Genomic DNA, 61929 nt, shown 5'->3' with positions numbered 1-61929 from the left:
TGATGTTCACCTAAATTTTGTCCAAATTAAAATTATATCGTTTACATCTTGAAACATCATATTAATTAATTAAAATTTCATCCGTTATCAAATAAATCCTCTAAATTTTTGTTGTTAAAAAGAGAATTTTAACAAAAAAAATCTTTTGTATAAAATAAATTATCCTTTTTTTTTTTGCCAAATTATATAACCTAGAAAATATGAATCAGAAAGAAAAAAAAAACCTAGATAAGTCCGAAATCCATTGCGACGGTACCAAACAAATTGAGCAGTACCTGCAGGATTCCCACGAGATGACTGAATACTGAAGCATAAAGAGAAAAGTATATGTTGCCATTTTCCTTTCCTTTCCCAACTCACAACATAAAATGACAACTGATGACAAGCAAACAGTTGAAATACGTGCTTCACCATTTCTCTTTTATCCATATGTTTTGCTTAATTGAGAGCTTCATGCACGTTGTATCCAAACAAGAAATCTGTAATGTCCAAAATGGTAGTTCTTCTTTAACAAGAAAACTCATCCTTTCCAATTCTTAACCCATGCTTCTTGTGACATGACATTGTAGTTGAGTTCCAAGGAAGCTCCACCTTTGAATTTTAGTATTTGTCCACCTCCAAAAACCTGGGATTCCGATTCCCTATCAGATCACTCTTGTCGTGTTCTTGTTTCTTGTCATTTTATCATTCAATGTTTTATGTGTCTTAAATAGCATCAAATATTTTTATTTTTATTTTTATATCAAGTAATTGAAAACTTTTTGTCTTCTCTAGAGTGAAAATGATAACTTTTCACGTTTAGTTTACTATTTAAAAATTAGCAATTTTAAAGAAGCATGACTTTCTAAAAATATTTTTTTTATATAAATTTTAAAGAAACATGTCACTCACCCAAGGTTGGTGCCATCCAGTCAGAAAGTCTCTACTTGACTCACGTCCAACATTATATATTGGCGTCCGACATCATTTAGATAGAGAGCTCTAACTTGGTCATGTTGGACGCCACTAAACCTTTGATCTATCATCACTAAGTCAAAAACCTCTCGATGTTCTCATGCCCAACACTATTCTAATTAGGGATGAGTCTTTTTCCTTACGTTTGACGCCACCGATCCTACGCTTGACATAATTGAGATAGAGAGCCTTATGTTGGCACGATATCATAATTCTGCATATGTAGAATCAGATTTTGACCCAAAACCTAAAACTCAACAAAAATCCAATGCATGAAACAAGAAATGATGATCCTACTCAACATAAACAACTCAAATCTAGCTCAAAAAACAACATGCAATAATAATCTATAACAATTCATCCCACTCTCCCTCATGAACCTGGAAACCCAAGCTTCCACCATACTTTTAGCTTTGGATTCACCAACCCAAATACAACTCTTCAAAATTTCACACCACATACAACACAAAAATCATCCCTTAACAACAACTCATCCAAATTGTGATTATTCTATCTTCCTTTACCTTGGAACCGAAGAGAATCGGGGAAGGAGAAGAAGAAAACTTTGAACGATCCGCAACACAACTCCAAACGGGTCTACAATTAACTTGATTCAAGGTTCCTAAGAGCAACTCCAATGGGAGTTGCTTGTCCCATGAAGCAACTGAAGCCCCGATTTCTTAGCATTGGAGGACTCTGACGTGGCAACATGAGTTGCTTGAAAAAGAGAGAGAGTTGCTTCCTCAAACAAACATTCCTTACCAGATTTCAAACAAATCTTATTGAACATATTTGGAAACATTTCGGAAATAATAATGATGAAAATTAATTTCATATAATGTTTATGTATTTACTATTGTTTTATTTTATTTTTAATATCTACTTATTGTGTATTTTTTCTCGTAATTTATTTTCTTTCATTGTAGTGCAATTATCCTTTTTAATAAAAATTAATTTTGGTTCATAAATGATTAGAAAAAAAATTTAAAAATTGAATTTCTTAAAGTTTCTTAAGATTGGAATAAATTTGTGTTTGAGTTACTTAATGCTAACATGGCATATTGGGGACCACTTTTTTTATTTTTCAATGCATGAAGTAACTCAAATGAGTTGCTTCTATTGGAGATGTCTTAAGCACCTGAATTCACCAATAAGACAACACAATGAGAATCAAAAAAGGAAGAAGAGAAAATTTATAGAAAAAAGAAACTTATAGACTAGAGTCATTCTCTCTAGAATTCTCTCTAAACTTAGGAAATTAATTTGTGAGACTCTATTCAAAACAGAGACCTTATATACTCTTCCCCTTAGAGTTAAACTGACCTTCTGTCTAGAGAACCTTCAATACCACCGAAACTCCTAAGGGACTCCCAATCCCTAATAAAATCTTTCAACACTAGATGACAACCTTCACAACATATAATTAAATAAAATGTATAACAACACTATACAACTTACCGTATTACATTTTTTAAGATAATAATATGTATATATTTGTAAAAAAAATATATTTTTACTATGAAAATTTAAATTATATATTCTTAGAAGAATGAGATACGTATTATTAAAAAATTAATTAACTCTATATTAGCCTTAATTATTTCCTATGTATCCTTTGAGTACTCCATTTAATCTAAATTCAACAAAGGTCCTTGTATATATTAATAATTTAAATTTAATTAATACCTTGTTTCTATGTGGATATTGATCCTAAAAATATTGAATAACTAGTGCTTCTATCTTTTCTCCTAATATAATATCTTGTGTGACAAAATTATACCTACATTAATATTTAATTATTTAATATTATTCACAATTTTATTTTATTTAATTTTAAAATTTTATTTCTCATATTTTTTATTCTATTTTGACTTTATTGCATATTAATGTTCAAAACAATCGAAAGGTAGAATTACGAATCATCATACTTTTCGTTTTACTTGATTAACCTTTGTTATGTATCAGTACCACTTTCATTGTTATTCAATTGAATTATTTTATTTGTTTTATAGTTTCATTTTTTATCTTTCTCTAACACTTTTTGTTAATTTTTGGATAAAATGAAAGGAGGAGAAATGAGAAATTTTGTTTATTTGAAGGTGTAACACCCCTCAGATTATGACGTCTCAACGGCTCCACTTCACGATATTTCATACAGTTAACTTCACACAACTTCTCATTGGTTAGAATCCTTCACGGATCAAAACTCATTTCACATGGTGACACTTCACACAACTCCTCGTTGGTTAGAATCATTCACCGATCAAAACCCTCCATAGATAGTCCTTTCTGAGATGTTTGGTCGCTCCAAGGATCAACGATTGATTCAACAAACCAATATAAGACTTTTCAGTGTGTTTTGTCTTCACTCACACACTTTTTGGGGAGACTTCTCAAAAGGTCGCACATCCCTAAATTACTCAAAGTCAAGCAGGCTTTATTATGAAGTTCTTATGTGATTAGTTACCAAAAATTAGATACATCTTGTTAGTATAAGTAGTACAAATTAATTTCTTTAAGTCTTCCTCAACTGCATAATTTCATACTCGTACAACTTTTGGATCCTTTTTATTTCAATGCATCTGGACTGTTACAAAAGGGAATGAAAAGAATTGTTACAAATTAAACCAAACAAACCCTTTGGAAAAACAATATTTGGTCTCACAAAGATTACTACTTGTACCATTTGACGTGTTTGTCAAAGTCCTTAAGATACATTCAAATTGTAAAATATAAATTTTTTTTTAATAATTTTAATTAACTTAAACAATAATAATTAACATCAAATAAAATAGATTAAATAACACCAAATTAGAACTTATATACTCCAATGTGTAATTTAATAATGTATTTTTTTATGATAAATTGATAGGTAGATAAATAAATAAATAAATAGATAGATAAACAATGACTTAAACATATCTTAGAAGACTATAAATTTTATCACATGACAACAATAATAGTAATGATGACAACGATGATAGTTATCATCCTTGTCAAAACCATTATCCCACAACCACCACTGCAACCAACACTCCTCATTGTCGCCTAGCAAATGAAACTGAAAGAACCACCTAATATCTAAACCGACTAACTTGAGGGAACCAACAAATCTCCAAAAAGACATGGCATCAATGGTTGATAACAACATATTTCAATAATGCTTAAATTAGAAGCTATTCATCCTATAATACTAGTAAAGTGTAATTATATACTAAATGAGAAGGAATAACTAAAATTAAACTAGTGGTAGAATTGAAGTAATATGAACAAGTTGTTAAACTTGAACCTTGTTACTATTATTGTAATTTTTATTAATAAAAATAAAAATATTAAAAGATAAGGTACATGCATATCTCTCTAATTTACCCACTCTTTCTCTTGATTTGTGTCTTTTATGTTGCATTTTTTATCTAGTACAACTATTATTTTTCTTGTTTGATAGCACTCCTGTCTAATTTAATTTTTATATTTATTATACATACATTTTTTTTAAATAATTTACTCAAATATGTTAGACTTGACTAGTTTATATAATTTTATATATTTTCTTGCATTGTTTTATTATAGATTTTGTATTTTTTATGTCCTTCTTGTTGAGAAAGATACAAAATATAATTACCTAATACAAGATAAATGAATAATTGATAATTATAGGATCAAACTTTTTCTCACACTATGTATAAACACAATGAGACAACAAAAATATCTTCCATTATAAATTAATGGGATTACAAAAGTTGTAATAATAATCTCTCAAAAAATATTAGTGACTAAACTCTCTTTTGGATTTTTCTCTCAAAAGAATTCATCTCTCACCTACAAACAATGAGCTTCTCTCTCACTCAAAACTTTCTACATTTTGATTTCTCTCACATATGTTAATAGAAATGAAAACATACATGACTTTTATAGCCAACATGCATAACAAAATAGATGGCCATAGTTTAAGGAGTATTTTTCTCCTTCTCTTTTTCATTGAGTTCCTTAGAATTCTCTTGTACCTTCTTTCTTTCCATTTGCTATTTTATTTTTACTTATCTCCCCTTCTTTTTTCCCTCTTCTTAAAGAGGAAAAATCATCAATCTCCCCTATTTAATTTAGGAGGAGGGCTCCAACAGTCCATCAACTCTTCTATAAGACTTGTACTTATCCTTAGGTAAGGACTTGGTTACCATATCTAAGCTATTGTCACCAGTATAGATTTTTTCAAGCTGTAATTGCATGGTTTCCAATATATCATGTATCCAATGATATCTCACATCAATGTGTTTTGATCTCAAGTGAAAAGTCGAAGTCTTACTCATGTGGATTGCACTCTAACTAATGCATGAAATACTTATGTTGTTCATGCCCTAACTCATGTAAGAAAAGCTCATCCATAGCATTTCTTTGCAAGCTTCTGTTACTGCAATGAACTCTACCTTTGTGGTAGACAAAGCAACACATTTTTGTAACTTAATTTGACTGCCAAAATACCGTTCCCCCTGAAAATGTAATCAGGAATCCAAAATTAGATTTCCTAGAATCAGTATCTCCCACTATATCTGCATTTGTGTAGCCAATAAGTTCAAATCTTCTACTTTAAGAGCATAAACTCATTCTGAAAGTTCTTTTGAGATATCTTAAAATCCATTTTACAACATTCCAATGTTCTTTTCCTAGTTTAGCCTAGAATTTGCTTACAACACCAATTGCATGTGTTATGTTTGGTTGTGTGCACACCATTTCATACATTAAGTTTCCAACAACTAAGGCATATGGCACCTTGCACGTCTCCTCCTTTTTAATTTCACTCATAGGACTTTGCTTTGAACTTAGCATAAAGTGACTAGCAAGTGGAGTAGTAATTGGTTTTGCTTTCTCCATGTGAAATTAATCCGATACCATCTTGATATATTTTTCTTGTAATAACCAAAACTTTTATTCCTTTTGATCATGTCAAATAGACATACTAAGAATATGCTTCGTGGGTCCCAAGTCTTTTATAATAAAATACTTCTTCATTTCCTTCTTCATCTTGTTGATCTTCTCACTATTTTATCCTACAATTAACATATCATCAACATACAAAAGTATTATGATGAAGTCACCGTCAATAAATCTTTTCACAAATACACAATGATCATAAGTAGTCCTTTGGTTTCCATGTTCAACCATGAAGGAATCAAACTTTCTTATACCATTGACATGGTGCCTACTTCATATAGACTTTTCTTCAATTGACATGCTAAATCCTCTTTGCCTTTGACTTTGAATCCCTCTAGTTATTCCTTGTAAAATTCTTCTTCTAAATCGGCATGAAGAAATGCAATTTTCACATATAGTTGCTCACGTCTAAATTCAAACTTGCATACAAACCAAACGCTACCTGAATAGATGGCATTTTTACCGTTGGTGAAAAAATCTCTTCAAAGTCAATGTCTTTCTTTTGACTAAACCCTTTCACGACTAACCTCACCTTATACTTGGGTCGTGAGATATTATCCTCACTCTTCAACTTGTACATCCATTTGTTTTGAGTTCTATTTTACCTTTTGGCAACTCTACCAACTCATAAGTCTAACTCTTATGCAAGGATTGCATTTTTTCTTGCATGGCTTTCAACCACTCTCCCTTGTGGTCATCTAACATAGCTTCTTCATAAGACTCTGGTTCTCCCCATCAATGAGTAGCACATACTCCATTGTAGGATATTTGGTTTTTGGTTTAGACATCCAGACTGTCCTTCTTAATTAGGGCTCTTGAATAGCTTGTTATTCTTCCTCAAAGTCCTTAGTCATATCATCATTGGTACCACTATTCCTATTACCATCAACTACTTTTTCATTTGGATCATTATCAATTGGTGGTTCATTTTCTAAATCTCCAACATCTTCTATTACATCTCCCCTGTAATGCTCTGGAAGAGGAACTAGATCCAAGTTGATTGCATGTTCTCTAGAATTAACAAGCTTAAGCCCCTTATGAATGTCTTTAATATTCTGGTCTTCAAATAAGACACATCTCTACTTCTAGTAATCTTTTTATCAACAAAATCCCATAGTCGATACTCGAATTCTTCATTTTCATATCCCATGAAGATGCATTCCTTAGACTTGAAGTCGAGTTTTGATCTCTTATCTTTTGCAAATAAACAAATGCTATACAGTCGAACACTTTTAAATAATTATGGGATACATTTTTACTTGCCCAAAACCTATTTGGAACATCATACGAAGTTGAATGGGATAAATTGATCAAATCAATTGTAGTCATCAGAGCCTCACCCCAAAATCTCTTGGGTAATTTGGCATGAGATAACAACATCATCACCCTTTCAACAATAGTTTTGTTCATCCTCTTAGCCACTTCATCATTCTAAGGTGTCTTCAGAATAGATCGTTTATACTAAATTCCTTACTCATGCAATAATTTCTAAAATCTCCCATAAATTCTATTTCATTGTCAATGCGAACACATTTTAACTTAATTCCAATTTCTCTCTCAACACTAGCATGAAACTATTTGAATACTACAAACACCCGATCTTTTATTTTGAGGGCATATGCCCAAACCTTCCTAGAATAATCATCAATAAAGGTAGTGAAATACCTTGCACCTCCATGAGTATTGGTGGCCATTGGACAACAAAATATTTGGTCTTCTTTGTAGAGCCTTGTAACAGAATAAAGCTCTATGTTGCTTTCTAGCCAAACAATGTGTACATGGTTTAAGTGACATTTTTTATCCTTTCACACCTACTAACATATCTATTTTAGCTAGAATTTGAAGTCCCTTCTCAATCATATGTTCGAGCCGTTTATGTCATAGCTCGATTGAGGAGTCTTCTCCGAGAGCATTAATGCAACCGTTATTGATTTTGGCTTTTATCACATAAATAGTGCATGATTTCTTGCCTTGGGCTATCACCAAGGAACCTTTTGTTAGATTCCGTTTTTTATTTCCAAATACACTAGTATAGCCTTCTTCATCTAGTAGGCCTGTAGATATTAGATTGAGATGCATGTTAGGAACATGTCCCACAACTTTCAATATTTATTTCTAGGAAAACATCTCCTTTACCCACAATCTTGGATCTATTATCATTCCTCATCCTCACATAACCAAAATCACTATTTGTCTGGGAGGAAAAGAAATGCCTCCATGAGGTTACATGAAATGATGCACCAGAATCCATGACCCAACATGCATCTTGTGATGTCAAATTAACATGACCATCATTGCAAACAAAGATTACCTCATTCGCATGAAAAATGGTAGCTATTATGTTACTTGCATCACCATTTTCTTGCTACTCTCTTTTGAGCTTCATGTGTTCTCTCTTCATGTGGCCTTTCTTGTGACAATAGTAACATTCTACGTTTCTTCTTATCCTTGATCGTCCTTTGAACTTATCTGTTAATTAGCCCTTTGACTTGTCTCTAGTGTTGAACTTCTTGTGGATGCTTCTTCCATGATACTCTATGATAAGCGCCTCAGACTTTGTTGGCATTCCTTGTTCCTTTCTTCTTAATTCTTCATTGAACATGTTATCTTTTACTATGTCCAATGTTAGAACACATTATGGTGTTGAGTTACTCAATGAAACAACAAGTGTGTTCTAATTGTCTGGTAAGAAATTCAGTATTAACAATGCTTGCAATTCATCATCAAGCACCATCTTCATATTGGTGAGTTGATTTATCGATCCTTGAAAATCACTCAATTGTTCAGAAACATTTTGGGTCTCTCTATACTTGAGGTTCACCAATTGCTGAATAATAGACTTTGTTATGGGTCATCTTTCTTTCGTACAATGTTTCTAGTTTTGTTCATAACGTGAATGCAATTGTTTCTTGTACCATGTGATGAAAAAGACACTTTGATTTATCAATTGCCGAATGTGTCCAATAATTTTCCTGTTCATCAAATTTCAATCTTCACTAGACTTCTTGATTGGCTTCGTCCCTTTATTTTGCAAAGGCTGGTACAAATCTTTACGGTAGAGGATGTCCTCCATTGTAGAAATCCAAATAGAACACTTTGAAGAGGTTAATTTAATCATTGTTGTTCATGACGTCAAGCATAACTTGTCTATTATGAATAACACAAGTTAAATTGCGTAATAAACCAAAACTCTGATACTACGTGTTGGAAAATATACCAAATATATATAATTACCTTATACAAGACCAATAGATAATTGATAATCACAAGATTATACTTTTTTTCACACTACGTATAATCACAATGAAATAACAAAAATATATTCCATTTTAAATTAATGAGATTACAAAAGTTGTAATAATAATCTCATCAAAAATATTGGTGGCTAAACTCTCTTTTAAATTTTTCTCTCAAAAGAATTTATCTCTCACCTACAAACAATGAGATTCTCTCTCAAAACTTTCTATGTTTTGGTTTCTCTTGCAAATATTAATAGAAATGAAAGCATGAATGGTTTTTATAGTAAACATAGGTAACAAAATAGATGACCATAGTTTAAGGAGAATTTTTCTCTCTCTCTTTTATTGAGTTCCTTAGAAATCTCCCATACCTTTTTTTTATTTACTATTTTATTTTTATTTATCTGTCCTACTTTTTCTCTCCTCCTAAATAGGAAAACCCATCACTTCACTAGTGGTGTTTCTGTTTCCTTATTCGGATGGTTTCTATATTCTTTTTGTAATTTTTTCTAAGTTAGTGCGTAGTATATGTAAATAGGACATTGCTATTCCTTGTCAAGAAATTCGGTACTATAAATATTGTAACAAATTAAATTAAACATTGTTATTTGTAGAAGAATGTATGTCTTTAAATGGATAGATAAATACAAATTCACCACGTAATTTACATATTAATTCCTGGAGTTGTCTTTCACAATATTCAGCATTTCGCATGTACAAAATTTATACTTTAAATTAAAGAGAACTTAATTAATCAAATTGTTTAAACAGTTTGGCTTGTTTACTACATACCCTTACTAGTTGTTTTCATATGCAGTTTCATTTCAAGCATGCTCATTCTATTATGTCCATAAGCATGAACATATTTGAATATTACATATTTTCTTTATCATGTTTGTTAATTAGTTTCTAAGTCTGATATCAGACTTAGAAACTAATTTTATTTGATGAATAGTGCTTTAGTCTTTATAGTCCAATTCACCTGTTGCTTCCTTCTTCTTCTTGTTCCTATGCATAGATGCAAAACATGTAGACACAAGTACCTGATATTAAACACTGTTAATCAGTACCCTCAAAGAGTTAAGGTAAACATATATGTAGATATATATAACACAGCATTGCATAGATTACATAATCTTATATCATAAAGCAACAATTTAAAAGGGCTTCCGAAATTGATTACCAAAGGCTTCAAAATGCTGAGAGGGGGGCTATACCAGCATTTCAATTAGTACTAGACCTGCTAGAGAAAGCAATAAATATCCCAAGCACGAGAAACCTGATGACCTAATAGTGATGTTATTGTACATACATGGCAACACCAATTACCAAGTAATTACTAATAATCAGTCTAGTTAACTTTTCCATAAAATCAAAGTTGGAAAAGTTAACCATTTTATCACTTTGATGTCAGTGGTGGCAAAGCAGTGGCTCCAACAAAGGATGTCCTCTTCACAAATCGACCTTTCATTCTAGGTCTTTTCTCCGCGTTCAACTTCCTCACTTCATACCTTATCTTCTTTGCAAATAAACGTGTTCTTCTCTTCTCTCGGTACCTTGACACTCTTGCTTCTCTTCCCCCATCTCTATGCCCCATCAAGCTTCTCAATTCCCCATAACGGAATTGAACATCCACACCACTTGAACCCTTGCAAAAAGGACAAAAAACTTGCATGTCAACTATAGAAACAGTCATCAAGTTTGAGCCTCAAAATAATGTAAAAGTTCATACCAAATATTTAAAACTCGCTATTTTTATTGCAATAAATTCGACAAAATCTAGAGCAAAACTATGTAACCACACGACTTAGTGTGTTTAGTTTGTAGTTTTCATGACTTTCAAGACACTTTAACAGAAAAGTTTCTTGTAACTTTGGATCAAACTAACGTTTAAGCATTTCAAACATGAAAACAAACACAGTTACAAGTAGCCACAATCTACAATAAAATATTAGCTGCATGCATAGTTTTTAAAAACGGTCGGTAACCACAATTTCAACTGCACATTGAGATTATTTACTTTTGGGTTTCATGATCACAAATAAAATTTTGGCCACACGTTATGTTTTCTGCAATTTTTAACTATCAAGAATCGTGACGAAACTGAGGCTGCAACCATGACCATGAAACACAATTTAAACCATAACTGCATGCTTGTTAAGGCATTTTGTTTTTTTTTTTAAATAATAGCTCTAGCTTTTTCTTTAATATGTTCTCTCATAGAACTGGAAAAAAAAAATATTTTCATAAAATAAGTTGAACCAAACAGGCACATGACACAGATGCACAAGCAAAGAAGGTTGAGAGAAGAAGTTACCAAAACGTCTGGCCAGCAATCATCAGAGTTGAACTTAGGTGGGGTTCCTGTAGTCCAAGGAGAACCTTGACTGGCCCAAGCAGTAATCACTTCTTCATAGTTTAGCCTCAAAAATATGTCCTTCTTATTGTTAATTCCCACTTTACTCACCTCCTCTTCCTGTTCCTGTGCATGTGATTCTGACTCAGCATTAATATTCCAATTAAAGGCCTCACTATCCATGTCAAGAATATGACAAGCTGTGTCATCACCATCAAGTTCTTCTTCATCTTTAACCTTCACCATTGCATCTTTGGCCCCAATTAGTCCATTAACACATGCATCCATTTCATCACCTTCTTCTTCTTTAAGTAGTAGTTCTGATCCTTTCATGTGCTCACATGAATCCTCACCAGCCCCGTTTCCTAGTAAGTTTTCAACATCAGCAGCAAAGTCAGCAAGGTCCATGTCTGAAGGGAGAAACTCCAAGTCAAAGGCTTCTTCAGCATCAAACACGGGCACGCGACACAGAAGTTGCTCCTCGGACTCGTCATTAAGAAGTGGTTCTTCACTTCCAAGCTCTGGGACAAGGGGAAGAGAACTAATAGTGTTGTTGAAAAACACCTCTTCTTGTTCATGTTGTAGTTGTTGTTGCACTGATGAGTGCTTGTGACGTGGAGTTCTTGCCTTGCGTGTGAATCCACTATGCCATGCTACCTTATTGCTGTCGTGGGGGGTCACTGAGTAGTTGACCTTGGAAGATGCAGTTTGAAGCTTAACCCTTTCGTGCCTGCTTGCTAATTGGTTCGCTGAGTGAACCATGGTGTCACAGCCACGACAAAGGAAAGCATCATCAGCTGCACAATACCAACGTGCTCTCACTTTTAGGCAACTCTCGCATGCTCGTGCTGTTCTTGCTCCTAAGGCACTTGCTTCTTTCATTTCGTTGCTCATAGGAGCTGGTTTTTGGTTGCAAATGTGGTTACCAACAAGGGATCATAAAGGGGGTGTTAGTGTTTGTATTTAGAGATCCAAATGATTCAAATTCAATTATTGGTTATGTTGAGACTTGAGAATGTGATGAGAGAGAAGCACATGGGGTCGGTCTTGTATAGTTTGTTCTTACTCACTCGGTTCCTTCCACATATTGTAATGGGAAATTACTATTATATAGTGCCAGGCCATTGCTTGTTCATGATTCCATTCCGACCTATCTTCACGTAATATATAATCAAGATTTTCAATTTATAAGAGAATTAAGTATTTTAAAAAGTATGTCATCGCTGATCTTAAATATGGTTAGACATATTAGAAAGAATTACTCACAAAGATAAAAAATATTCTGACAAATAAGAAGTTAAATAAAGTTTCATTATTTAAAGTATTATAAAATATAGTCTCTGAAACTTAAAGAGCATTACATTCAGTATGTTATTAGTTAAGATTGTTATTATACAGTGTAATAATTTCTCCTTTTGTGATTTAGGTTTGGTCGTGTAAGTTTGGTAATTTGCTATAGGACACTGGGTGAAGGTCATGGGGACCCACGATTTGGTATCATCGGAAACCTCATTGGCTGGAGATTTGATGTTCATCTTATTCTCTGAATTCTCATTGGTTGCCATTCCTTTTATGGGATTTCTAACGGATCCAATAACAGCTTATGTGTGTCTGCTAGTGTCAGTGTTGTTGGTGTGTGTTAGAGTAAGACCTTTTTGTTGTGTAATTCAATAATTCCTTTTCGCGGTCCTCACTACACGTTGCTTTCACTTCTCATGTGGTTGCCTTCAACTTCTCTCACTTCTCCTTATTTTCCACCGATAGATTCAGCCCTATGCTTGAATAATTTGTTGTTATGGTTGACTAATTTCGAAGATTTCAGCTGTAGAGTTTGGTAGTTTTGCTTCAGAGAAATTTGAACCAGAAATGAATTCATGCTTTGTGTTTTCTAATTGAGTGCGTTCAAAATATGGTTAAATTTAGTATGTGGGGATTTCACCTTGTTTACCCTTTTTTATCTTACACTGGTGGCTCAAATTTTTTCAGCATTGAAGTATTCCATTATTGGACAATCAATCACTGATTTTCTAATATGTGGCCTTTGTAAACATTGAGGATATGATTTATTTGATTGATGTATAACTATATATATATATATAACCCCAACCAAGAGAGTGAAATGGATATTTCCTGTCATTGGATTATGTGTATTAATCAATAATTCAATATATATCTTCTTCTTTAGATACTTAGATGGTTAACTAATATTTCCATCCATGAGAGGCAATTTTGATGTGAAACAAATAGATAGTGAAATAGTGAAATCAATTGTAACAAAATAACTCCGAGGTTGACAACATGACATTCTAGGAATCGGTCCAAAACACAGTTTACCATAAAATTTCCTACATTTTTTTGGGCCCATAAACTTTCTATTAATTCATGAAAACCACAAATTGCACTGGTGTTGGCACATACAGATGCAGCCAAAATGTTGATATTTAAATTTTGTGTTGGTTTTGAAATATTTTATGAACAGTGCAGTCTCTTCCAAGAGGCTCCTTTAGCACCCTTCTACAACTTTCCTTTCATTGCATTCTCTATCACGGGTGCCACGTCGACCTTATCCTTTTAGTGCAAATTTACAAACAGTAGTGACGAAAAAAAGGGACACAAACAGGCACAGAGGGAACAAAGTTTGCATGCTACTGCCTCAATCTCAAATCGCAGTTTTTTCTAATGTAATATTAATTATTTTTTTATTATCAAAAATAATATTTTTATATAGAGAATGAAACAATTTTAATAAAGTTATATTAAAAATGATATTTATTATTATATTTAATTCGTGTTTAAAAACTTTAAGCACAAGAAATACTAACTCGATCAGGGGCAGTATTGAGGAATCTTAGTAGTGTTAATGTCAATTTGATGATGATATAATAAAATCTCCGAGTTTGATGGAACAATAGGAGCATGCTTACTTTTGACACCTGTTACGTGCAATGGGATATGAATGTAACAGATCGGTCAGATATTCTTTATAGATTTTACAACAGGATCCCAGATATCCATGCCAAATTTTGTAGCTGATAGGAAAATGTTTGTTTGTTTGTTATTTATTTTAATGAGTTTAGGGTTGAGCATAAACTTTTACATTGTTATCATAATTATGATTTTTTAAAGTAAGTATTACAAAAATTGAGTATTTATTTTAATATATATATATATATATATATATGATTAAATAATAGTTAAAAATATTTATATTATCGATAGATTTTGTAACGACCTAACAGATCCCAACATTTTACGGCTTAATTATTATAACAGCCAAAAATATAAATTTAATTACCTATGGTTAACATTTAAATAGTACCAAGACATACATGTAGTAATATATATATATATATATATATATATATATATGAGGAAGAATTCACTTATTATAGGGTAAAGTTTGCTTAAACTTATTTCATTTAATAACTTAAATTCTATATCAAATTTCGATGATCCAGACGTTGAATTAAATGGTCTTAATGTATAGATCAAGTTTGCAATTTTTAAATTTTTTGAAAACTATTTAATATTTTGTTTTGTTAATTCAAATCAACGTATAAAATATTTTTATGATTATTTGTTAATTTAAATTAATGAAATGGAGTATTAAAAAAATTTCAAATTTTTAAAAAATTTACATATTTGATTTATGCATTAAAAATCTTTAATTCAACAGTTAAATCGTTAAAATTTGATGTGAATTTTTAATTATTGAGTGGAGTAAGTTTAAGCAAACTTACTCCTAGAATAAATAAATCCTTCTTTTATATATGTGAGTAGAAATTTCATCAACAATTGGGATAATAAAGTAAATCTCTCAATGAAACTACAACTATAATCGTACATGTATATAAATACAATAATTTATGATTGAAAGCATAAACATAGGTTGTCAATCAAATAGTTACTACAAAACTAGCTACACAAGGGTACGTAACTCAAGTAATATCACCATCCTCTAGCATGACTCTCAAAACTGACTCATCCTCCCACCTAATCCTGTCTTGCTCTCATAACAAATATAATCATTGTTGTCGAACTACAAAAAAATATGCAAGGATAAGCTTTCAAAAGATAATACAACAAGTATAAAAGTAAAGTATAACTATACTATCAATATCAACATACCAACACTTATAGAATCAACACAACAATCTCCAATTTAACAACTTACAAAATGTCAACTTACAACACAACATACAACTAATTGACATATCAACTTAACTTGTGAATATTATGACTATTCAACACAACAAGTGATCAACACAATAGTTCACAACACAACAACTTAAACAATGTTTCCACATATCAACTTCATAATTTATCAACACAACAACACAATGCGTTGTCATGCATTTTAACTAAGAGATTTCTTACAATACAGGTGAATAATCTAAGTAGTCTGACTCTACTGAACCAACTTAACAATGTGATCTTTTTGGGCTTGTTAAATCAACAACAAATTTGGATACAATCCATGTCACAATATAGTTTCTCAAAATTTTCCACTTAAAATAGGAAAGTCTAGTATTTTGATCAAGGTTAGGATAATTTAAGTGAGTCTACCACGATCTTTAGCATGCATAACTAAGTTTATTATGGAATTAGTTTGCTGAGTACCCTCTAAATATTGTGCCCATTTTAATACTTAGTTAGGGATTTTTGGCCTCAACCTTGTACCTTACTTGATTTGGTCATTTCATCCACGTGTGGCTTGACCTTGCCCGCATACGAATCTACATTTGGTCGCTTATAATCAGTATGACCCTACTTAACCCTTATACTATATCAACTAAGGACCTAGAGGAAACTCAACACTCCACTTCAAAAGTTAACTTCTCAAGAAAGATTTTTAATAATTAGGCTCGTAGAGCACCACAACACTATATCTTCACAATAGGATATTTATATTTTAAAACAACACATCTCTTCTAGTCCTAAATCAATCAACACAACTTAACTCCATGACTTAAACAATATCAACATAGCTACTCCAACACTACACAACATATAACTTTTCTACTTTCAACTCTCATCGACTTACAACTTTAAGAAACTTAAATATCAATATACATCATCCTATATCAATATATAATGAGCTAGAATCATACAACAACATACAATATGTGAGTAACTCATCAATCTACAAATCACCTGTTTAACACTTAGCCAAATAATCGACCATTTTTCATTTAGCAACCCATGCCCGATGTTACTCTCCCTACGCTTGGCGTCATTGTGGAAGAGAGCCTCAAGCTCGTCCACTCTTGGCACCAATAAAGTAGAGACCTCTGTGTCAATCACACCTAGTATGACTAAACTCATGTTCGATCTCATTTAGGCAAAGAACTTTTACTTGACTCATGTCCAACGTCATAACACTTGCGCTTGGTGTTGTCCAAGAAAAAATATACTACCTTGATCATGCCACCAAGTCCAAGAGCTCCAAGAGCATCCATGGCTGACACCTTTCAACTTATGTCTAACGTGACCAACTCAAAAAGTTTTCATCTAACTCACGCTTGATGCTATCAATCTTATGCCTAGCATCATTAAGGTAGAGAGCCTCTAGTATGCATCACACTTAACGTGATGAAGCTATACTTGGAGCAATAGTGAATTCTACACTTGACAAATTCACACTTTTACCTCAATCCACTTAAAACCCAAAAGATTTCCAACATGCAATACACCAAATAACGTCTATACATCACTACCAATCCATTTTTATCGACAAAAACAACATGCAACCATTATGTAGGTCAAATTCACCAATTCTTCTTCAAAACACCAAAAACTCCAAGAATAAGAAACCACTTCTTAAATCAACAACAACATAGTCATAATGATATATCAATCAAACAATAGTTCAACAAACAATTCAACAAAGAACGTCCAAGAGTTTCCCTTACCTGAAAGTCAATTAGAAAAGAGGAAGAAGATTGAGACTCTTTGAGGAACTCTGCACCACTCTCTCGAGGTTTCTAATTCTCAGTCCTCCAAGTCTTGAATCTTTACACAACTCTTATTTTTGAGCTGAGGGGAAGATCTAAGCACTCTCTAGAAGACTAAGAAGAAGAATGGAGAATTATGACTCTAGAACTCATTTCTCTAACTTCTCTCTAAGTTTTCTATGAAAATGAATTTATGAACTCCACTTCTTAAGAAAAATCTTATATACCTATTTTTGATCGGTTAACTTGACCTTAACTCAAGACAACTCTTAAAACAATAAAACTCATTATGATTCCTAAATTCTTAAAATTTTATAACTAACTACAACAATAATTAAATTAATAAAATTGATAATTATGAATAAAATTCAATGTTATAGATTTTAAAGTAATTTTTTTAATTGTAGAATTAGTCTTATAAAATAGAATGAAAAAATAACGGATCATATAACAAAAGGATATAAAACTCGCATGCTCTTAATTCATATTTTATTACTTACAAAATGTTTGCTTAACTTTATTTGTCCTATATATAATGGGATATTTTATAGGTCATAATATCTTTGAGTTATAAAAAAAAACATAAAAACTTTTTAATAATTACTGTTTTATTTACATATAATCAGAAATCCAAAAAAATTGAATAACTGCCCACTTTTATTATTTATTTTATTTTATTTTAAATGGATATTAAGAGGCACTCTCTTTTCTCCAAGTTATTATAAAGAGAAAACAAAGTATTTGAAAACTAAATTAAATTTGAAAAAAAAAAGAAATTTTTTGCTTTTAACAATCGAGTAAACAAATTTAAGTACTTGTTTATTTTTAAAAAATCAAGAGAAAAATTTCAAATAATTTTAAACATCGTGGTTTTAAATGTTGGACCGAAGATCTGTAAAATTACAAGATTTAAGTATTTTGCAACAGCATTACCCCTAATTTGATACGGTGTCATGTCAACAATTTTTACTTGCAATTTCACAAATCAAACTATTATAAGTTAAACACACTTAAAATTAACAGCATAGTAACTGCGACTGCAATTATAATTTAAAATCATTTATAGTTACATTCTAAAAGCAGTTCAATTTTATTTATTTTTTAAACTATTTCATCTTACTAGCTAGTACTTTCATGATATTTTGCTTGTCAATTCATATGAGCACGAAGTATCTAATATCTACCGAGATTTTACAGTTAATTACATAATTGTTTTTAAAAAAAAATTTAGGGATATGTATGTCGAAAAGCCAAAAATTGAAAATTTTATTTTTGTCGAAGCACAATTAATTCACGCATAAGGTCAATAATGAAAATTGTCTGGACTTGTGACACGTGGAGTGGATAATGATCTATCCACATGTGATATGATTGTATATGTGTTAGTGTAGGTAATTCAAAAGTGATTGCTACTATTAGGGAATTAATTGTTGGTTAGTTAATATTGATTATTATTATATATAATTAAGATTTAAGAATATCAAACAACTCATGATATATTTCATTTGTTAAATAAGGAGAAATCTATCATTTCAAATAACTATATCACACAATTTCAGTGGACAAACCAATGGTTGAGATTAGTTATTGTACAACTATTGATGTACATTGAATGATATGGAGGTTTTATATATCAAGTAAAAATAGTTTTATCTAATCTTAGCATGTTCTATTATATAATTTTGCAGTTCAAGAGTCTAATATTTTATGAGTCTGATTTAACTTATTAACTTGTTTAAATATATATCTAATTTACATTAAGATTTTAAATGGACCAATAAATCTATTCTTAAATTAATTAATTAGCTTGCTGATTAATAAATTCATGGTTAAAATTAGTAATAAAATTATGAGCTAATTAGTTTATCAATGAATAGATCATAGATTATATGTGTAGTTTAAATATTTTTATTCTCACAAATATAGGATACATTTAATTTTAATTTTTAAATTTAAAATTAATATATTTAGTCATATGCTTTTTTTAAAAATAAAAAAAAAACTATTTAGTTCTTAGAAATCACTTATAATATCACTCACATAAAATTAAGTCAACTATACAATATAATTTAATATAATATTTTTACCGATAAATAAATTATGTGTGATAATAGCTTAATTTTGTCTAACACATACAATAACATTTAATGAAACAAACTTACACATGTCTCATGCAAATTTCCTAAATCAGCATATATGATACACAATGTAAAAACACGAATTTAATTTCCGATTCCCTCTCAAATGTTTATGCATTGGCTTTCAATATCTCCTTTGGAATGCATGAAACTTCTCCACATTCTAGATTACACGAAATTGTGATTGGAGCAAAAAAGTGTAGTTTCTCTAAGAGCACCTCTAATGGGAGGTGCTTCCTGTGTTGCTTATTGTTAAGCAACGGTGCTTGTTAGAAACCTTTATTGGAGTGATCCTACATGTCACCTGGGTTGTTTAAAAAATTTCCTGTGCTGCTTCTACAAGGCACGGTGCTTAGCACTTAGGAGACAAATTTGATTGGCTAAAATGCATCTACCTTTTTTAACCAGGGAAACACAGATTATAATACTAGTTTTAATTAATTATTAACTTTTTTAATTTGTTATATTTTATCTTATTATGTAATTTCTTTTTATTATTAAAATTTTTGATATTTTTTTATTATTGAAAATTTTTAATTATATAATTTGTTTTAATTATTAATTATTTATATTTATATATTATTCATAATAATTAATTTTATAAAAAAATTATCATAAAATATAATGTGAGGTGTCAAAAAGTGTAGTATGAGTTGTAAAAAAGTTGAGGTGCTTATAAGAAATTTTCATTGGAGCAAAAATTGTAAAAATATAGTATGAGTTGCTTATGAGTGACGTGGCACGTGGAACCCATTTTAAGTGGTTGGGAAAGCAACTCCCATTGTAAATGCTCATTAATTAAACCACTTGACTCAAACCTCTATAAGCTAATTAACCTATTCATTATAAATATTTCAATTACAAATGAAAAATTAAAAAACTCAATATTTGAAGACCATTGGAATTGGGCTTGTGTGATGTCTCGGCTCTCGACTTGGTTAAACTTTTCTGAGCTTATTATAATACATATCCAATTTTTTAACATTTCATTCCTTATTTTGTTAATTTAGTTATTTTTTAACTTCAAATTTTGTAGGGTTGACAAAAATTTCTTCTTTTTTTTTTTTTGACTTCTCGTTACATTTGATTTAGTATAGATATACATAAAATATTAATAATTATTTTTTTTAATAATTAAATTACTTTTTACCCTCTGATACTCATTTTATAAAAGTTGATAATAAAACTTAAGATATAACGTAATAAGATAGGATAATTATTTAATCATATTATAATTAATCAATTATTTGTGGTACCAACCTTATATATAGTCTTATCCAACCTTTTATATCATTATTTTGTTGATAAGTATATATTATTATTTTTTTATCATAAAATGAGAATTAATCTAGGACATAATAAGATAAGATAGACATTTTCTCTTCCCTCTCTCTATATTATATTATAGATACAATTTAATTTAACATAATATTATATTATATTATATATATATAGTTTTTAAAGAAAAATATTTGAATAATAATTATATCTTTTTATAATTAAGAAAAGTAACTAAAAAAAATAGTATAATATGAAGTAAAGATTTGATATAATTAAAGCTTATTATATCTTATTATTTGCATTATCTATTTGATAAAATTTTTAGTTTTCTAAATAAGCACCTACCTTACATTTATATACATAGTAAAGAAAAATAATAATAAGAAAAAGACGACGAGTGCAATTTATACTAATAGGTACGGAATCAAGCAGCGGTTTCCGGAGCAAACATGGTGCGGCGCAAGCGCGGGAGGCATTCGCCGGAAAATTCTCCGTCCAAGCGAAGAACACGTTCTCACTTCGAATGCCGTCGTAGATGGGTTTTATCTTCCCAAGACTCTTCCAATTGCACCGGTCAGAATCATAGCATGTCTAACCTATCTACTTTTCTCTATAATCCTTACTTTGATTTCTACTTCACTTTCAAATTCCGCATTCACTGCCAATTCTGTTCCCTTTGTCTAATATTGTGTGTGAAAGTGAGAAGATGAGAGCGGAGAGAAGGTTCAATTCAAACCGATATATATAATCTTGCATCCCTTTTTGAATGTAGAAAAAGCCATGTACAATTGATTAACTTAGCTAGATATTGATGGATTCCTAGATCAGGTTTTGAATAATTGAGGAATTTAATTGATGTGATGGAGGGTTTAGGTAAAAGGAAGAGGCGTTTGATTTAGTTAATGTGTGTGAGTGTGACAGTTAGTAAACGCGTAAACGGTATCTTATTTGTGTGTTCTGCGTGGTTTCTCTCTATAAATGCTTATTACATAATGATATGGAAAGGTGATGCAAAATAGTTATGTATCAATGACACCCTACTATGTCCCCGTGAAGCAATAACTGATTTCCAGAGTGAATGCTAAGTCTTAGATCTAGATAATTTCACGTGCTGCCACCATCATCATCTATGTGGCATGGCAGGTAACGACCGTGGAAGTCCTCCACCATAAAATTTAAGCACTTGTTATTGTTATCCATCAAAACAGAGAACACCTCAGCTGCATGGGTCAGAGTTACAATAATGTTGTCTACTTTTTCTTCTTTTTTTTTGGCGGGGGGTGGGGGGGGGGGGGGAGGAGTCGAGGAGATAATTACTTTGAATTCTGTTTCACCATGAAATTATGGATTCAAATGTCATCCAAATTCATCAAACACGTGGGCACATGTGCATGTGTATTTTTGTGTTTTCATCTGATTTTTAGTAGAACAGTTAATACAGTTTGTTGTGGTCATTTTCCTTTTATGGAGAAGGTTAGCATTTTTGTGTTACATTTCTCTGGTAAAGATTGTCATCTAATATTCAAAACTGGATAATTTAATTATCAGATGCCATTCTACATATACAAATACATTTTGGTCTGTGCCTTCTCACAAATTTTCAGTTACTTTAGGAGTGGGGTGATACATTTATCAACAAGATGGAATATGCTTGCTTATGGGTATATTTTTTTTCCTTATTAACTAACAGCCCGTGATGGATATAGCTAATACCTTACTCTACATTTGGGTGTCAATGTTAACTGTGTCATTTAGTCTTTAGTCTTTAGATTAAATTGTGCTTATCTCATTTACTATTCTGAGCCTTTCCTTCCCTTGCAGATAAGGTTGTGGTTGTTTCATACAATATACTTGGTGTTGAAAATGCATCAAAGCATCTGGATTTGTATTCTAATATTCCACATAGTTTCTTGGAGTGGAACAGGCGGAAAAGGCTCATACTTGAAGAGATTAATAACTATAATGCCAGCATACTCTGTTTCCAGGTAGTTTAATAACAGTCCTTCCTGGTGTTATGCATTGAGTAGCAACACTATTTGGTACAAACTTGCAACCATTTTTGTCTTTAGGATTTATGCATCTCTTTTAAGCTTTGAAAGGTGGAAAAGAAGAGCTAAAGATACAGATATAACTAACACATAGTTTTTTATTTAGCTATAGCTCTTGATTACATGTATTCATATGACAAGGGGGATTGTGACTCTAATATTCTAAGCATGTAACATTATAGGATTTCATGACATACAAGTTATGCTGGTGTTAATTTCAGTTGGCCCAAACAAACTTCTTAATTTACCCAATTTAGTATTTATTCTCTGCTTGAAATTGTAAGCTAACATCATGCATCGTTGAATTGAGTTGTCAATAATTGTTTTCTCATAAATCTTGTGTTTAAAGGAGGTTGATCAGTTTAATGATATGGATGATCTTTTCCAAAACAGTGGATTTAAAGGTGTTTACAAGGTATATTTCGTACATATTTAAACTATAGTTTAAGTTTTAAACTCCAAATATTTAATCAAGTAGCTTATCTGGGTTATTATTTTCATTCGTCATAGGCTCGCACAGGGGAAGCACAAGATGGATGTGCTGTATTTTGGAAAGACAAGTTGTAGGTTTTCCTTACCCATAAATCATTTAAGTAATTGAGTTGTTGTGTCCTATTTTAATCAATTTATTGAATATCTTACATTGTTGACCTTTGCCAATAAGTAAATGAGCTCCCTAAGTATTCCTTGATGCACCAAAATATCAATAGCTCAAAAATGTTTATTGAATATCTTACATTGTTGACCTTTGCCAATAAGTAAATGAGCTGCCTAAGTATTCCTTGAAGCACCAAAATATCAATAGCTCAAAAATGTGCTAATAGAACATAGAAATTAAGAAATTATTGAATTCCGAATTTGCCAATTGAAAGTATATTTTGGAATGTGAATGCAGATTCAATCTTTTGCATCAAGAAGATATAGAGTTCCAAAGATTTGGCATGCGTAATAATGTTGCCCAGCTTTGTGTTTTTGAGGTATTTAGCTTTTGTTTTTTATTTTGCTAAGTTGTTTCCCTCCTATGTTTTATATTTGTTTTGTTCTTTTTTATCGGAAGAATCTATCATCTGTGATGCAATTCTCCCCCCTCCCACCCAAAATTCTGTTTTACCTCGTATGTATACATGTGTTATTGCTGCAATGAAACCAGTTGTTTTAGGTTTTATTTTTATATCTTATTACTCTTTGTTTCATTATCAATTTACAGGCAAACCATGATAAAAAAGAATTTGACTCGTGTAACGTAACAACAATGTAAGCTTTACATGTCTAAAATGGTAATATGAACACAATTATTTGTTGTCTGTGACATATCTTTTGCATACCACTTGGAGTATTTCTATTCCATTATCCTGGAGTGGTTACTATTTAGTATTTACTAATTTACTAATGTATACTAAATTATTGCATACCAACTTGTGAATAGTTTCTATTATTTCCTAATTCCTAACTCCTATCTCTTCTTAAAACCTTTAAAACTGAAAATTTTCAAAATAATATATACACTCATGTATTCATCCACATATGCTCAGACACACACACATGGTGCCTATTTCTTGGCCAATGATTTTTTATATTTTCCACTTGGTAACTAATTTTATCTACATCTATAGGGCGCCATCCTCTGGAAAAAGAAGATTTGTAGTAGGAAATATACATGTGCTGTTCAACCCAAATCGTGGTGACATCAAACTGGGCCAGGTACTTGAATTTTCTTAACTAGATGGGTAGCCTTATACTGATTTTGCATGTACAGGCATTTGTGTTTGTGCATGTGATTCATTATTTTAATATTATTTTTCTCAGCTAGGTTTCGTGCAAATCATTTTATTTCACTCAAACAAAATGCATTTAATTGTCTGTAGTTAATTAAGTTGCCTGATCTATTTTATTGATTCTGGGAACTTGCTTCATGAAATAATGAATAGGTCAGACTTTTACTTGATAAAGCTTACAAGTTGTCGCAAGAATGGGGCAACATCCCTGTTATTATTGCTGGGGATTTAAATAGTGTTCCACAGGTATGATATTGCTTCATACTTAGTAGTTGATCAATTTCAGATTAGTTATCTAATATGCTGTTATTTCATTGCTTCTATTATGTTTCATCTCATGTCAGAGTGCCATATATAAATTTCTGTCTTCGTCAAAGGTGAGTTTGGCATCTCCTTGTAATGGTATTTTCTCAAGCCTTTTAGCTTATTTTTCTGCTGTAGCTGAGAGAAGTTTTATTTTATGCAGTCTCAGACCTTGATTAAGTAATCTATCTGTGTTTGGATTGCATATAATTAGGGAACAGAAAGGAAATGAGGGAAAGGGGAATTCAAGAGGATTAATTTTCCCTTTGTTCCCCAGAAAATTGGTTGGAATGGGAGGAACTCAAAGGTTCCTTTCCCTTATTAATCTTATGAAACAAAGGGAAACTTAGCTTTGTTCCATTCCTTCCCCTCGCTGTCCAGTTTATCCCTACTTGTCCCATTCCGTTCCATTAATGGAAAAAATCCAAACATAGTTAGAGGTGGGACTTCTTCTTTGAGGGGAGGGGGCATTAATGAGTTTTCACTTCAGTGTTTATTTGTATTGCTCCATTTATTGCAGTTAGACATTCAATTACATGATCGCAGAAATATGTCAGGGCAGCTTGAAGTCCAGACAAACAGAATCTTCAGATCACAGATTGGTGATGGCACTAGGTTGTTTTTTAGTCTTTACTGAGTCTTAATTTATGGTTACTATCTGTCATGACTTCCCCTCCCTGCCTCTCCTAAAGAACAATGCAACTACCAATTATGAAACAGATTCAGGATCATTTATTTGTCAATGACTGTAGGCTGTGTTGATATGGAATTATGGATAATGTGCTTTGTTATTGCTCTGAATGATATAATGATAGTATTGCCTTTATTGTTGTTGATTATTTCCTTGGTTATGCTGTAATTATATCCTTTTTATTCGCTGGACCTAATTAGGCCATAGAACATCTTGTTGATTTTGTAACGTTCTTTCCCTAGTTACAAGATTCCTTTTGTACCATATTTGTATTTAAGTTATAGAGCTGAGATCTTTCCTCTTAAGCAAGATTTTCACTCAAAAGTAGTTTGTTGTCTCTGTTGCACGTATTTGCCATTGTTATTTATGTTAAATTTTAGGTATTAGGTATTTGGTAATAATTATTTGCGTATGTTGTGCAGCATTTCAATGTCTGTTTCAAGGCAATTGCTATACAGATGGAGTTTGGAAGAACTAAGACTTGCAACTGGGGCAGAAGGAGTCACTCATCTTCAGCACCAGCTCAAACTCTGCAGTGCTTATAGTGGTGTTCCTGTAGGCCTTTTAATCTGTCAGCTATATTCCCAATTCTAATCCAACTTCAATAAAATTGTTTCAATCAACTATTTCTGCAACTTCATCAGTTCATTGTGATTGTGATATAAAGATTGTCCATGAAACATAGATGTGGGAAACTCCAGAAATTTTTCATTGGATATTCAAACAGTTCACAACAGTTGTGATATTTCCTACTTAATCTTCATAAATCTCATATAGTTGTGGCTGCAGGGAAACCACAGAACAAGAGATAACATTGGAGAGCCCTTGGCAACATCATACCACTCCAAGTTCATGGGAACTGTTGATTATATCTGGTACTTATATGTTTTCACACTAAACGCCAAAATTATTGCATTTACAAATTGTTTTTGTTGTTACTGATGACTTTTGGTAAGCAGGCATTCCGAGGATCTTATTCCAGTTAGAGTTCTTGAAACCTTGCCCATTGATATTCTTAGAAGATCTAGAGGACTCCCTAGTGAGGTAATCTACTTAAAGCTGGTTCTTGGAACCTTGACCGCCGATGTGCTTATGTATTTTGTTCCACTTTGGATTATCAATATCTTTATGATTCTGTCTTGCCTTGTAGAAATGGGGAAGTGACCACCTAGCGGTTGTATGTGAATTGGCTTTTGTAAACAACGACAATGTATCCTGATTGCCTCATTATGCAATTCCAACCCTGTGCTGAATATTCTCATTCTTAAAATCATCTACAAAGAGTATGTATGAGGACTGAGCATTAAGCTGATTAACAAATATGGAGATTGAGGACAGTTTAAGCATTGCTGCCATTGAAAATCTCATTGAATCGTAGCATTGATGTCCATCTCTATCAGTTTTTAAGATTTCTTACTCTGATGATTCCTTACATGGTAAAGTAGCCTGTAAGCTCTAAACCGTGAATTTCACCTGATAAACATCATGCTGCAACAAATCTGCAAACCCTCCTTCCTAGCTTTGATGTTGCTTGGAACTTGGAAGTCCTCTAAGATTCAATTCATCGAGAACTTTCTGCGTAGTGAGCGTGCTAGGTAACCTCTCGTTTCGAGGTTCATAGAGCAGTTGGTGTGTATCTAAAATATTACTGGTATTCCTAGATAGATTGGCTGCCATTGTTACTAATCTTCTGGAGAGTTTTCTTAATATATGCAGCTCCTTCAAATAGGAATTCCAATTCTTCAAACATCATGTGAAATATTTTTCAGTTACACATTGCAGCTCCTAATTATTATACTTAAAAAGTTTAGTCACACCATGCTTGTTTTCTATCTTCTTTGTTAGCACAAGTTTTTGATCACGTCTTAGGCCGTGGTTGTTTATCTGTTGAGTTATTACACGTATTGAAGAAAATGTGAAAGGAAATTTTACTAAAAAGCCAAACTATCATTAGGCTATTTTAACAAAAATCAAACACATAATATAAAAAAGACTGTTATCTGATTCAACCAAAAGACGTATTTTGTTGTCTTATCATCCCCTTACCTGCTAAGGAGAACCGTCCAACAGGAAAACAAAAAGAAAAAAACTATCAAATTATATATTTTAAAAAATCCACGTGCAAATTTGATATACCTTTCTCCACCGTAGAGTTTTTTTTTTTTTTTTTTTTTTTTTTAACTCAATACTAAAAGAGTTTATGACCATTTATGTATCATGGTTAACCAACTTGATACATGAAGATGTGACATTATTTTTATCTTAGTTTGATGTAAAAATATAATAATATAAATGCCATCCAAATACACTCGAAAAATGGTCTAATCTCATAAGCCCATTATCTTAGTGACATTATTTTTATCTTAGTTTGATGTAAAAATATAACAATATAAATGCCATCCAAATAGACTCGAAAAATGGTCTAATCTCATAAGCTCATTATCTTATTGCAACAGATTTTATGAGAATTCACACCATTTCCATGGTGATTCTCAACCACCCTATGTTCAGAGCAGGAATAGATGGGAATATTTTCAAATGATTCATGTTTAATTACTAATTAGTCCTTGCGCACGTGAAAGTGGGAATTAGTCGCTAAAAATTTTCATGAGGGGAACATTTATTCCTTGTGATTATAATGCTTTTTCTTTTACCTTTACTTTGGCATTTTCTTTTTGATTTGATTTTCCAAGCATTAACAGTAGCCAAAACCAAATAAAGTACGGCTCGGAACAATGTCTTTTCAAAGTGAACATAATAAGAAGGAAAAGATTGAAGAGGTGAGAGGACTCACAATTTGTCTGAAGAAAATATGAAACAAATTTAGTGTCATGACAAAATTGAAAACCTTCATGTAGTTACTCTAATCAGCGGCAAAAATCCTAAGAGCTTTTGTGACAATTGAGAATAATGCCTCAACAATTAAATACAAATGCTTCCACTCATTTTGTTTACCTATATACTCTAATAATTGTGGCCACTAGTTTCACTATTTAATAACTACAAAATTTTAGTAGCATTCCCAATTTAGAGTTTCATCGATCCAAGATAACTCATCAAAAGCACTGTCTACAGGGGAAAGGATGTTGCCTTCCTCATGTTTCACATTCCACATAGAACCATCTTTGATGTCATTGTCCAAGAAATTATAAAAGTCATTACCAAGCAGCATTGCCCCTTTCTCCACCTCATCCAAATAGAGATCATGACCAACCAATGATGGCACAACTGGCTCCTCTAGCAAATATTGAATTGAATCATCTTCACTATAATCTGGTTCCACATTATTGCCTCTTCCTTCACCACTTGCTTCCACGTTGACCTTTTCTTTGACTGAACCATCATTAACATCTAGTGGAGCTTTTGTAGTGCTAACATCAAGCACTGATGATGGAGATGGATGAAACAACACTTCTTTGGCACTTTCAGAAGAAGCCAATGCACCCCTTTTGCTCAAAGCCAACAAAGAACTTTCAAACTCATTTTTCTTTCTCTCATAAGCCATAGCAGCCTCTTCTTCAGAGTCAAAAGTACCAAGCCACATTCTGACCCCACGGATAGGATCTCTAATTTCTGCCACATATTTTCCCCATTTCCTGCGTTGAACACCTTTGTACATGCTTGATGATTTCCTGCTCCTCCTACTTGCAAAAGGACCAGAACTTACATTGTTCTTTTCACTATTGACATCTTCTTGAGAAGAATTCTCTACATGTAATTTGCTTGGCATGCATGGAAACAAAATTTCCTTGACAACCCTCTTAGAATTTAACTGATAGCCGTTGCTCAGTAACTTAGTATCTTCTTCACTTGAATAATCTGTAGCATCAGGGTCAGTGTACACAACTCTAATTTTCCTCAGTGTGCTCATGTTTTCTTCTTTGGCTGGAACTTTCTCTTTTCCTCTCTTACATTCCTTCCATTCCTTGTTTCTTAGTTTGCCAGGGAAAAGACCTCAAGTATCCTCATTCTTTTTGGACAATCCTATTTGAATCGAGTAGAACTACTGTAAGTCTCAAAACCCGACATTCCAAACAAAAACCAAAGAAAATCTATAAAAAATAAATAAATAAATAAAAAGCAAGGAAAAGATCAAGATTTTTGAGTATCATGAGAAACCTATAATCACAAAACAATTATCTCCCTTGTTTGTGTCAAGAGCCCCAAAGCATTCAAACAAAATATAAGTCTTGCATTAAGGGGTAAAAATGAGCATTTCTTAAGTAAAAATTGATAAAAATGAAAAACCCGAGTCAAACACTGAATTACACATATCAAGGTGAACCCACATACCATTTTGATCTCAAGCGACCAGAGTTGCATGCAAAAGCCAAAGGCTCAAAGGAGTGCATGAAAGGAAGCACAACACATAGAAGACTGTTTCAGTCTTTCAGAGCTCCACAATAATCAAATTCATGCTGTTTTCTGCATAAAGCCTTTAAAGTGTGGAGGGGAAATGAGGGATGTAGAAACAAGTGTTCTAATAAGTTAATAAATGAGGAGTGCCTAAAAGTCTCATGTAACCAAAAAGTAACGTGTTAACGGCTCTATATTATATTATTATTTGAGACTCATGAATTTTGTTTCTTATGGATACAACTGGGAAACCAAATAAGGCACTCAGTGATGACATTATGGAAAGTAACTGATGTTGAACATGACTGGACGATGATGCTGAAACTTGTTTCTGTTTCTCTGAGTATATTCCCTCCCCATAACACTCTCTGTCATGAATTGTGTCCCTTTATAGGTTCCTCACTCTTTAGCTTTTCAAAATTCACCTGAACTCACATCTTTTCAAATGATTGAAACATTTTTTCTCGTATAAACAAATGATGTAAAACTAGTTATCATTAGAAATAGAATACCAAAAATTTCCTTTTAACAGATAATGATACTAAATATTTATCGAATTTGTGTATAACTAATATTTATTAAGAAATTTGATTAAATAGTGAGATTTTTTTTCTTAATCATACTTTATATATATATATATATATATATAAGATTTAAACCTAAAACTTTGTTTATGGAAATAAGTCTAATCTTATTCCTACCAACAACTTTGACTATAAAATACCAAAATTTATTTAAATATAAATATATGCATTTATCCGTTATTCCTTTCTTACATCAAATGTTAAATAATAAGAAAAAGGAAAACTAATATCACATGACCCTTGGTGGACTCCACTAGCTTACTTATCCCCGTGCAGTCAAAATCTGAGTCTCTTGGGGCAGAGCAATTTTACTCAATTCACGCGGGACAACTCAGCTTCAATTCAATTTCAAGGAAAATTCCTTTTTTGTTCTTTCTTATTTTTGGGTTTCACTCTTTTCTCTGCAAATACAACTGTGCTCTTGACAACCCAGCTTTTAGATTTGGCAACCAAAGGTTTCATTAGCAAAAATGTAACTTAAACAAGTTAATGAAATATGAGTTGTTTTAATTCATTGATTATATGAGTTTAATTTTTATACAAAGTTGGTGTAAGCATTCAATAAGAGTTGACTTTTTCTTATAGAACACAAATATCTTTCACTTAATTTTCAAAGCAGATAAAACTATTATAAATAATATAATTTTTCTTTCAAATATTTAACCCATTTATATATCAAGACTCGAAATGCATACCATTCTAATTAGGACCTTGACTCTTAAATAGAATTCAAAATATTCTTTTGGTTGGCTATAAAATTAATCCCCAATCCAAGTTTATTCTTGTTTAAAGTTTTTCAACTCTCTTCAAAGATGTGCCAAAATTAAACTCATGTCCTGTCTTACATCAATATTATTTTTTGATAGTAACCCAAATGTTGATGTGATTTGACTATAAGATAACATTCATATTAAATGTCCTATGAAGATAGGAAATATTAATAATGCATTTTCGAACACATTATATATTTATGTATAATATAATTTTATAACTATATGTTAATTTGAATTAATATAATAAAATATTAAATAATTTTAAATTAAAAAAACTTATATACTTACTTTATTTATTAAAAAAATTGATTTAACGGTTGAATTATTAAAATTTAATTTAAAAAATAAGTTATTTAATAAAAAAAATTATACTAAAAGTTATCTCATATATTTATATTATAAATAAAAGATTAATTATAATTTCAAAAATTTTACTTTTTTTTGACTTTATGGTTGAAAACAATCCATTTTAGACTTTATATCGACTATTTTTGTTTATTTTTAATATTTGTCTTCTATTTCTATAAAAAAAATTAAGAGGTAAAGTTTACGTAATTTTAATGAGTTAAAAAACAAAGATGGTATCTATTTATTAAAATTGAATAATTTTAATTATAAGAAGTAGAAGGTAAAATTGAGGAAGAAGCTACATGAAAGTCATTGAGGTATTTTGAAAAGAAATGAAGGAAAAATAATTAGATTATGGCATGAAACGAAGCATTTAGATTTGAAGAAGACACTTTCTTCTGTTTGGTTAGGTTTCGCAGAATTCCCTTCAACCTCTTTCTTCGATACAATAATTGCAATTGCGAAATCCAAATTCATTGAATTCTATGATAAGTTGATTCCTTCGCTTCTTCTCATCTCCATTGATCCACAGCAGTTGCGAGATGGGAAAAGCGAGGGACAGAACCGAGGATTTCAAAGACGCCGTGCGCCACACCGCACGCTCTTTCGGCTACGACGAGGTTCCTCTTCTTCCAATTCAAATCCTTGTTTTTCTATCTTTTTAATTATTTCTCAAAATGTCACGTTTCGGATCATCTAATTAGGGTTTCTGTCTTTTGCAGGCTAAATTGGCGTCCATTTTGGCATCCTTCATTATTCATAAACCGCCACAAAGATCCCCATTTTCCAAAGCTGCATTGAAGACGGTAGGTTTAGGTTTAGCTTTCGTGTTGTTGTTCATTTTAGTGAGCACTAAGCAGTGATTATGTTTGTACTGTGTGTTGAGCAGTGCTGATTTTATTTAGTGTTGTGACCTTTTTTTGTCTTTGTTTGTAGCTGGAGAGTATTGGAGAGCTGGATCAGTTTTTGTTGAAGCATAGGAAGGACTACACGGATCTTCATCGCACCACTGAGAAGGAGAGAGATAGCATCGAGCATGAAGTGAGTTGGGACACTAGTTTCGGAATCATTCTGGTGTCATAATTGATAATTGGAAAATACTTGTTGATTTTGCTGTTATATCAGATTGGTTCATGGCGAAAGTTTGGTGTTTCGCGTTTCACTTGATTTTATGCTTGCTGTTGGCTAAAGTTGATGCTTTACAGCTTTCTCACTACGTAGGCAGCCTTGCTGTTTGGTCTGTGAAGTTTTTTGTCTTTATGGATGTTGTCTAGTGAGAGAAATTAGCAAGAAATTGATCAAGGAACAAGTGATTGAGAGAAGAGATTAACAGACTAAGATATGCAGAGGGGGGAGGGAGGGGGGTGGAGGGGGGGGGGGGGAGATGGAAGGACAAGGAGAGAACTCCTTTTTGAGGCTGAAACCAAGGCTTAGTTTTCTCAGATAATCCCCCCTATCACTTCAACAGTCTATCTGCTTGCCAGCTCAGACTAACTAACTTCCCTAACAGCTGTGTAACAGTTTCTCTACTTTGATCCTTCACACATTCAAGTTGCGGAACTTCTCTTTATTATGCTGAGGGCTAACATGTTTTATGCCTTTGCTTTCTCTACTTTGATCCTTCACACATTCAAGTTCCGGAACTTCTCTTTATTATGCTGAGGGCTAACATGTTATTAGATTACGGTCCTTCTTAGGCTGGTATTAATTTTATGTCTTTGCTTTCTCTACTTTAATCCTTCACACATTCAAGTTCCAGAACTTCTCTTTATTATGCTAAGGGCTAACATGTTATTAGATTACGGTCCTTGTTAGGCTGGTATTAATTGTATGCCTTTGCTGCTAGCACTATCATCATTAAATCACATTGGTTCCCTCACTTGATTTTCATCTGGAGCGGTTCCCACAAATCAGTCAAAAGTTGAATTTTCATAGGCTGTTTGGTTTTGTATTGGTTGTTGTTCACGCCAATGTCATTCCAAAGTCACAACTCACAACAATGTATAAATAGAACTTATTTTAAGCCTGGCAAGCAATTTCTTTTACCTACCAATATATCATTGCTATTAGTCCTCTCCTATGTCTTTTCAGCTCAAGGACAATTGTTATCCCTAAATTTATAGCATCCTTGAAAAGTTGTATAGTGTTTTGTTTATGACTTACTATTTTGTAATTAATTTGATGCAGGTTAGTACTTTTATTAAAACTTGCCAGGAACAAATTGATATTCTTAAGAATAGCATAAATCAAGATGAGGAAACTTCAAAAGGTTGGCTTGGCATTTCAAACACTAAATCTAATGCAGACACCATTGCCCACAAACATGGGGTGGTAAGGACTTCTTGTGCTTGTTGATTTTTATCACTTATTAGTTACCTATGTGGGTCATGATCATTTTTTAACACCTTAAAAAGATATTTTAGCTAGTTGTCCATGTTGACCATGAAATCATGAATCACATTTTATGCAGAGTAGTGTTACTCTCACTTTTTATCTACAAGACACAGGATAAGAACAGGACAATCATGATCTCTATTGCAATGTTTGATAATGCTATTCTATTGAACTCCTGATTCCTGAATACAAATACATTCATGAATTGAGATGGCATGGCTATATTGTTTTTGTATCCTAATGTTTATTTGGCCACAATTTTAGGTTCTAATTTTAAGCGAGAGACTCCATTCAGTTACAGCACAGTTTGATCAGCTCAGAGCTGTACGCTTCCAGGATGCTATTAATAAAGCAATACCACGACGAAAACTTAATCGTGTAACCAGGAAAGATTCTGCAGAAACCTCTAATTCAGGAGACACAGAGCTCAGAGAACCAGAGGAGTTACAAGCTGAGCCTCTAAGACTCCAACAACAACACTTAGATGATGAAACGCGTGCCCTTCAGGTGATAAAACTGATTTCCTTATTTGTGTAGGACTTGTTCTGTCATTTGTTTAATTGAATGCTTTTAGATTCTCATAACTAACCCTTTGCCATTCTTTTCATGTAGGTGGAATTGACTAGTCTTCTCGATACAGTTCAAGAAACTGAAACTAAGATGGTGGAAATGTCTGCACTAAATCATCTCATGTCTACACATGTTTTGCATCAAGCGCAGCAGATTGAGCACCTGTATGAGCAGGTTAGATACCATATCATATTTTTCATGCTTGTTCTCCTTTATCCTTTTTTTTTGTGTTGTGTGTGTGAACATTTAAAAGGCTGGCATCTATCATGTCTATGTTGCCTATCCCCCACCTTCCAAATGTTGAGTAATGCTAAGTGGTGTGAAAGCTGGAATTAGAGTAGGACAGGGGAAGAAAATAGATCACATATAAAATCAAAACAGTGATACTTGATTCATCTTGAATTCAAGGATTAAATATGCATCATACTGGCATTTAGCAATCTTAATAATATGCAAATCCACTCGATAGCCCAGTAATGCAAAATGACTAAACCCTGAAATAAACTTAAGATATAATAGTTTTCACAGGTTTCAACATTGTAGTGCGGTAAGTACTGTGCAATTTGTTTAATCTGCACAAAAATAGTTGCATTTCGAATTCTCAAGAAATATAATAGTGCTTTTGCTGCCTTTTACAGGCTGTGGAAGCTACTAAGAATGTTGAGCTTGGTAACAGAGAACTCTCTCAAGCCATTCAGCGGAATAGCAGCAGCAGGACATTTCTTTTACTGTTTCTGTTTGTGCTTACTTTCTCGATCCTCTTTCTTGATTGGTATAGTTAAACGCTTTTTGTTTTCTGCTATCAGTGTATCTTCTTACAGGCACTCTCTGCCCCGTCTAATTTTTCCCACCAGAAAGGCATCTTTTTTCTAGATGCGATTTGTTTATGAATTTTAGTAATCAATTTATGAAGGGAATGACACAAGAGACCTGCCTACTGTTTGGTAGGAGGGGAGGGAAATCAAAATTTTAGTACGGTACAAAATGAGGTGTGCAAGGGCCAAGGAGGACTGGATCATCTTGCAATTTACTTGGTTGTTTTGGAAGGTTACCTGTTATACTAGCTATAGGTTAAAAGACCTAAGCATTCATTCATTAAAATATATTGACAGATATAATGGTTTAGAATTATTTGTGTATGGGGGACCATTATTTGAATGTGTACCGTATACGCAAGCATTGTCGAATATCATCTTTTTCTACTATTTTTTAGAGTTTTTTAAAATTTTCAATTTTTAAGCATTTATTTGAATGCAAACATAGCCCATTTATTTTTAAATAGAACATCATCCTGAAAATATTTTATATATTGTACATGTATTTAAAAATATAACACTTAAATATGATTTAAAAATAATAAGATAATATTTAGTTACAAGAATTTCAATAATTTATAAATGTCGCTATAGAATTGATGTTAATTGAAAATTTTAATATTAATTAAAGGAAATAAAAAATCTGTAATGAACAATTTAATCAAAAGAAAAATAAAAATTTAATTTAATACAAAAACTCAATATGGATCATAAAATAACCAACCAAGACAAATAAAAAAGAGTTCAAGATACTCAATTGCACTTTAAAAGGAAAATCGAATTTGTCTTAAAATTTAGACAGATTTCAGGACAAACCATCCCCTCAGACTTTGTTCTCAAAAGCCTATGATTTTCATTTGTTCAAATGATAAACAGGATGTTACCATCACAACAAATAAAATTCAGATAACTAGACTAGATGATTGTGCATATAAAGACGAAAATAGTATTATCATTCCTTTACGAGGAAACAAAGATGTAAAATATAAAATGGGGGGACCTTGAATGCTCACGATTGGACCGAAAACTAAAACGACAAGAAGGTTATGTCCATAAAGTCAGCAACTACAAAAATGTAATTTTCTTTATTTCATTTTCACTTGATATTTCCACGGTGTACAAATTCTCCACCCCATTTTCCAGCATTAACAAGGTTCATTTTCTACTACACAAATGATCGTGAACATATCTTTACCTGATGTCATCACAGGCCACCACCACCAACCTGAAAATTGACCACCAAAATGTCATTAAATACATGTTCCTTTAAAACAGAAAAAACCATTACAAGTATTGCTACAAAAGCCTTGGATGTTACAATAATATTAATAACAATAAGCAAGTTTCCTTTGCGTTATACGGGTAATATTAACTTTAAATAAAAATGAATTGAAAAGAACAATAAATGTTTTTATTATTAACAATAAAAATTCTATTATATTAAATATGGATAAATTAAAGAGATGAAGACATTTAAAATTTAATGCAAAATAATTAAAATCAGAACACACTCATTAATATGGTATTTTAAAAACCAAATCCAAATTTAAAATGATTAAGATTATAATAATTTAAGAATTCAGTTATCTGAAAGGGAATGGTATCTTAAATATGATACAATGTATCAAGATTTAAAATTTAAATAAAATTAAGAAATGATACTTGAAAGGAAAATAAATATAAAAAAATAAAAAATAAAAATAAAAAACTAAAATGCTTAATTCAAGAAAGTCATGGAACTTAATAAGGATGAGAGTAACTCTTAGACACACTATTCAAGAATGAGAATTCAAACTTTGCCAAAAACAAAAAGAATGAGAATTCAGATTTATAAGACTGGATAATAATAATAATAATTTATTTGACTGTCAAAATTCATGAATAATATGGTTCATATAAAGAACTGCATATAAAAAAAGAATGAATTGCTTACTTACAGTTATAGGACAAAATTTGGGGTAGCTGAACTCAACTCCCTGTAGTAGGTCTTCTTTTCACCACCAAATCATCAGCTGAGTAGTAATCAGCTATGAGCCGGTACACATATGACGGGTTATGCCCTCCTCTGAGAACCAGTAGTTTCCAAACAAACAAATACAGAAAATGAAACCAATTACTATTGGTACATGCATCTTCTAAGTCAGTGATAAAGGAAAGATAGTTTTCCAAATCAATTTCGGTTCAACTTACGTGTCTGTAATAAAGAGACTAACAAGTTTTGGTGGCACGTAATCAAATGTTGGATTGACAACATGAAGAGAACCAGTGCCACTAGCAGAATCCATGCAATCTGAGAATTCTCCAAAGTCAAGTAGCTCAGATGGGGATCTCAGCTCATTCAGTAGGACTTCTGGATTGTGTGGATACAAAGGGCACAACTGTAAACAAAATATAGCAACTTTCAACAAAAGCCAAACAGTTGGTAACTGAGTAGATGGAGATCACAAACTAATTTTAGATGGCATCAAAATTTGCTTAAAAGCAATTAATGGAAAGCCTAGAGGTACTGTGTATTATTGATAATATTATCACAGTCTGGACACATCTTAACTGAGTCAATGCCTAAGAAACACCTATTTCATTATCATATAAAATGAAGGAAAATTCAGGATTTCAAATCTCTACAAATCCCACCATTAGGTCAAGAGTACCAATTTGAAGAGTTTGAGATATCTAGACTTTAAACTTACATTACATTTACTAGATGGATATAATGTGCAGCCAACAGGAGTATTATTCAGCAGCTTGTAAAAATCCATTGACACTCGGTACCCTTCAATTTATGATAATACAATTTTTTTTTTTATTTTGAAGAGCAAAAAACAGAATTTTTATTCAATCATACTTGGTAAAGTACAAGATGTACCCATACAATGATAATACAATTTTTAAAACAGAAAATGAATTTGGATTCCTCCAGAACTATAAGAAATGAATAAATTATCATCTATATGGCTATATATTAGAAATTCCAGGCTTCACTGTCACCTCTTCATAATAAAATTTCTAGTAACATTATTTTAAACTAGTGGCCAAAACTTTTACAAGCTTTTTTGTTTAAATTTATATTTCAAAGACTTCGTATTTATACACATTCCCAATTCATTAAAAGTTAAAACCGTTTATCTCTTCCTCATCACCCTTTTAATACATAATAAGTTGTCTAAATAGCCAAAACAAGGACTAAACATATAACGGAACATATTGGGTTGACAGTTCATAGCTGGTTTACATATTTCTATGTTTATCCTCCATATCCAGTTTAAAGAAGAAGAAGAAGGAAGAAGGTGCAAAAGTTAAAACTAATGTTATATATCCATATAAATTTGACTTGAATACATATCATGCTTCTTATGCCTAATATTTGGTTTGAACTATCAAATATTGTTTGGTTATTCATTTTGACAATTCAGTAAAACATAAAAACACCATATTGATTAAGTATTTATTTTGATTCTGATATTCCAATTTACAAATATACAAACTGTAATGTGTTATCCAATCAATAATTAATTCTAAAGTCCATATGTGCAAAAGACAATTCATATTCTTTGTCTCGATGAATTTGGCAATAAACTATCATCCTATTTCCAAATTTATCAGAACAAGAAAGAAATTATGGGGAATCTATCTAAATTCATAAGCATTCTTGTTTCTTAGAACGTGACAGATGTGAGACACAGAGATATTAAAGTTAACAACTCACCTTGTGACTCCCAGCAAGTACAACAAATGGAACAGCATGCCTTTGAGCTGCAAGTGCAACCATATTTAACCCAACCGGGGCAATAACTCCACCATTAGCCATTACAGCATGAGCTCCAACAATAACCTACTTAATGGTAAGTTTATATCAATTCAAATTCAGCATAAGAGTCTTGATTGATTCCAAAAACTATGCCAGGATTTTCACATACCATGTTCACTCGGGAAATCATGGCAAAAACAGCTGAGTCAGTAATTATTGTGGTCTGTAAGCCTCTGGCAGCCAATTCTTTTGCAAGGAGATGTCCCTGATATCTGATCGAACGCACAGTAATCATTAAATGGACTTATGAGGAAAAGTTCATCGCTAATAAATCACACCATCATTCCATGTAAATGTTAGATAGCCACTACTTCCAACCTTGGGGCACCTTCAGCAACAAAGACCTTAAATGATCTCTGTTTTTCCTTTGCTGCATAAAGAAATTCCAACACTGTGTTTGAGCTGCCTAGCGTTAATATTACCTCACTGAAAATCATACAAACAGAACTGTAAGATAATAAGAAAAAGAATAAAAGATTTTCTTCTATCTAAAACAGATAATAAAGAAAAAATAATCACAATATCAAGACAATAAAAAAATCAACAGAAGAACATTTGCCTTGGTTATTTAAGATACTAGAGATACAAGAAAAAAAATAACAAGAAAAATGTATGGACCCTAATGTCAGTCACGTAGTTAAACAATCTTCTGCAACACAACCTCAAATTTGAGAACATCAACAGGAAAATCAACTCATGTTCCCAATATACAAAAACAAAGCCACGTCATAGTTACTTTAAAAAATAAATTGAAGACTCCATTGTTTGATGTTTTAAATTAAATGTCATTCATAAAATATATGCATGATACTCTAAAGAAATGTTATGTATTTCAAAATTGGTCTTTGACTAATAATATAAGTCAACACTCAACAGAAGCCAACCCAGTAATACAATTGCCATATGTTCATAAAATAATGTTACAGGTAAGACAGTCTCCAAGCGAAGCTTCAATAAAACTGGCTTGATAAACTCAACACCATATAAGTAGTTACATAAAAAATTAGATGGATTCTTCCAATTGTGTTGGTATTCTATTTCAGTCCAATATTTTTGCCATTATAAAAATAATGTAGAAAGCACTCAAAGAATATATTGGCACTTAACATGTGCATTGCTTCCTATACAGTTGTTATAAATATCAAAAACAGTTTTAGTTTGTGATTACATATTAGACCATCTAGAAATATATATATATATATATATATATATATATAATGTACTGTTCACAATTAAGACCTGGTAAAACAATACTCACTCAGAAAACAAAATGCTTTCAATACCCATTTGTAGGCCAAAATAAATTGTCTGTAAATATGTAAAAAATTCCATGCAAGCTTTTCAGTCACAGAACAATCTGCTTTTGAGAAGCATCTATAACATGTGTTCAAACAAGCACATTGAAGTAGCTAGAGCTAAACAGTATATCCTATAGTAGTTTCATGGGAAACAAACTTGTGATGAATGTGCTCAACTGCCTGCTCAGCTATTTGTTCATAGCAAGTAGATATGTCTTGAATAAGTTCATTGACTGCTTCAAGGACATCGTGCTTCAATTTCCGACTTTTTGAACCTTTTTCAACAGCTGTAACAAAGGAAAACAAAACTCAAACACAGAAAGACATGCAATTGACCACCAAAACAACAACACATATTTCATCATCAAATGCAACACACGAAGGAAACAATATTATAAATTATTCACAGGGATCAACAAATAAACATCCAGTAATGTCAATGAAGCATCCTAGTATCTCTGAAAATATGAGAAAAAATAATATTTGTTGCATCGACGAAAGTTATCTAACCTAAACTACAAAAATCTTTGGTCATACATGAATTTTTGCATGCAAAAGGATGAAATAAAAAAAGAATAACTTCACTATTGCATTTAAAAGAAAATTTCAGCGTACTCAGAAAACAAAAGCCTTTTTTCATTAAGAAGCAAAAAGAATATATCATGCAAAATATTATAAAAGCTCTAAAACTCTCAATAACCTTGTCATACTCACATCTACTTCTCCCATCAGATTCCCCACCGGAGGAAGATGTATGGGGAGCAGCAGCTGATTCAGAGGTATCCTCTAGAAGAGTTTGCAATGACGGTGGACGCAATGTGCTTCGAGCAGCTGCTGCAACAACAGCAGCAGATAAAACAGAATTTTCACCTCGCTCCACATCATCTTCATCATCACTTGCAGCTGAAACCCCCAAACCAGCCATAGCAGCTGTCGCAAGGGAAAGATCCTCTTCCCTTATAATGTGCAAAACACGTCTCACGATATTTCCCACAGCCAGCTCTGCAACCACATACATGACATGTCACTATAGGCAAACAACAAATCAATCTCCATAATCCCCAAATCAAAATAAACTTATGCATAATTGCATATGACTGTAACAAACCCTTCAACAAAATCAGCACTGCTAACCTAGGCAACCAGACAGCAATTAAACCCAAAAATATACATTTCAACTGTTATAAATCATTGAACACAACACAAACAAAATGCATAGTTATAGTTACACTAAACAAAAAACAAAGCTTAATCTTAACATACCAACTGGATTAGCAGCAATAAGTTGCTCCCCCACAGCTCTTACTGCATTAATCAAAGCTGTGGTCTGGTTTGTGTGTGGCACTCTCTGCTGTGAAATCACAGACCGGAGCAGCTCTGCTGTTTGCTTTGCTGTGGCCTGAGAACCTTCAATTTTACTAGCATCGCTCAGCAAAAGAAATAAATAAATAAGAAATCACCAAAAATAAATTAATAAGAAATCAAACACACACATAGTTAAGAGAGAAAATAACAAACTCAGTTCCCATTTCCTAATCCTAAACCTCGAAAAGCACATGATGGTTCCTCATACACCATTCATTGAACTCAAACAGTGTCAGAGGAGAAAAAAATTACCGCTTTTTGAGCTGATTCAAAAATTCATTGACAAGGGTTTGAACATCCGGCATTTTGGCCGAACTCAACCTGAAAATAACAATGATAATAACTAAGAAAAACAGAAAAGGATTTTACTTTATGAAAATACAAACAAAAGGGTAACCTAAAGTAGTGTTACAATGTCAAAGCTCTTTAATTGGACTTCTTGTAATCAACAATGTTTGCGAGAGAGAAATAATTGAGAATAGAAGAGTAGGGTTCTGGAGTGAATTTTGATTTACAACTGTATCCGCTGAAAGCGAATTCTCTGCACTCCAGAATTCAATGAACTCACGTAGTCATTTAATTGTAACCGTTGGATATAGATCAGAGTCTGCTACGTGATAAAAAGAGATCCGTCAGATCTTAATCTGACGGCAGTGTTTATACCTGCTTGAATTCATAAATGTACCGAATTATCTGTTTCCTGGAATCGGATAGATCAAGTTAGGATCGTGATACCCATTACCAATATCATGTGTGTTTGGGCTTAGGCCCTTTTTATTCAACAAAAAAGAATACCATGTGAAATAATTGATTTTTTTTTTTATTTCGTGTGTGTTTGGAGTATTTCAGATTTTTAATAAATTTAAAATTTTAAGAATTTTGATTTTTAATTCATAAATAGTGTTTGGATGGAAAATTTTAAGAAAATAATTCATTATTTTTAATTTACCATTAAAATCTCTAAAAAAAAAGCACCACAAACTACAATATAAATATTATTTGTATAATAAAGAATTTCTATTAAGTCGGTCATTACAAAAATAAAATAATATTTTTAATTGTAGTTATATGTTAAGGCTAAAAAATGAACCTCATTTTTTATTAAAAAGATAATTGTGAAATTATTTGTAATAACAACTTTGGATATAATATTTTGTTTTGATAAAATGGAAATGGTTTATCCAATATTATTATGATGTTGATAGTTTGTGGAATCAAATTGTAAATACTTTTTTACATATAAATCAAAATATAAACACACTTACACATACATGCACGCACACGCAAAGTAATTCAGAAAAGTAAATTATATGACCTAATGGTGTGTTTGGATGAGGAATTTTACAAATTTAAGGAATTTTAAATTCTTGGTATTTGAATTACTTTGATTTCAATTTCTATCATTCTTAAAATATTTTGTTTAGATAAGTCAATTCAAAGTTCTTAAATTTTAAATTATTATGTTAAATATGATAATTTGATTCTACCATGGTAAAATTGATTTTAAAAATATATTTATATGTTGAGAATTTTAAATTAAATTTTATAAAAATAAATATTAGCTAATTTTTAAATATTTAATTATTTTGAAAAATAATATTAGATAATATTTAATAATTTTAAAAATAATTTTGAATATTTAATAATTAAAAACATGAAGAGATAAGAGATAAGGTAAAATATATAAATGAAATAAGAAAAAAAAAATATGAGGAATTTCAAATTCTTACTTTTTTGGGAGAATTTGAAATTCTACTATTTCAAAGAATTTCACAAATACTTGAATTTCAAATTCTTTGTAAATTCTCCATCCAAACAAGGTATTTCACCTTAAAGAATTTGAAATCCTTCAAATAAATGAATTACTCCATTTAAATTTCTCATCCAAACGCATTATAAGGGTGTCAGTCAGGCAAAATTATACAACTCCAAAAGTAGTCATCAACTACATCGCCAATTAATACATGGTCCATCAACAACTCTACTATCTCTCTCCATCTAACCTTATATTTCTCCCATGAAAAATCATAATCATCACAGTCCATACCACATTGAAAACACATAAGGGTAAGCTAGATTTCAAAAATATAATAGTATAGGAAAGAATATCTATATTATTATTCATCATGTAAACCAACCAAAAACACACCTTGAAACATTCATGTTTTCATGTGCTAGTTCAAGTCGTACGTTAAGAGTCTTGTATAGAGTGAGTGGGTTCAACTTTAGGAGGAGTTTATGTGGGATTTCTCAAGTGGAGACTTATAACTTTTTATTTTTAGAAAAACTTTTCATTCGGAAGTTTTTCTCCATTGTCTAAAGATAAGTTTTTCTTAAGGAAACAAGAGTTTTCTCCTCCTAGAAGCCTCCCTCCCCTCCTTCTAATAATTGATCCATCTTGCGAAAAGATGTGATGCGGAGTTCATAACGTCTTTTCCTTACCCTCATTGATTCATTTCTTCAAAAGGTAAGGAAAGTTTGTAGCTTAAATGATTGCATGTTTCTTATTGTTGTTTTGGATGTGATTTCTAATGGGTAAGTTCAACTAGTTGTTGAATATTGTGTAAATATGTATGAGAGGATGGATGTTGGGCTTTTAGGATTTTTGGTGTTCTTAATATGTTGTTGATTTTCCCATTGGTGGCTTGAATTGTCATTTTTAAGATGATTTTTGAAGTCGTGAAGTCAAGGTTTCCAGGGAAGGTGAACCAAACCCTAAAGTTGTTGATATCTCATTGTTAGGGGTATGCATGTTGCATTTGAACTAGTTTGCATGTTGAATATGTTATTTCGAATCATTTTTATGGTTTAGATTTGAGATAAAAGCTTGTAAGTGAGTTTGGGATGGATTAGAAAGGCGTGGAAACTCCAAAATCGCAAAAAATATAAATGGTCTTTATCATGAAATGACCGAGTGGATTTAGAGATGAGAATCAAGGGTGTCTCTAGAAGAAATTTGCTGAGGAATTTTTAAACAATTGAGCATATTGATATTTTTCGAATTAGTCTTTGTTGTCTTTATAAAAGTTATATCCCTAGATGTCAACCTTTCAATAGCCTTAGAATAACCTAAAAAAGAGGTATAGAACTCTAGTTATGACCTTTTTAGTAAGTAAAGGTCAAGTTGTCAGTATTAGACAAAATGTTACGATTTTTGTGATTTTCAGTATAGTAGATGGTGGAGTTAAAACGTGAAGTCTTCATAAGAGTTGTAGATAACCTTTTTAGCCTTCATATGAGATAAAAATGAATTTGATTGTGTGGAAGTAACACTTGCAGGATTTGATGATCCCAATACAAAGACGTATCTTTAAAGATTCACAAGATTGTGCATGAAGCAAAGTTGATTCAAGTTCAAGATTAGATAAGTCTTAATCAATTTAGTTTCCTTATTAAAAGAATCTCTAAGATTTTGCAAGATGTATTGGCCTTTAAATATTTTTTAAAGGAAACGATTTAATATACTTTTGATAAGAAGTAAAAGTATTATTTAAGTTTTTACAAGGTAACAAATTTTCAAAATAATACTTCAAGAAATGTATGAAAGATTAAATTTATTAAAACCCTGGAATACACATTTTTGGTCTGGTAATCGATTACCAGATGTTGTATAATTCAAATTAGAAAGCATCAACGATATTATTAAAATTTGAATTTTTAACTGTTGTAATCGATTACCAACCCATTATAATCGATTACCAACATATCTTTTCAAAATAACATTTAAAGTTACAACTCTTCATGAAAAGACTAGAAAGCTTTGAATTTTTCCTCATATATATATTCCTCTAAACTTATGAGAAAAATAACTAATTTTTCAATTGTGAGAAACCTTTTTGAAAAACTACATGGCCAAACACTTGCAAAAATCTTTAAAAGTTCTTATAGGATCTTCAATTTGTTTCATCTACTCTTCTAGAGAGTTTATCCTGTGAAAAAACTTTAATTCATTTGTTGTAATCAAGAGAGTGTTTCTCTTGAGTGTGACTGGAACTCAACACAAAGGAAAGGGATTCCAAGGTGTTTGACTGTTCATCTAATGTAAAAAAATTTACAAAGATAGTGGAAATCTCAAGTGGGTGACTTGAGGACTAGACGTAGGCAAGGGTTGGTCAAATCAATATAAAATTAAGTTTGCAAGTTCTCTTTCTTATCCTTTTACTTGTTTACTTGTTGATTGTTAAGTCAATATGTAACGCCCAATTTATATAATATTAAATATATATTCCTTATATGTTATTATCACAATTATATCATTAATAATATTTTTCATAAAGACAAAGAAAATTTTGTGAACTTATTTACATATAGTTAGTACATATTTACATTACATATTATTTTAAAAATATTTACAATAATGTACTATTTTACACATTATTCATTTCTTTCACTTCTATTACAATAGTTACACTGATGGTGGAAATAAATTTACAATTGGACTAGTATGGTTGGCGAATAAAGAAATTAATATAATAGGTCCATCAATAATAGTGGGTTTTTTTTTTGTCGAAAAAAAGATGAAGATAATCATATGCCTTGAAATGTAACTGAGTTGGAAACAACATCCTCATCCTAATTCCCTTTGGGGAAGACAGCAATAATAACAACTGTAAAAGGACCTGGAATCGTAGGTAGATCCATTTATTTTGTAATAATTTAATTTTAAAAAACAAAGAAAAAAGAGGAGTGAGAACAAATATCCAATAAATACAAATAATTCAATAGAATGTACAGAATTATTTATAATTAATATTAAACATATATATATATATATATATTAAATTTTCATGTTATAATAAAATTTGAATTATTTTAGTAGTGACCAATCAGGATAAATGAGCATAATCATAATATCAACCAACAAAAAGATATTTCACCTTAAATTTTTACTCATTTAAATCTCCAAGGTCAAACCTTCGACTACAAATTAATTCAAATTTTATTCTCTATGGCCATAAAATAATATTTATCTTTATGCTGTATGAACAAATAACAATATATAATGGGCTTAGGATATTTTAACAAAACTATATTATAGTTAATATTAATATAAAAATAATTAAGCTAAATAAGTTTAAGTATGTTTAATTTTTAAAAAATTAATATAATATAGTTTATGTAAATAGAATGTATTAAACAATATTGATCTAGTAAATGATAGTGATAAACATCATAAAATAATTAAATAACATAAACTAGCAACACCTTATTAATTATTTAGAGTAAAAAGTATCATAGATTAAGCAAGTCAATGAGATTAGGGACACCTCACTAAATAAATATACATAGATATAATATAATAAATAGTATATAAAATTTTAAAAGGATAAAGATCTCATCCCCTTACCTTAGAATGTAGACTTAACAAGAGTTAACTATGTCAAAATTTCACTGTTCACTTCCTACTCACTTCTCTCTCTTTTTCTCTTTCTCTCTTCTCTTCCTTCTCTGTTTTTTTCCCCACTCCGTGAGCTTGTACATGTGAAGCTATTTATAGAGTGAATGACAATGATTACATGGTTAACTTTTAATGGAAATTTGGTTTCATTTGGTTAGTTTCCTATGCTCCATTTCTTCCTAGTTTCTTAGAGATAAGGTATATTAATTAAGGGATAAGAGGATAAGGTGATAAGGTGTACAACAACATATTTTTATTACAGATTTTTTGTTTTCTTTTTTTTTCAATAAAATAATAATTTTTAAAAAAATTTAATTTTTTTTACCCTTTCATAATGTTTATATATATATATATATATATATATATATATATATATATATATATATATATATAATTACTTATATTAACAATTTGAAATTTTAAATATATATATATCATAATATTATTTTTAAAAGAAACAAACTTATAATAAAATTGAATACTAAATATTTCCATTTTAATTTGTTGGAAATAAAATAAATTATAATATATAAAAAATACATATATGTATTTATCTATTTATTTTAAATATGGTAATTAAAAATTTTAAGAATAAGGCAACGATAAGGGAATTTATAATATTGTATTAAGAATTTCATAATATTACAATTCTCCTCTACTTACAAAAACTTCGTCCTTAAAATTTTTATTACTCAAAATAAATAAGGATAAATTTCCCTAATTTTCTATTCTAATTCCCACGTAGCGTCACCAGTGTCCTCATTCCAAATGACCTTTACCAGTGAAATCTGTTTGCCTCTCAACTGCTACGATCTGCACATGCATTGTTTCAAATGTAAAGTTATCATTTAATTGTATCGTATCAGGCATTATTACATGAGAAAGATCAGAAATATATTTTCTTAACTGAGACACATGAAAGACATTATGGAGATTAGAAAGAAAAGGAGGTAAAGAATTTTGGTAAGCAACAGGGCCTATTTTTCTAAGGATTTGGTAAGGACCAATAAATCGAGGTGTGAGTTTCTTTGATTTTATTACCTTACCAATACCAGTTGTCGATGTAACTTTCAAAAATACATAATCACCTTCCTGAAAATTAAAAGGTCATCTTCTTTTATCAGCATAACTTTTTTGTCTACTTTGAGTCGTTCTCAATTTTTCCTGAATTATTTTGATTTTTTTGGTGATTTGTTGCACCAATTTAGGACCTAAGATTAAATTTTCCCCAGTCTCAAACCAACACAAAGGAGTTCTGCACTTTCTTCCATATAGAGTTTCATAGGGTGTCATACATATGCTATAATGGAAATTATTGTTATAAGTGAATTCAATTAGAGGCAAATATTGGTCCCAACTACCAGAATCCTCTAGCACACAAGCTCTCAATAAGTCTTCTAGGGATTGAATGGTCCTTTCTGATTGCCCATCTGTTTGAGGATGATATGTAGAGCTAAGGCGGAGCTTAGTTCCTAATGCTTGATGTAAACTTCCCCAAAATTTAAAAGTGAACCTAAGATCTCTATCAGATATTATGCTGGATGGTACACCATGCAACCGTACAATTTCTCTTATGTACAGTTCAGTCAATTTTTCTAGTGAATACGTAATGTTGATGGGTAAGAAATGAGCAGATTTTGTTAGTCTATCCACGATCACCCATACGGAATCAAACTTATTTGTTGTTCGTGGTAAACCAACTACAAAATCCATTGCTATGTTGTCTCATTTCCATTCAGTTATATCTAAGGGTTGCAACATTCTTGCTAACTTTTGGTGTTCTATCTTGGCCCTCTAACAAATCAAACATGTAGCTACATATTGTGCTACCTCCTTTTTCATTTTAGGCCACCAAAACATCCTCTTGAGATCCTGATACATTTTTGTTGCACCAGGGTGTATGCTTAACTTGCTCTTATGTGTCTCACCTAAAATTATTTTCTTAATTTCTGAATCATTAGGCACACATATCCTATCATTAAATCTTAAAACTCCCTTTTGATCTATATTAAACTTTTCACTACCCTTTTGTCCTAACAATCTTTTCTTCTGAATGAATGAATTCATCAACTACCTTAGCCTTACAGATTTGTCCATGTAAGTCACTAGTAATCTGAACTGCATGCAATTGTATTCTATCCTGACTTATCATAGTTGACAAACTCATATCTCTAAATTTTTCTATCAAATTCATCTCATGAATTATCAATGAAGAAATATGTAAAAAATTTCTACTCAATGCGTCAGCCACCATATTGGCTTTTCCTGGATGATAATGTAATTCAAAATCATAATCTTTCAAAAATTTCATCCACCTTCTTTGTCTCATATTCAATTCCCTTTGATCAAACAAATATTTTAAACTCTTATGATCACTAAAAACATCAAACTTACCACCATACACGTAATGTCTCCATATCTTGAGTGCAAAAACAATGGCAGCTAGTTCTAAGTCATGGGTTGGGTAATTTTTTTCATGAGCTCTCAATTGCTTAGAAGCATATGCTACTACCCTTCTGTCTTGCATAAGAACACTCCCTAATCCCATTTTTGAGGCATCACAAAATATGACAAATTGTCCATTGGGATTGGGTAAGGCTAAGGCTGATGCAGTGACTAATCTTTTCTTAAGCTCTTGAAAACTATTCTCACATTTTTTCTGTCCACTCAAAGGGTTGCCCTTTCTTAGTGAGTTAAGTTATAGGCATGGCTATTTTAGAAAATCTCTCAATGAATTTCCTATAATATCTTGCCAAACCCAAAAACCTGCGGATTTCTGTCACTGTCTTTGGAGGTTCCCATAGCAGAACTGATTCTACTTTAGACGAATTCACAGACACTCCGTCTTTGGAAATCACATGTCCTAAAAACTTAACCTCCTCTAACCAAAATTCACACTTAGAAATTTTAGCATACAATTGTTTATCTTTCAAGATTTGAAGAACAGTTTGAAGGTGTTCTTCATGATCCTCATGAGTTCGAGAATATATGTGGATATCATCTATAAAGACTATCATAAAATGATCTAAATATGTACGAAAAATTCTATTCATATAATTCATGAACACTGCACGTGCATTGGTCACTCCAAAAGGCATCACTTGATATTCATAATGACCATACCTTGTTCTAAATGCAGTTTTTTGTATGTCTTCTACTTTCACTTTGATTTGATGGTATCCTGATCTTAAATCTATCTTAGAAAACATAGTGGCTCCTTTCAATTGATCCATCAAATCATCTATCCTAGGAAGAGGGTATTTATTCTTTATCGTAAACTTATTTAATTGTCGATAGTCTACACACAGCCTAAAGCTTCCATCTTTCTTTTTAACTAACAAAACAGGAGCCCCCCAAGGTGATACACTAGGGCGTATAAATTGTTTTTCAAGCAGCTCTTCTAATTGTTTCTTCAACTCAGCTAATTCAGAAGGTGACATTATATAAGGTGCCATTGAAATTGGTACAGTTCTAGGCATTAAATCAATTGAAAATTCAATTTGGCTGTCAGGTGGCAAACCAGGAATATCATTAGGAAAAACTTCAGGAAAATTTTGAACAACAGCTATGTTTTTCAAGTTGACTTCCTCTTTAGCTTCCATAGAAGATAAGATTAAATATCCTTGAACTTTAACCCATGAAAACCTGCTTATTGGTTTGGATAATAAAATCGATAGGTCCTTAGAATCAGAAAATATTACAGACTTTTCTGCACAATTGCGAAGGACATGATTGTAAGATAACCAATTCATACCTAACATCACGTCTAATTGTGATAAAGGTAGGTAGATCAAACTTACAAGAAATTTTCTATCATTAATGAAAAGAGGACAATCTAAACAAACTTTATTGGCAACTACAAATTTGTTTGTAAGGGTTGAAACAATTAGATTAGTCTCTAAAGAAGAAACTGACAATTGAAGTTGTTGAACATAATCATTGGAGATAAAAGAATGAGTTACGCTTGAATCATACAGTACATTAAAATTTTTACCTTTAATGAAACATTTACCTTGTATTAGATCATTGTTTTGAACAGCTTCAGTTCCGGTCATGGTATAAACTCTCCCAGTTGTAGGAGTTCTCAGTTTGGTTCTAGAAGTATTTGCGTGTGCCTTTGCTTGTCCGCACTCAGAAAATACATGACCAGACTTTCCACACTTGAAACAAATATGTCCTTTGAGATGACAGTCCTTAGCATAATGGCCCTGTCCACACTTAAGACACTTAACTTGATTATTCATGGGTCTACTGGAATTTCTTGCAAATTGAGAAGATTGGGGTTTCCATTGAGGCCGATCATAAGGTTTTCCTTCATTATTCCTTTTCTTGTTAAACTAAGGACCAAAAGATTTTGGTCTGTTATCCTTATTATGATCAAAACCTTCCAGAAAATGACACTTGTGTATTAATGTGGGAAAATCATAAATATCTAATATCCCTATTACCTTTCTTAATTCTGGTCTAAGTCCATCATCAAATTTAATACACTTCATCCTCTCATCAGGGTGATAATAGAAAGCAGAATACTTCCCCAATTCCTCAAACTTAAAAGCATAATCTCCTACTGTCATGTTCCATTGTTTTAATTGCATAAATTTTATTTCTTTAGTCCTCCTAACATCATTAGGAAAATATTTTTAAAAAAATTTAGCCCTAAACACTTCCCATGTAATAATTACTCCTCCTCATTCTAATAACCTTCTAGTACTATCCCACCAATATTTTGCTTCTCCTACTAACATAAACACTGCATAGTTCACTTTTTGGTTATCAGGATAATTCATGGCTCAGAATATCTTTTCTATTTCTTTAATCCATAATTCAGCTTTTTCAGGGTTATACCCTCCGTCAAAATGGGAAGGTTTATTTCTCATAAATTCAACCAACCCTTGTAACTCTCTCATTCCTTCCGGTTGTTGATTTCTTAAAAGGCTGCAGCCATGTCCTTAATAGCTTACACAACCTCAGTCAGTTCTATATTTCTTCTTCCTGCCATCTAAAATTTTTATAGGTTAGTTTATCATACTAGAAACATGGTTAGCACACTTTCCCAAGTTACACATGGAATGTTGTTCTGATACCATTAAAATGTAACGCCCAATTTATATAATATTAAATCTATATTCCTTATATTTTATTATCACAGTTATATCATTAATAATATTTTTCATAAAGATAGAGAAGATTTTGTGAACTTATTTACATATAGTTAGTTCATATTTACATTACATATTATTCTAAAAAAATTTACAATAATGTACTATTTTACACATTATTCATTTCTTCTACTTCTATTACAATAGTTACACTGATGATGGAAATAAATTTACAATTGGACTATTATGGTTGGCGGATAAAGAAATTACTATAATAGGTCCATCAATAATAGTGAATTTTTCTTGGTAAAAAAAATGAAGATAATCATATGTATTGAAACGTAACAGAGTTGGAAACAACATCCACATCTCAATTCCCTCTAGGAAAGACAACAGTAATAACAATTGTAAAAGGACCTGGAATCGTAGGTAGATCCATCTATTTTGTAATATATTTAATTTTAAAAAACAAAGAAAAATGAGGAGTGAGAACAAATATCCATTAAATACAAATAATTCAATAGAATGTATAGAATTATTTATAATTAATATTATATATATATATATATATATATATATATATATATACATTATAGATTTTCATGTTATAATAAAATTTGAATTATTTTACTAGTGACTAGTCAGGATAAATGAGCATAATCATAATATCAACCAACAAAAGGATATTTCACCTTAAATCATTGCTCATTTAAATCCCCAAGATCAATCCTTCAACTACAAATTAATTCAAACTTTATTCTCTATGGCCATAGAATAATATTTATCTTTATACTGCATGAAGAAATAACAATATAATGAGTTTATGATATTTTAACAAAGCTATATTATAGTTAATATTAATATTGAGTATGTTTAATTTTTAAAAAATTTAATATAATATATTTTACGTAAATGGAGTATATTAAAGAATATTGATCTAGTAAATGATAGTGATAAACATCATAAAATAATTAAATAAACTAGCAACATCTTATTAATTAATTAGAGTAAAAAGTATCATAAATTAAGCAAGTAAATGAGGTTAAAGACACCTCACTAACTAAATATACATAGATATGACATAATATTATATAAAATTTTAAAAGGATAAAGATCTCCTCCCATTACCTTAGAATGTAGATTTAACAAGAGTTAACTACGTCAAAATTTCATTGTTCTCTTCCTACTCATTTCTCTCTCTTTCTCTCTTCTCTTCTTTCTCTTTTTTTTTCCACTCCCTGAGCTTGTGCATGTGAAGCTATTTATAGAGTGAATAATGTAACATAGATAAAAAAAAAAAGATTCAGTAGCCAGAACGGGCCGTTCCCATATTACGAGCCGTTCCAAACTACTGATTGGGAACGGGCCGTTTCGAAAGGAGAACGGGCCGTTCTGGAAGGAGAACGGGCCATTTCGGAAGGAGAACGGGCCGTTCCAGATGAGTCCCAGAACGGGCCGTTCTGATTTCAGAACAGGCCGTTCTGCAAGTGATTTTTGTGCGTATTGAGGGAATTCGGAACGGGCTGTTCCGGTATCGGTACAGACCATTCTGGCCAATCCGAAAAGTCTATAAATAGAGGTTGGGGGCCTTCAGGAGAATGTGAGTTTTTAGAGAGAAGTTTTAGAGAGAAGGTCTCTGGATCTGTGAGCTCCTTTCTCTCCCGAATTTCTCTGTATGACTCATTTCCTCCTCTAGATCACTAACGCATTCCGGCTTTTCTTGAAATTTAGAGTAGGAAGCTTACTTTGGGAGGATTGAAGTTTCGGGTTGAGCTTCGGCAAGAAATTTTACTTCTTCTCATTTATTGGCTATTCTGAGCCAATCTTCAGGTAAGGGAAGCTAGAGTGTAGATTGATTTAGTTGTTGGGTGTGGATTGAATAGTTGCTGGCTTAAGTTGTTAATATGCTGTGTGTTGATAATATGTTATACGTTGTAAAAACTAAATTGTTTCTATGTTGTTTATATAAGTGACATTATAGATAAATTTTAAATATGTTGTATATTGCTGAAGTTGTTTATAAAGTTGTTAAGTGTATTAAGTTGATATTGTAATGACTATAGTTGTTTAATTAAGTTGTTTGCATGTTGTAAGTCGTCTATTGTTGTTAAGATGTCTATTGCTGATAAACTATGTTGTTCATGTTGAATGTTGATCTAGATGATGAGTTGAAAAGTTGTATGTTGTTTAAGTTGTTAAGTTGATTAAGTTGTAATGATGAGTTGTTGATCACTAGGACTAGGGGAGATGTTTTCGAAGTTGCTCATTCCATTGTGTGGATTGAGATAGTTGTGGTGCTCTGAGAGGCCAAATCTGTTGAAAAACCCTCCTTGGGAAGTTGTCCCTTGGAGTGGACGTTGTGTTGTTCTCCTCTAGGACTTAGTTGATCCCATGTGTGGGCAAGGTCGAGGCACACGTGTACAAAGTGACCACGGTATAGGGGCCAGGCCGAGCTATACCGATTACAAGTGGCCAGATGTTGAGATACATAGTACTAAGGTGATAAATTGAAAGTTGTTTTAAAAGCTGAAAGTTGTTTTAAAGTTGAAAGTTGATTTAAAGTTGAATCCCTTAGTACTATGTGGACGACATGGAAATAGTCGATCCATGTCATGGTTGAATGACCAATTTGAGTAAGGTATCTAGTTAGGGATGTAGTCTTTGACTAGGTACTGGAGGGTGCGTGGTACTTGGAGGACAGTGGGTGGGCTAACTCCACGTGAGAATTGGTGAAGCTAGCCAAGGTCGTGGTAGGCTCATACCCAAACCCTTATGTCCTGACAGTAGTACTGGACCTCCGAGTCTAAGTGGCACACCTGAGAAATCAACTATTGTTGTCTATACCTGGTTCTCTTCGGAGTTCCTAAAGTTGTTCTATACCTGACCTGGTTGAGATAGGTCAAACGCTGGATTCGGTAGGGTTTATGCCACCTAGACTGCTCTACTTTAGTTGTTGGAGATCTCCCAGTTGTATATGCGTGACGACGTATTAAATATTAAGTTGTATATTGTTGTTGTTGTTGTATTAAAGTTTCTTCTAAGCTGTATGAATGAGTTGGGTTTTATGTTGAACTGCATGGTCGTTTGTGATGATGATTGTTATGCATTTATGGCATGATTGTTAATATGTTGATTGTGTGGTATGGACTATTGTCTGTACTTGTATGATTGATTTTTAAACTCTAGCTTACCCTTTTGTTTCCATGTGGTGGAACTGCGATGATCATACTTGGTATGGGAGCATGTCAGGGCTAGCTTGGAGTTGAGGTGATCGCTGCGAGACGGGAAATTTTGATCCTCGTGTTAGAATTGTCACTTTGGGTAGCAGTTTTGTGCTTGACCGGCACTAGGAGATAGTAGATTTGGATAACTGTATAAATACCTAATACTTAAATACTTAATGATTTATATTTTTTTTCTTTTTTTTTGTATTTATAAGTTATCCAATTTTATTATTTATCTTAGTTCACTTTTTTTAGTGCGATTCCAATAAGTGTAGGGACCACGGCGGGTCGTTAAAAATAACAATGATTACATGGTTAACTTTTAATGGGAATTTGGTTAGTTTCCTATGCTCCATTTCTTCCCAGTTTCTTAGGGATAGGGTTCATTAATTAAGGGATAAGAGGATAAGGTGATAAGTTGTACAACAGATTTTTGCTGCAGATTTTTCCTTTTTTTAATAAAATAATATTTTTTTTAAAAAAAAATTAAAAATTTTTTTACCCTTTCATAATGTTTATATATATATATATATTTAAAATTTCAAATGGTTAATATAAGTAATTATATATATAATATATATATATATATATATATATATATATATATCATAATATTATTTTTAAAACAAACAAAGTTATAATAAAATTGAATACTAAATATTTCCATTTTAATTTGTTGGAAATAAAAGAAGTTATAATATATCAAAAATACACATAATATATTTATCTATTTATTTAAATATGGTAATTAAAAATTTTAAGAATAAGGCAATGATAAGGGAATTTATAATATTGTATTAAGAATTTCAGAATATTACACAATATCTTAAAGAGATTAACATTTTGCATATACACTTTCAACTGAAAATCATTCTAAGTATTTTTGTTCATGGTAAGAGATATTAAAAAGTAATAGGAGAAAATTTTGAATAACTTAATTCACCCCTCCTCCCTCTTAAGTTATCTGAGGCCATTTGTCTAACAGATTGGATTAGTGGAACTCCAATTGTGTGGTTTTATGTGAAGGTTGTCATTGTATGATAGTTGATTTTAATAATTTGTATGTTGATACATGTTGTATGATATTTTAAGTTGTCTTGTAGTCAAACCACCAAATCCTTATCACCACAGGAGACTTAGTGTTGCAGGCTAATATTATGGTAGGCTCACACCTAAATTGTTTTACCTTGACATAGTACCATACTTTCAAGTTTTAGTGGTAAAACCTGATAAATCAATCTAGCTTATGTTAGTTGTTATTTCTAGCCTTATGATAGTTGTTGTTAATGGCCTTATATTAGCCGTTATTTTTTGCCTTAGTATCAATCGTTATTTTTTTGTATTATACCTATCATTGTGATTTGATAAGGTCAAGCTATTTAAACTGTTCATCTCAATTGTAAGAGATCTGCATAGGTTGATATGTGTGACGACACATCAATTGTATATATACATCAATTATGTGTGTGTGTGTGTGTTTGTATATATAATCTATGTTGTTTTGTTAAATATATTGGGGTAGATGATAGTCAAGTGAGTGCTTGTTTTGTCCTATGTTGTTTGTGATGTGTTGATAACATATCATGTTGCCTAATGATATGCATATGTGCATATTAAAAGTAGTTAAGTTGAAGGACTCCAAATCCCCCTGTCACCCAATTTGATTTGCTCAACACAACCACAAATCTCAAGGGAATTCAAGTAGTATGCACGAACAAATTCATCAAGGTTGATTTTTAGCTTCCCTTACCTCGATTCCAAGCTTCCAAAGTGAGGAGAGGAAGAAGGAGAAGAAAGTGTGATTCTAGTTTCCAAGCTCCACACTCACAATATATTGGTCCTTAGCCCCAAGGGTTTGTAACAACAACTACACACTTGCACCACCACTTTCGGATTCCAGGGGAACTAAAAGAAGAAAAGGAAGGAAAGATAAAGGTATTCTAAGAACCAAACATTTTCAAGTTTCACAAAAGAGCTTTACTTCCTAAAGCATTATGTTACAGGAGGGAAAAGAGATTTTTTTTTATAAAGATGTTTAATTCAATTTTTAGGAGAGAAGATGAGGAGAATAAAAGTCTTTTTGATGTAATTTTTGTTCTCTTATAATATTGGGGAGATTTGAAGTAGAAGTGGGAGATTTTAAAATATTTTTATTTATGTTGTTAAAATTAAAATTATAAAAATATAAAAAAAAATTAATTTTTAAAGTTTTTCCTTTTTTGTGAAACTTAATAAGAAAAGAGTTACTTTTTTTCTTGGATTCTCTTCTCTCAATCATACAAAATTTATAATTCATCGTCTCTTCCCCTTCCTTTCCTTCTATTTAAATTTTTCCCATAATCGTTCCCCTCCTTTAAATGAAACGGACGCTTAAACAAACATACAAAGTATGAGATTCTCAAATAAACTTCAATGATTTCTAAAAAAATGTTTAAAGAACTCTAGCTAGCTATTTCTTAAAAAGTGGGACAGACAAGTGCACATTTACAAGGATTTACCACTTATTTAATTTTGTTGTTGGTAATGGTGGTTGCATATATGCATATGCCTGTGTTCTTTTGGACCGGTCCTACTCTTAGTGGTGGAAAATCGTTTTAGACATCTTTTGGTCAAATCATTCTTTTGTAGGGGTGATGTATTTGATGTCCATTGTCGTGGGTCATGCGTTTCTTCCTGTTTGGTTTCTTCGTGGAATATTGGAGCCATCCATCAATTAGATATTTGTTCTTTTTATTCTCCACCTTATTAAAAAAAAGTTGTAATAATTTTGAAGTCATACTTTTTATTTGAGTCTCACTCAAGGATTAAACAATGTGTTAGAAATAATGCATGGCTAATACTCTTCAAATTGATAAAGTGAAAGATAAAATCAGGTTAATCTAATTATTGACGTAATGCGAATGGAAAATAAAATATGATATATAGTATTATATGAAAAAAAAGGATATATTAATGATGTAAGAAAATAATTAGCATATAATAATGATGTAAAAAAAATAATTAAAACGTATTAATGATATAAAAAAATATTATCACGTATAATGAATTTGTTGATGTTTGTAATAACTATTTTAAAAAATTATTTTAAAATATATTTTATTAATTGATAATATAAAATACTTTATACTGACAATTTATTAAAATTAAAAAAGTAAAAGTAATACACAAGTGTATATTTGTATATGAAAAATATGTGATTGTGAAGAGATTCTATTAAAAGTGATCAGTCAAGTTTCTTTATATTAATTAGTTATTAGTTAGGCTTATGAACACTTTATTTCAATAACATGGTTATAAAAAATACTCTTAATTATCTTCCTTACTTATGATGTAATAAGATTAATAGATAACCTTTTTTATCCCTTATAATATCTCTTGTATACTAGACAAAATTAATTTGTCCTCAAAACATTAACTTCACTATTCTAAAAAGTACTTTTGGATAGTTTAGTGGGCGAAAATGTTTTTCATATCTAGAAATAATTACAAATTTTGGAAATCATGATTTCTAAGAATAGTTAAAATCTATTTGGTTAGTCATAAATGTTCATAGGAATATTTATATAAGATTTTTGAGAATTAAATATTTTTATTTTTGGTTACAATAGTATATTCTTGAGTATATAAATATTTTTTACACAAAAATATCCTTTATTAAAATAATCTCGTTAAATATATTTATTTACTCAAATCTTATTACAAATATGACATTAAACTATTTTAAAAAGTTAAAAAAATTATAGTTAAAATTATTTAAATAGAAAATTCAACAAAATAAATAAACAAAGAAAAATGTTACATTATAATTAAGAAGAATAAAAATATATTATTTCATTTTATTTAAATAAATAGCTAAATAAATAAAAAGTGTTAGCAAATACTATTAAATTATAAAAACAAAATAGACTTTAATAATATAATTAAAATTGACAAGACCAAAAAATAATAAGATACAAGAAAGAGAGAGAGAGAGAGAGAGAGAGAGAGAGAGAAAGAGATACATGGTTGGGAGAGAGAGATGGAAAGGGGAAGAGAAGGGGAGCGAGAGTGAGAGAGACAAAGAGATGAAAAGAAAAGGAGAGGGAGAAAAAGAAATAGAAGAGGAGAGAGAGAGAGAGGGAGAAAGGGGGAGAGTGACAAAGAGAGAGAGAGAGAGAGAGAAGAGGGAGAAAGGAAAATAGAAGGAGAGAGAGGGGAGAGGGAGAGTGAGAGAGAGAAAAAAAAATAAGGATAAAGTGAAATAGAAGGAGAGAGAAATGGATATTTTTTATTTTATAAAAAGATACTGTGATATTATATATATATATAACTTTTTTCCTAATTCGGAAAAGTTAGATTCTCACCTTCCTCATAAGAAAGTTTTTGTGAGAATGTGGGATAAAAATGGTTATCAAAAAATTATATTCTTTGGAAAATTTTATTTAAAATAGCTACTAAACATGAAAAAACAAGATTATTGATTTAATTTTTTCAAGAAAGTAAAAATATTTTGCGTACCAAATGTCCCATAAAATTATTTGGAACACTAAATATAATATTATGCTTCCTATATGTGTAAACGAGAGGAAGTGTCAAACAAAAAACGTATATTTGGCTTGAAACCTTCAATATTGTCGAGAAAGTCACACGTGTCTATAAAGTTGTCGGACACCGATCCTACATCCTAGGTGCATGTGAAAATTAAAAGAGTGAGAAAAAGAGAGAGAGATAGTAATAGTGTGAAAAATGAAAAGGGGTGAGAAAAAAAGTAATGTAAAAACCAAAAGAATTAAAGTTAGTTACTGAAATAAGTAGATAATAGGGGAAGGCAAGGGAGTGTATGTGAAAAACCGAAAAGATTAAAGAAAGAGGTGTGTGAAAAAAAAAGAGAAAGTGCTAAATTGAATATTAAAAGTGTAAAAATAAAAAATTAGAGATTAACAAAAAATATACATTTTTTAGGAATTTATTTTTAAAAAAAAATGAAAAGAAGTGTATTGGATCACTTGCAGTCTGTCAAGTTATCCTCTATCTAATTGTATTGGATCACTTGTAGATGTTCAATCATGCAAATTTTAAGTTTAAGATGTTTAGTCCTCTATGTGAAAAAGGTGTGTTAGAAATCACTTATTCACTATAAATAAGGTCATAATAGTATATACAAATGATGAACAATCATCATTTTATAAACTAATTTTACAAAATTAAATTAAACTTTTAACCTACTTTCTTAAATTTCAGTTTAATATTCTTTAATATGAAAACACATGTATTACTTATGAGAAAAAATAAGACCCTTCAATAAATATAAGTTCTCCAATTTAATACTTGGGGGAAAAAAAAAGCGAGTCATTAGTTGGAATTAATCAAAGTGAGGTGGTGGTAGCTAATAAATAGTCTATGGAGCCATATATTAAACTGTTGACAGAATGTTGAATGGGTCCACTCGGAATCATTGATGAAGCAAAGGCTCTCAGTTTCCACAACACACGTCACTACACTCACCCCTTCCTTCTTTTCCCTAATGGACAACAAATTGGATATTATTATACTAATATACATTCCTTTTTTTAATTATTTAATAAATTAAAGTTCAACAACTCTGTAATATTATATATATATATATTAATTAAAAATATCTGCCAGATATAAATTTTAAAATTTTATTATTATTAAAGTTAATATTTTTAATTATAAGATAATTCATGCACCAACATTATATGATGTTACTGTACCATCAAGGGATTTAATTTAGTTAGTTAAGGTATGTGAGTATTGTAGACTCTTTTAATACTTGTATTTAATTTTCATGGATAAAAAAATGATGAAGTCACATATAAATAAATGTTATAAAAAATTATTATATACATTATAATTTCAATTATTTTGTTCTCTCTAACTTTTTATGAAACTTACCTATCAATTATATTTTTTATTAAAAAATTTAAATCTAACATCGATTAGAGATAAAACTATATTTAAATATATAAATGAAGATCAATTATTAATTTAAAAGTATAATTTATAAGAATGAAACCAAACTCTTATTTAACATTTTTCCAATATGATGTGATTCAGGAACAAACTAAGTAAAAGTTAGTGGACTTGTAACATCTAAAACACACTAGAATGAGAGGAATCCACAGAAATTATACAATTAATAATGACTTCAAATAATAAATTGGTACTATTTATATAAATAAGATGCATCTACTTTTTAATAACTTATCACTTAAAAACTTTACAATTA

The 61929-nt window shown here is 31.2% G+C and overlaps 5 protein-coding genes across 9 annotated transcripts; 2 read left to right on the top strand and 3 right to left on the bottom strand.

Moving 5' to 3' along the window:
- Positions 1 to 9763: 9763 nt before the first annotated feature.
- Positions 9764 to 12593, bottom strand: LOC109795811 (zinc finger protein CONSTANS-LIKE 16). 2 transcript variants are annotated; one of them, XR_002239585.3, is made up of 3 exons: positions 11440 to 12593; positions 10306 to 10770; positions 9764 to 10165 (listed from the first exon to the last, which is right to left on the bottom strand). XR_002239585.3 is itself a non-coding variant. In XM_029270840.2 (2 exons), the coding sequence occupies exons 1-2, from the start codon at positions 12370 to 12372 to the stop codon at positions 10522 to 10524; spliced, it is 1182 nt and encodes a 393-aa protein (XP_029126673.1). In that variant the 5' UTR covers positions 12373 to 12593; the 3' UTR covers positions 9764 to 10521. The 2 variants fall into 2 exon arrangements, 1 of the variants encoding a protein (XP_029126673.1); XM_029270840.2 differs by having other exon boundaries at positions 9764 to 10770.
- Positions 12594 to 21226: 8633 nt separating this feature from the next.
- Positions 21227 to 27484, top strand: LOC109796859 (DNAse I-like superfamily protein). Of its 3 annotated transcripts, none has more exons than XM_083072926.1 (14): positions 21228 to 21424; positions 22673 to 22836; positions 23249 to 23314; positions 23410 to 23462; positions 23795 to 23876; positions 24107 to 24153; positions 24513 to 24600; positions 24828 to 24920; positions 25019 to 25051; positions 25498 to 25592; positions 26091 to 26223; positions 26458 to 26543; positions 26628 to 26712; positions 26819 to 27484. In XM_083072926.1, exons 1-14 carry the CDS (start codon positions 21301 to 21303, stop codon positions 26885 to 26887), a joined length of 1218 nt encoding a protein of 405 aa, XP_082929052.1. In that variant the 5' UTR covers positions 21228 to 21300; the 3' UTR covers positions 26888 to 27484. The 3 variants fall into 3 exon arrangements, with proteins under 3 accessions (XP_082929053.1, XP_082929052.1, XP_082929056.1); XM_083072930.1 differs by lacking the exon at positions 21228 to 21424 and adding an exon at positions 21478 to 21994; XM_083072927.1 differs by lacking the exon at positions 25019 to 25051 and having other exon boundaries at positions 21227 to 21424.
- A 175-nt stretch (positions 27485 to 27659) lies between these two features.
- Positions 27660 to 31828, bottom strand: LOC109795657 (ethylene-responsive transcription factor ERF117). The gene is made up of 2 exons (XM_020355142.3): positions 29962 to 31828; positions 27660 to 29652 (listed from the first exon to the last, which is right to left on the bottom strand). Exon 2 carries the CDS (start codon positions 29537 to 29539, stop codon positions 28679 to 28681), a length of 861 nt encoding a protein of 286 aa, XP_020210731.1. The 5' UTR covers positions 29540 to 29652; positions 29962 to 31828; the 3' UTR covers positions 27660 to 28678.
- A 212-nt stretch (positions 31829 to 32040) lies between these two features.
- SYP81 (syntaxin of plants 81) lies at positions 32041 to 35898 on the top strand. The gene is made up of 7 exons (XM_020355309.3): positions 32041 to 32349; positions 32452 to 32535; positions 32666 to 32770; positions 33917 to 34060; positions 34388 to 34630; positions 34736 to 34867; positions 35332 to 35898. The coding sequence occupies exons 1-7, from the start codon at positions 32272 to 32274 to the stop codon at positions 35473 to 35475; spliced, it is 930 nt and encodes a 309-aa protein (XP_020210898.1). The 5' UTR covers positions 32041 to 32271; the 3' UTR covers positions 35476 to 35898.
- Positions 35899 to 36271: 373 nt separating this feature from the next.
- LOC109796912 (uncharacterized) lies at positions 36272 to 42543 on the bottom strand. 2 transcript variants are annotated; one of them, XM_020356765.3, is made up of 11 exons: positions 42392 to 42543; positions 42232 to 42300; positions 41878 to 42032; positions 41329 to 41616; positions 40772 to 40901; positions 39635 to 39742; positions 39426 to 39528; positions 39215 to 39340; positions 37699 to 37886; positions 37446 to 37573; positions 36272 to 36733 (listed from the first exon to the last, which is right to left on the bottom strand). In XM_020356765.3, exons 2-10 carry the CDS (start codon positions 42282 to 42284, stop codon positions 37477 to 37479), a joined length of 1248 nt encoding a protein of 415 aa, XP_020212354.1. In that variant the 5' UTR covers positions 42285 to 42300; positions 42392 to 42543; the 3' UTR covers positions 36272 to 36733; positions 37446 to 37476. The 2 variants fall into 2 exon arrangements, with proteins under 2 accessions (XP_020212354.1, XP_020212355.1); XM_020356766.3 differs by having other exon boundaries at positions 42377 to 42518.
- Positions 42544 to 61929: the final 19386 nt, after the last annotated feature.

The sequence above is a fragment of the Cajanus cajan genome, chromosome 1, assembly GCF_000230855.2.
Source record: "Cajanus cajan strain Asha chromosome 1, NIPB_CcT2T_4, whole genome shotgun sequence".
Lineage (NCBI taxonomy): Eukaryota > Viridiplantae > Streptophyta > Magnoliopsida > Fabales > Fabaceae > Cajanus > Cajanus cajan.
The sequence above is the reverse complement of the archived record's forward strand: the minus strand, read 5'-3'. Positions and strand labels throughout refer to the sequence as shown.

Excerpts from the sequence above, each read along its gene's own strand:
- LOC109795811 (XM_029270840.2), bottom strand. The coding sequence starts at position 12,372 with ATGAGCAACGAAATGAAAGAAGCAAGTGCCTTAGGAGCAAGAACAGCA. Across the intron at positions 10,771-11,439 it reads ATTGCTGGCCAGACGTTTTG|GGTTCAAGTGGTGTGGATGT; the intron begins GTAACTTCTTCT and ends CCTTTTTGCAAG.
- LOC109796859 (XM_083072926.1), top strand. The coding sequence starts at position 21,301 with ATGGTGCGGCGCAAGCGCGGGAGGCATTCGCCGGAAAATTCTCCGTCC. Across the intron at positions 23,315-23,409 it reads GATTTAAAGGTGTTTACAAG|GCTCGCACAGGGGAAGCACA; the intron begins GTATATTTCGTA and ends CATTCGTCATAG. Across the intron at positions 24,601-24,827 it reads GTGACATCAAACTGGGCCAG|GTCAGACTTTTACTTGATAA; the intron begins GTACTTGAATTT and ends AATAATGAATAG.
- LOC109795657 (XM_020355142.3), bottom strand. The coding sequence starts at position 29,539 with ATGAGCACACTGAGGAAAATTAGAGTTGTGTACACTGACCCTGATGCT.
- SYP81 (XM_020355309.3), top strand. The coding sequence starts at position 32,272 with ATGGGAAAAGCGAGGGACAGAACCGAGGATTTCAAAGACGCCGTGCGC. Across the intron at positions 34,061-34,387 it reads TTGCCCACAAACATGGGGTG|GTTCTAATTTTAAGCGAGAG; the intron begins GTAAGGACTTCT and ends CCACAATTTTAG. Across the intron at positions 34,631-34,735 it reads ATGAAACGCGTGCCCTTCAG|GTGGAATTGACTAGTCTTCT; the intron begins GTGATAAAACTG and ends CTTTTCATGTAG.
- LOC109796912 (XM_020356765.3), bottom strand. The coding sequence starts at position 42,284 with ATGCCGGATGTTCAAACCCTTGTCAATGAATTTTTGAATCAGCTCAAA. Across the intron at positions 42,033-42,231 it reads TTGAATCAGCTCAAAAAGCG|TAAAATTGAAGGTTCTCAGG; the intron begins GTAATTTTTTTC and ends GAGCGATGCTAG. Across the intron at positions 37,574-37,698 it reads AGTCTCTTTATTACAGACAC|AGGAGGGCATAACCCGTCAT; the intron begins GTAAGTTGAACC and ends ACTGGTTCTCAG.